This window comes from Bombina bombina, chromosome 1 (assembly GCF_027579735.1).
Source record: "Bombina bombina isolate aBomBom1 chromosome 1, aBomBom1.pri, whole genome shotgun sequence".
NCBI lineage: Eukaryota > Metazoa > Chordata > Amphibia > Anura > Bombinatoridae > Bombina > Bombina bombina.
In genome coordinates this window covers 832,383,943-832,456,031 of record NC_069499.1, presented here as the reverse complement: position 1 = coordinate 832,456,031, position 72,089 = coordinate 832,383,943, and positions in this window count along the sequence as shown.

Below are 72,089 nucleotides of genomic sequence, written 5' to 3'. Positions count from 1 at the left end.
TCTAGTTTGCGGGCTGTTAGGCTCGCAGGAGCGCAAAATGCTATAATTTATTGCGTCATTCTTGCCGCAAGACTTTTTTTGCACGAGAATTACGTTTGTTGGCGTAATTTCGTCATTTCCGGTGTCTTAGTTGGCGCCGAGAGTTTTCACGTAGTTGCGTCGTCTATGACGCTCGTGTTTGTTGCAGACGTTCTTGGCGCCAAAAAATATATTGTCAGTTGTGGGCGTCATTCTAGATTGTTGACATTATTTCAGTCTTTTTTTCATTTTGCTTCTAGTTTCCAGAGGCTTATTTTGTTTGCATTTTTTCCCATTCCTGAAACTGTCATATAAGGAAATTGATAATTTTGCTTTATATGTTATTTTTTCTATTACATATTGCAAGATGTCTCAATCTGACCCTGTCTCAGAATCTACTACTGGAATCCTGCTGCCTGATGTCGGTTCTACCAAAGCTAAGTGCATTTGTTGTAAACTTGTGGTAACTGTTCCTCCGGCTGTAGTTTGTGTTAGTTGTCATGATAAACTTTCAAATGCAGACAATATTTCCATTAGTAGTAATCCATTACCTGTTGTTGTTCCTTCAACATCTAATGTTCAGGATATTCCTGTTAATGTGAGAGAATTTGTTTCTAATTCCATTCAGAAGGCTATGTCTATCATACCACCTTCTAATAAACGTAAAAGGTCTTTTAAAACTTCTCATAAAATTGATGAATTTTTAAATGACCGACAGCATTCAGATTTATCTATTTCTGATGAGGATCTATCTGGTTCAGAAGATTCTGCCTCAGATATTGACATTGACAAATCTTCATACTTATTTAAAATGGAGTATATTCATTCCTTATTAAAGGAGGTGTTGATTGCATTAGATATGGAGGAGACTAGTCCTCTTGATAGTAAAACCAGTAAATGTTTAATTTCAGTTTTTAAACCTCATGTAGTTATTCCAGCGGTTTTTCCCGTTCCTGATGCTATTTCAGATATAATTTCTAGGGAATGGAATAGACTGGGTACTTCTTTTTTTCCTTCTTCAAGGTTTAAGAAACTCTATCCTTTGTCGACTGATAGATTGGAGTTTTGGGAAAAGATCCCCAAAGTTGATGGGGCCATCTCTACTCTTGCTAAACGTACTACTATTCCTACGGCAGATAGTACTTCTTTTAAAGATCCTTTAGATAGGAAACTTGAATCTTATCTAAGGAAGGCTTATTTATGTTCAGGTCATCTTCTTAAGCCTGCTATTTCTTTGGCTGATGTTGCTGCTGCTTCAACTTTTTGGTTGGAAACTTTAGCACAACAAGTACCAGATCATAATGTGTATAGCATTGTTAAGTTAATTCAACATGCTAATAATTTCATTTGTGAAACCATTTTTGATATCATTAGAATTGATGTCAGATATATGTCTTTAGCTTTATTAGCTAGAAGAGCTTTATGGCTTAAGTCTTGGAATGCTGATATGACTTCTAAATCAACGTTGCTATCTCTCTCTTTCCAAGATAATAAATGATTTGGTTCTCAGTTGGATTCTATTATTTCAACTGTCACTGGGGGGAAGGGAGCTTTTTTGCCTCAGGATAAAAAAATCCAAGGGTAAATTTAGGGCTGCTAACTGTTTTCGTTCCTTTCGTCAAAATAAGGAACAAAAACCTAACCCTTCCCCTAAGGGAACGGTTTCCAATTGGAAGCCTTCTCCAGTCTGGAATAAATCCAAGCCATTTAAAAGATCAAAATCAGCCCCCAAGTCCGCATGAAGGTGCGGCCCTCATTCCAGCGCATCTGGTAGGGGGCAGACTAAGATTTTACAAGGATGTTTGGATAAATTCAATCCAAAATCATTGGATTCAGAACATTGTTTCTCAAGGGTACAGAATAGGTTTCAAAGTAAGACCACCTGTGAGAAGTTTCTTTCTCTCACACATTCCAGTGAACCCAGTAAAGGCTCAGGCTTTCCTGAAGTGTGTTTCAGACCTGGAGTTATCTGCGGTAATTGTGCCAGTTCCTTTTCAGGAACGGGGTCTGGGGTTTTATTCAAATCTGCTCATTGTTCCAAAGAAGGAGAATTTTTTCAGACCAGTTCTGGATCTAAAAATTTTGAATCGTTATGTAAGAATACCAACATTCAAGATGGTGACTATAAGGACTATTCTGCCTTTTGTTCAGCAAGGGCATTATATGTCCACAATAGACTTACAGGATGCATATCTTCATATTCTGATTCATCCAGATCACTATCAGTTCCTGAGATTCTCTTTTCTAGACAAGCATTACCAATTTGTTGCTCTTCCTTTTGGCCTAGCAACAGCTCCAAGGATCTTTTCAAAGGTTCTCTGTGCCCTACTCTCTGTAATCAGAGAGCGGGGTATTGGGGTGTTTCCTTATTTGGACGATATCTTGGTACTTGCTCAGTCTTTACATTCTGCAGAATCTCACACGAATCAACTAGTGTTGTTTCTTCAAAGATATGGTTAGAGGATCAATTTACCAAAAAGTTCCTTGATTCCTCAGACAAGGGTAACATTTTTAGGATTCCAAATAGATTCAGTATCCATGACTTTGTCTCTAACAGACAAAAGACGTCCGAAATTGGTTTCAGCTTGTCGGAACCTTCAGTCTCAGTCATTCCCTTCAGTAGCTATGTGCATGGAGGTTTTAGGTCTCATGACTGCAGCATCGGACGCGATCCACTTTGCTCGTTTTTACATGAGACCTCTTCAGCTTTGTATGCTGAGCCAATGGTGCAGGGATTATACAAAGATATCACAATTAATATCCTTAAATCCCAATGTTCAACTATCTCTGACTTGGTGGTTAGATCACCATCGTTTAGTTCAAGGGGCCTCTTTTGTTCGTCCAACCTGGACTGTGATCACAACAGATGCAAGTCTTTCAGGTTGGGGAGCTGTCTGGGGATCTCTGACAGCGCAGGGAGTTTAGAAATCTCAAGAGGCGAGATTACCAATCAATATTTTGGAACTTCGTGCGATTCTCAGAGCTCTTCAGTTTTGGCCTCTCCTAAAGAGAGAACCATTTATTTGTTTTCCGACAGACAATGTCACAACCGTGGCGTATGTCAATCATCAGGGTGGGACTCACAGTCCTCAGGCTATGAAAGAAGTATCTCGGATACTTGCTTGGGCGGAATCCAGCTCATGTCTAATCTCTGCGGTCCATATCCCAGGTATAGACAATTGGGAAGCGGATTATCTCAGTCGTCAGACTTTACATCCGGGAGAGTGGTCTCTTCACCCAGATGTGTTTTTTCAGATTGTTCAGATGTGGGGGCTTCCAGAAATAGATCTGATGGCTTCTCATCTAAACAGGAAACTTCCCAGGTATCTGTCCAGGTCCAGGGATCCTCAGGGCGGAAGCAGTGGATGCGTTGACACTTCCTTGGAATTATCAACCTGCTTATATTTTTCCGCTTCTAGTTCTTCTTCCAAGAGTGATTTCCAAAATCATAATGGAGCGTTCGTTTGTACTGCTGGTGGCTCCAGCATGGCCACACAGGTTTTGGTATGCGGATCTTATTCGGATGTCCAGTTGCCAACCTTGGCCACTTCCATTAAGGCCAGACCTTCTATCTCAAGGCCCGTTTTTCCATCAGGATCTCAAATCATTAAATTTGAAGGTATGGAGATTGAATGTTTAGTGCTTAGTCATAGAGGTTTCTCTGACTCAGTGATTAATACTATGTTGCAGACTCGTAAATCTGTGTCTAGAAAGATTTATTATTGAGTTTGGAAGACTTACATTTCATGGTGCTCTTTTCATAAATTCTCTTGGCATTCTTTTAGAATTCCTAGAATTTTACAGTTTCTTCAGGATGGTTTAGATAAGGGTTTGTCTGCAAGTTCCTTGAAAGGACAAATCTCTGCTCTTTCTGTTCTGTTCCACAGAAAAAAATTGCTAATCTTCCTGATATTCATTGTTTTGTTCAGGCTTTGGTTTGTATCAGGCCTGTCATTAAATCAATATCTCCCCCTTGGAGTCTTAATTTGGTTTTAAAGGCTTTACGGGCTCCTCCGTTTGAGCCTATGCATTCTCTGGACATTAAATTACTTTCTTGGAAAGTTTTGTTCCTTTTGACCATCTCTTCTGCTGGAAGAGTTTCTGAATTATCTGCTCTTTCTTGTGAATCTCCTTTTCTGATTTTTCATCAGGATAAGGCGGTTTTGCGGACTTCATTTAAATTTTTGCCTAAAGTTGTGAACTCCAACAACATTAGTAGAGAATTTGTTGTCCCTTCTTTGTATCCTAATCCTGAGAATTCTCTGGAGAGATCTTTACATTCTTTGGATGTGGTAAAAGATTTGAAATATTATGTTGAAGCTACTAAAGATTTCAGGAAGACTTCTAGTCTATTTGTTATCTTTTCTGGTTCTAGGAAAGGTCAGAAGGCCTCTGCTATTTCCTTGGCTTCTTGGTTAAAGCTTTTGATTCATCATGCTTATTTGGAGTCGGGTAAATCCCCGCCTCAGAGGATTACAGCTCATTTTACCAGGTCAGTTTCTACTTCCTGGGCTTTTAAGAATGAAGCTTCTATTGATCAGATTTGCAAAGCAGCAACTTGGTCTTCTTTGCATACTTTTACTAAATTCACCATTTTGATGTTTTTTCTTCTTCAAAAGCAGTTTTTGGTAGAAAAGTACTTCAGGCAGCTGTTTCAGTTTGATTCTTCTGCTTATAATTTCATTTTTTTTCATTATTAAGATTAAAACTTTTGATTTGGGTTGTGGATTAATTTTTCAGCGGAATTGGCTGTCTTTATTTTTATCCCTCCCTCTCTAGTGACTCTTGCGTGGAGTTCCACATCTTGGGTATTTGCTATCCCATACGTCACTAGCTCATGTACTCTTGCCAATTACATGAAAGAAAACATAATTTATGTAAGAATTTACCTGATAAATTCATTTCTTTCATATTGGCAAGAGTCCATGAGACCCACCCTTTTTATGGTGGTTATGATTTTTTTGTATAAAGCACAATTATTCCATTTCCTTGTTGATGCTTTCACTCCTTTCTTATCACCCCACTTCTTGGCTATTTGTTAAACTGAATTGTGGGTGTGGTGGGGGGTGTATTTATAGGCATTTTGAGGTTTGGGAAACTTTGCCCCTCCTGGTAGGAATGTATATCCCATACGTCACTAGCTCATGGACTCTTGCCAATATGAAAGAAATGAATTTATCAGGTAAATTCTTACATAAATTATGTTTTTTAGGGGTCCTATACTGGACTGGCTTGCTTACTCGAAGCAACTCAGAGCCAAACATAGAGTATCTAAATGTCTCCCTATTGGAGGAAACCCAGAGTTTGTATCAGCAATCACTTCTCCGGTATTCAAAGAATGAATAGGTAAAGGCCTTCAAAATTTAATACAAATGAAAGAACAAGGCTCAGATAATATCAAATATTTTGAAATATTGCAACGAGAGTTCTCTCTGTATAAACATAATTTCTTTGCATATTTACAGCTTAGACATTTCTACAGAGAAATTACTAGGGACATGGAACCTGATTGGGGTTTAGGTAATTTGGGTCCTGCTATTAACCTATATAATCGAGGGAAATATTCAATCTCATTTCTTTATAATCTGCTGAACAACAGTATTGATCAAAAACAAATGAATAGTTTAATATTAAAATGGTCTAGGGAATTCCCCCAAATAACAGAGGATGAGATTAACCCCTTAACGACCAGCACCGTACCCTGTACTGGGCTTCTCTCTGCCGCGATCTCACTAAAAATAGCGAGATCGCACTATTTCTGCATGCCCCATGAGTGGGGCACTGCAGAAATATAGTTGCATCGGACAGCGGTGGTGCCAATCGCTGGTGGGTGGGAGCCATAGCAGGGAGGTGGGTGGGCGGCCAGCAGTGATCTCAGTTCCGGTAATGCACCAGAGCGCGCGCATGCGCGCACCCACTTTCAGTTCACAGTAAAGTGATCAAGTGTAAGGGAAGGTGGGAGAGGGAGGGGGCGGAATAAAGGGAATAAAGGTTGGGAAAGGGATCTGGGAGGGAGGGGGGTATGGAGGGGGGATTGGGCCAACCTAAATGATGGGGTAACATAACAGACAGCTGCCAGTACCCAAGATGGTGGCAATTAGGTAGAGAGGGGAGGGTTATAGAGCTGTTTGGGGGGGGGATCAGGGAGGTTGGGGGCTAAGGGGGGGATCCAACACTGCATAATAATAATATATATATATATATATATATATATATATATATATATATATATATATATAGTACTGGCAGTACATAAAGGGACAGTCTACACCAGAATTTTTATTATTTTGAAAGATAGATAATCCCTTTATTATCCATTCCCCAGTTTTGCATAACTAACACAGTTATATAAATACACTTTTTATCTCTGTGATTATCTTGTATCTAAGCCTCTGCAAACTGCTCCCTTATTTCAGTTCTTTTGACAGACATGCATTTTAGCCAATCAGTGCTGGCTCCCTGGAACTTCACGTGAACTTCACATGAACTAACACCCTCTAGTGGTGAAAAACTGTCAAAATGCCCTGAGAGAAGAGGCGGCCTTCAGGGGCTTAGAAATTAGCATATGAAACTCCAAGGTTTAGCTTTCAACTAAGAATAACAAGAGAACAAAGCAAAATTGGTGATAAAAGTAAATTGGAAAATTGTTTAAAATTACATGTCCTATCTGAATAATGAAAGTTTATTTTGGACTAGACTGTCCCTTTAAGATGGCAGTGACAATACCTGTTTGAGGGGGTCAGGGAGGGATCAGGGGTTGGGATGTGTCAGCTGGGAGGCTGATCTCTACACTAAAGCTAAAATTAACCCAACAAGCTACCTAATTAACCCCTTCACTGCTGGGCATAATACAAGTGTGGTGCGCAGCGGCAATTAGCGGCCTTCTAATTATCAAAAATCTATGCCAAAGCCATATATGTCTGCTATTTCTGAACAAAGAGGATCCCAGGGAAGCATTTACAACTATTTGTGCCATAATAGCACAAGCTGTTTGTAAATAATTTCAGTGAGAAACCTAAAGTTTGTGAAAAAGTTAACGATTTTTTTATTTGATCGCATTTGGCGGTGAAATGGTGGCATGAAATATATCAAAATGAGCCTAAAATGTAACTATCTCTAATTTTGAAAAAAAAATGGTTTGGAAAGTGCTAATTCTACTTATTGCCCTATAACTTGCAAAAAAAGCAAAACAAATGTAAACATTGGGTATTTCTAAACTCAGGACAAAATTTAGAAACTATTTAGCATGGGTGTTTTTTGGTGGTTGTAGATGTGTAACAGATTTTGGGGGTAAAATTTTTAGAAAAAGTGTGTTTTTTCCATTTTTTTCATCATACTTTATAAAAAGAAATTATAGTAAATTATAAGATATGATGAAAATAATGGTATATTTAGAAAGTCCATTTAATGGCAAGAAAAATGGTATATAATATGTGTGGGTACAGTAAATAAGTAAGAGAAAAATTACAGCTAAACACAAACACCGCAGAAATGTAAAAATAGCCCTGGTCCTTAAAAGGACACTGAACCCAATTTTTTCTTTTACAAAGATATGACGAGTCCACGGATTTCATCCTTACTTGTGGGATATTAACCTCCTGCTAACAGGAAGTCGCAAAGAGCACCACAGCAGAGCTGTATATATAGCCCCTCCCTTCCCCTCCACCCTCAGTTCTTCTCTTTGCCTGTGTTATACTAGGAAGAGGTAAAGTGAGGTGCTAGTTTTATTTTCTTCAATCAAGAAGTTTTTTATTTTAAATGGTACCGGTGAGTACTATTTTCCTCAGGGGGTTATAGAAGAAGATTTCTGCCCTGAGGTTGATGATCTTAGCAGTTCTAACTAAGATCCACGCTGGTTCCCACAAGACTTCTGAAGGTAACCATGAGACATCTTCAGTGTGGAGACCGGTTTCATGCTACAAGCAGCATTAAGGTATGTGCAGCTTTTTATTTTCTGAAGAGACTTGATATATCAGAACTGGCTGGCATTTATTTCCCTATATGGGAATGGGGTAAGCAGTAGACATGTTTCACAGAAGGGTATTACTAGAGTCCCCTGTTTATTATTTTTTTATTTCTGACATAAGGGCATGATATGACACTCTGGGAGAGGCATAAGAATTTTTAATCCATAAACTGTTAAAACGATTCATTTTTTATTATATGTCCAGCATTACTTGCTGGGATGTGTTTGGGGTGTGTTTTGTGTTCCACTTAGCTTGTTAAACCGCTTCCCATGCGGTTGAGTTTGGCCATAAGGGGCGGGGCTTGTCTTTGCGCGCTCAGATGCGCACTTCCTTCTGACAGAGGAGCAGCTAGCAGTAACTCAGGTTGCTCCTGGACAGTAGTCTCTGGCTTGGAGTGTTGGCTATTGATTCTGAAGTACCCTGGGGGCAGGTAGGCGCCACAGCAGTGCTGTGGTGAGGTGCAGAGGGTGCTTTTGTGTAAACTGATATATTTTTCATTTTAGAGCCATATTTCTTTCATGTAATTGGCAAGAGTCCATGAGCTAGAGACGTATGGAATATACATTCCTACCAGGAGGGGCAAAGTTTCCCAAACCTCAAAATGCCTATAAATACACCCCTCACCACACCCACAATTCAGTTTTACAAACTTTGCCTCCCATGGAGGTGGTGAAGTAAGTTTGTACTAGATTTCTACGTTGATATGCGCTTCGCAGCAGGCTGAAGCCCGGTTTTCCTCTCAGAGTGCAGTGAATGTCAGAGGCATGTGAAGAGAGTATTGCCTATTTGAATACCATGGTCTTCCTTGTCTAGGGGATCTATTTCATAGGTTCTCTGTTATCGGTCGTAGAGATTTCTTCTCCTACCTCCCTTTTCAGATCGACGATATACTCTTATATACCATTACCTCTACTGATTCTCGTTTCAGTACTGGTTTGGCTATCTACTTTATGTAGATGAGTGTCTTTGGGTAAGTAAGTCTTATTTTATTTATGAAGCTCTCAGCTATGGTTTGGCACTTTATATGTAAAGTTCTAAATATATGTTTTATACTTATATTTGCCATGATTCAGGTCAATCAGTTTATTTTCAGTTTAATTTTTTTGAGAAAATGCATATGAATGAAATATTTTTCTTACCTAAAATTTTCAATTGACTTTTTTCCTTTAAACTGCGGGCTGTTAGGCTTGCGGGTGCAAAAAATGCTAAAATTTATTGCGTCATTTTTGGCGAGAGACTTTTTTGGCGCGAGATTGACGTTTGTCTGACGTCAATGACGTCAATGACGTCATTTCCGGCGTCGTAGTTGACGCCGGAAGTTTTCACGTAGTTGCGTCATTTTTGACTCTCGTGTTTGTTACAGACGTTTTTGGCGCCAAAAAATATGTGGGCGTCATACTTGGCGCCAGTTTTTTTACATTATTTAAGTCTCACTTTTTAGTTGCTTCTGGTTTCTAGAAGCTTGTTCTGTTTGCATTTTTTCCCATTCCTGAAACTGTCATTTAAGGAATTTGATAATTTTGCTTTATATGTTGTTTTTCTATTACATATTGCAAGATATTCCAAAAACTGTTCCTGTATCAGAAAATACTGTTGGATTCCTGATGACTGATATCAGTCCTACCAAAGCTAAGTTCATTTATTTTAATGTTATGAATTTTATCTTTAGCTATGGTTTGTAATAAGTTATCATGATAAACTTTTACATGCAGAGTCCATTAGTATTTATGCATTATCTATTGCTATTTTTTTTACATCTAATGTACAAGATATACCTAGAAATCTATGAGAATGTTTTTCTCATTCTATCCTAAAGGCTTTGTCTGACATCCCGCCTTCTAATAAAATTTATAGGTCTTTTTTTTTTTTTTTAAACTTCTCATTTAGTTGATGAATTTTCAAATGACCGACAACATACTAAATTATCCTTCTCTGATGATGGTTTTTCTCATTTAGAATATACTTCATCAGATATTTGACACTAACAAATCTACTTTTTTATTTTTAAATAGAGTACATTCGTTGTTGAAAAGGTGTTGATTATATTGGATATTGAGGAGTCTGGTTCCTTTTATTTAAGACTAGCTAACATTTAAATTCTGCTCATTAACCTCCTATGGTTTCTTCAGAGGTTTTTTTCCCAGTTCATGATACTAGGGAATGGAATAGGCCTGGGACTTCTTTTATTCCTTCTTTAAGTATTTAAATTGTATCCTTTGCTGGCAGTTAGTTTAAAGTTTGAGGAAAGATCCCCAAAGTTAATGGGGCTATCTCTACTCTTGCTAAACATACTACTATTCCTATAGAAAATAGTATTTATTTTTTTCCTTCAGATGGGATACTTGTATCTTATTTAAGGAAAAATATTTTATTTCAGGTCCTTTTCTTAGGCCTGCAATTTATTTGGCTGATGTTGCAAATGCTTCAACTTTCTGGTTGGATACTTTAGTGCAACAAGTATCGGATTATGATTTGTTTTAGCATTGTTAAGTTGATCAACATGCTAATAATTTCATTTGTGTCGTCATTTTTTTGATATTTTCACAATTGAGGTTAAATCTATGTCTTTAGCTATTTTTAGCTAGAAGAACTTTGTGACCTAATCTTGGAATGCTAATTTGATTTCTAAAATCCATATTTCTTTTTTTCCAAGGTAATCAATTATTTGGTTCACAATTGGATTCAATTTTTTCAAACTGTTACACTGGGGAAGGGAGTTTTTTGTTGCTTCAAGATTGAGTTCTAAGAGTAAATCTTAAGCTTATATTAGTTTGTTCTTAATAAGGAACAGAATCCTAATTCTTCCTCAAGTAACATGTTTATAATTGGAAGCTTTCTTCAACATGGAATGAATTTAAGCTATTTAAAAGATCAAAGTCAGCCCCCAAAATTTGCATGTAGGTGCGTTTTCTTTCATGTAATTAGCAAGAGTCCATGAACTAGTGACGTATGGGATATACATTCCTACCAGGAGGGGCAAAGTTTCCCAAACCTCAAAATGCCTACAAATACACCCCTCACCACACCCACAATTCAGTTTTACAAACGTTGCCTCCCATGGAGGTGGTGAAGTAAGTTTGTGCTAGATTCTACGTTGATATGCACTTCGCAGCAGGCTGGAGCCCGGTTTTCCTCTCAGAGTGCAGTGAATGTCAGAGGGATGTGAAGAGAGTATTGCCTATTTGAATTCAATGGTCTTCCTCTAGGGGATCTATTTCATAGATTCTCTGTTATCGGTCGTAGAGATTCATCTCTTACCTCCCTTTTCAGATCAACGATATACTCTTATATACCATTACCTCTACTGATTCTCGTTTCAGTACTGGTTTGGCTATCTACTATATGTAGATGAGTGTCTTAGGGTAAGTAAGTCTTATTTTTTATGACACTCTAAGCTATGGTTGGGCACTTTATATGTAAAGTTCTAAATATATGTCTTTAAACTTATATTTGCTATGATTCAGGATAATCAGTATTCCTTATTTCAGACAGTCAGTTTCATTATTTGGGATAATGCATATGAAATATTTTTTTCTTACCTTAAAAGAATTTTTTTTGCGCCAAAATTGTGGGCGTCGTTTTTTTCGACGTCACAGGATGTGGCGTCATATTTGGCGCCAAAAAATATAGGCGTTGTACTTGGCGCCAATAATGTAGGCGTCATTCTTGGCGCCAAAAAATGTGGGCGTCATTCTTGTCTCCACCTTTTTTTCACATTATTTCAGTCTCATTTTTCATTGCTTCTGGTTGCTAGAGGCTTGTTCATTTGGCATTTTTTCCCATTCCTGAAACTGTCATTTAAGGAATTTGATAATTTTGCTTTATATGTTGTTTTTTCTATTACATATTGCAAGATGTCTCAACATGACCCTGGATCAGAATCTACTTCTGGAAAGACGCTGCCTGATGCTGGTTCTACCAAAGTTAAGTGCATCTGTTGTAAACTTTTGGTAACTGTTCCTCCGGCTGTTGTTTGTGATAACTGTCATGATAAACTCTCTAATGCAGATTGTATTTCCATTAGTAATAATCCATTACCTGTTGTTCCTTCAACATCTAATGTTCAGGATGTCCCTGTTAATGTAAAATAATTTGTTTCTAAATCTATTAGGAAGGCTCTGTCTGTTATTCCTCCTGCCAGTAAACGTAAAAGGTCTTTTAAAACTTCTCATATTTCAGATGAATTTTTAAGTGACCGTCGTCATTCTGACTTATCTGTTTCTGATGATGATCTATCTGGTTCAGAAGATTCTGCCTCAGATATTGACACTGATAAATCTTCATATTTATTTAAGATGGAGTTTATTCGTTCTTTACTTAAAGAAGTGTTAATTGCATTAGATATGGAGGAGTCTAGTCCTCTTGATACTAAATCTACTAAGCGTTTAAATTCAGTTTTTAAACCTCATGTAATTATTCCTGAAGTTTTTCCAGTTCCTGATGCTATTTCAGAAGTAATTTCTAGGGAATGGAATAGTTTGGGTACTTCATTTACTCCTTCTCAAAGGTTTAGGAAATTGTACCCTGTTCCATCTGATAGATTAGAATTTTGGGATAAAATCCCTAAAGTTGATGGGGCTATTTCTACTCTTGCTAAACGTACTACTAATCCTACGGCGGATAGTACTTCTTTTAAGGATCCTTTAGACAGAAAGCTTGAATCCTTTCTAAGGAGAGCTTATTTATGTTCAGGTAATCTTCTTAGACCTGCTATTTCTTTGGCTGATGTTGCTGCAGCTTCAACTTTCTGGTTGGAGGCTTTAGCGCAACAAGTGTCAGACCATAATGCTTATAGCATTGTTAAACTTCTTCAACATGCTAATAACTTTATTTGTGATGCCATTTTCGATATCATTAGAATTGATGTCAGATATATGTCTTTAGCTATCTTAGCTAGAAGAGCTCTATGGCTTAAATCTTGGAATGCAGATATGACTTCTAAGTCAACTTTGCTTTCTCTTTCTTTCCAAGGTAATAAATTATTTGGTTCACAGTTGGATTCTATTATTTCAACTGTTACTGGGAGGAAAGGAACTTTTTTGCCTCAGGACAAAAAATCTAAAGGTAAATACAGGGCTGCTAATCGTTTTCATTCCTTTCGTCAGAATAAGGAACAAAAGCCTGACCCTTCCCCTAAAGGAACGGTTTCTGTTTGGAAACCTTCTCCAGTTTGGAATAAATCCAAGCCTTTTAGAAAGTCAAAACCAGCTCCCAAATCCGCATGAAGGTGCGGCCCTCATTCCAGCACAGCTGGTAGGGGGCAGGTTACGATTTTTCAAAGATATTTGGATCAATTCGATTCACAGTCTTTGGATTCAGAACATTGTTTTACAAGGGTACAGAATAGGTTTCAAGGTAAGGCCGCCTGTGAGAAGATTTTTTCTCTCACGCATTCCAGTTGGCTGGGGTAATTGTGCCAGTTCCAGTTCTGGAACGGGGTCTGGGGTTTTACTCAAATCTATTCATTGTACCAAAGAAGGAGAATTCCTTCAGACCAGTTCTGTATCGCAAAATATTGAATCGTTATGTGAGAATACCAACATTCAAAATGGTGACTATAAGGACTATTCTGCCTTTTGTTCAGCAAGGGCATTATATGTCCACAATAGATTTACAGGATGCATATCTTCATATTCCAATTCATCCAGATCACTATCAGTTTCTGAGATTCTCTTTTCTAGACAAGCATTACCAGTTTGTTGCCCTTCCGTTTGGCCTAGCAACAGCTCCAAGGATCTTTTCAAAGGTTCTCGGTGCCCTTCTCTCTGTAATCAGAGAACAGGGTATTGCGGTATTTCCTTATTTGGATGATATCTTGGTACTTGCTCAGTCTTTACATTCTGCAGAATCTCATACAAATCAGCTTGTGTTGTTTCTTCAAAAACATGGTTGGAGGATTAATTTACCAAAGAGTTCTTTGATTCCTCAGACAAAGGTAACCTTTTTGGGCTTTCAAATAGATTCAGTGTCCATGACTTTGTCTTTAACAGAAAAGAGACGTCTGAAGTTGGTTTCAGCTTGTCGAACCCTTCAGTCTCAATCATTCCCTTCGGTAGCTTTTTGCATGGAAATTCTAGGTCTCATGACTGCTGCATCGGACGCGATCCCCTTTGCTCGTTTTCACATGAGACCTCTTCAGCTTTGTATGCCGAACCAGTGGTGCAGGGATTATACAAGGATATCACAAATAATATCCTTAAATCCCAATGTTCTATCTTCTCTGACTTGGTGGTTGGATCACCATCGTTTAATTCAAGGGGCCTCTTTTGTTCGTCCAACCTGGACTGTGATCTCAACAGATGCGAGTCTTTAAGGTTGGGGAGCTGTATGGGGATCTCTGACAGCGCAGGGGGGTTGGGAATCTCAGGAGGCGAGATTACCAATCAACATTTTGGAACTCCGTGCGATTTTCAGAGCTCTCCAGTTCTGGCCTCTTCTGAAGAGAGAATCGTTTATTTGTTTTCAGACGGACAATGTCACAACCGTGGCGTATGTCAATCATCAAGGTGGGACTCGCAGTCCTCAAGCTATGAGAGAAGTATCTCGGATACTTGTATGGGCGGAATCCAGCTCCTGTCTAATTTCTGCGGTTCACATCCCAGGTGTAGACAATTGGGAAGCGGATTATCTCAGTCGCCAGACGTTACATCCGGGCGAATGGTCTCTTCACCCAGTGGTATTTCTTCAGATTGTTCAGATCTGGGGACTTCCAGAAATAGATCTGATGGCCTCTCATCTAAACAAGAAACTTCCCAGGCATCTGTCCAGATCCAGGGATCCTCAGGCGGAAGCAGTGGACGCGTTGTCGCTTCCTTGGAATTATCATCCCGCCTATATCTTTCCGCCTCTAGGTTTTGGTATGCGGATCTCGTTCGGATGGCAAGTTGCCAACCTTGGACACTTCCGTTAAGGCCAGACCTTCTTTCTCAAGGCCCATTTTTCCATCAGGATCTCAAATCATTAAATTTGAAGGTATGGAAATTGAACGCTTGATTCTTAGTCATAGGGGTTTCTCTGACTCAGTTATTAATACTATGTTACAGGCTCGTAAATCTGTGTCTAGGAAGATTTATTATCGAGTCTGGAAGACTTACATTTCTTGGTGTTCTTCTCATAAATTCTCTTGGCATTCTTTTAGAATTCCTAGAATTTTACAGTTCCTTCAGGATGGTTTGGATAAAGGTTTATCTGCAAGTTCTTTGAAAGGACAAATCTCTGCTCTTTCTGTTCTTTTTCACAGAAAGATTGCTAATCATCCTGATATTCATTGTTTTGTACAGGCTTTGGTTCATATCAAGCCTGTCATTAAGTCAATCTCTCCTCCTTGGAGTCTTAATTTGGTTCTGAGGGCTTTACAGGCTCCTCCGTTTGAACCTATGCATTCTCTGGATATTAAATTACTTTCTTGGAAAGTTTTGTTCCTTTTTGCCATCTCTTCTGCTAGAAGAGTTTCTGAGTTATCTGCTCTTTCTTGTGAATCTCCTTTTCATCAGGATAAGGCAGTGTTGCGGACTTCATTTCAATTTTTACCTAAGGTTGTGAATTCTAACAACATTAGTAGATAAATGGTTGTTCCTTCATTGTGTCCTAATCCTAAGAATTCAAAGGAGAGGTCTTTACATTCTTTGGATGTAGTAAGTGCTTTGAAATATTATGTTGAAGCTATTAAAGATTTTAGAGAGACTTCTAGTCTATTTGTTATCTTTTCTGGTTCCAGGAAAGGTCAGAAGGCTTCTGCCATTTCTTTGGCGTCTTGGTTAAAGTCTTTGATTCATCATGCTTATATAGAGTCGGGTAAGTCCCCGCCTCAAAGGATTATGGCTCATTCTACTAGGTCAGTTTCTACTTCCTGGGCTTTTAGGAATGAAGCTTCTGTTGATCAGATTTACAAAGCAGCAACTTGGTCTTCTTTGCATACTTTTACTAAATTCTACCATTTTGATGTTTTCTCTTCTTCTGAAGCAGTTTTTGGTAGAAAAGTACTTCAGGCAGCTGTTTCAGTTTGATTCTTCTGCTTATGATTTCAGTTTTTTTCATTATTACGATTAAAACTTTTGATTTGGGTTGTGGATTATTTTTTCAGCGGAACTGGCTGTCTTTATTTTATCCCTCCCTCTCTAGTGACTCTTGCGTGGAAGTTCCACATCTTGGGTATCTGCTATCACATACGTCACTAGCTCATGGACTCTTGCTAATTACATGAAAGAAAACATAATTTATGTAAGAACTTACCTGATAAATTCATTTCTTTCATATTAGCAAGAGTCCATGAGACCCACCCTTTTTGTGGTGGTTATGATTTTTTTATATAAAGCACAATTATTCCAATTCCTTATTTTTTGATGCTTTCGCTCCTTTCTTATCACCCCACTTCTTGGCTATTTGTTAAACTGAATTGTGGGTGTGGTGAGGGGTGTATTTGTAGGCATTTTGAGGTTTGGGAAACTTTGCCCCTCCTGGTAGGAATGTATATCCCATACGTCACTAGCTCATGGACTTTTGCTAATATGAAAGAAATGAATTTATCAGGTAAGTTCTTACATAAATTATGTTTTTTTTATTCCAGCTTAGCTGGTAAGGGGCAGGTTAAGACTTTTTAAAATTTGTTTGGTTCAATTCGTTCCAAACTTCTTAGATTGGGGTACTGAATAGGATTCAGAGTAAAACCGCCTTGAGAAGTTTTATTCTCTCTAGCATATTCCAGCTATTCCAGTAAAGGCTCACACTTTTCTGAAGTATGTTTCAGACCTGTATGTGTTGGGTACTTGTGAGACACGGCTGGTTACCCGTTGGGGTCTCAAGGCACTGCTCAGACCTGGAGTTATCTGGGGTATTCATACCAGTTCCATTTCAGGAACAGGGTTTGGGGTTTTGTTCAAAACTATTAATTGTCCCAAAGATAGAAAATCTTTTTGATTTGTCATATAAGAGTTCCTTCCTTCAGAATGGTGTTTATATGGTCTATTCTGCCTTTTTTGGTCAGTAAGGGCATTATTTGTTTACAATAGATACAATAGATGCATATCTTCTTCTTCTGTTTTCATTCAGATTATTTTCATTTTCTGAGTTTCTCTTTTTTTGACAAGCATTACCAATTTGTTGCTTTTCCTTCTGGTCTAGCAACAACTCTGAGAATCTTTTCAAGGTTCTCAGTGTTTCCTTATTTGGACGATCTTGTGGTACTGGCTCAGTCTTTTCGTTCTCCAGAATGTCATACGATTCAACTTTTGTTTCTTCTAAGACATGGTTGGCGGATCTTTTTATCAAAAGATCCTTGGTTGCTCAGACAAGTATCACCTTTTTTAGGTTTCCAGATAGATTGTGTCAATTTCTTTGTCTCTAACAGACAGGAGACAATTATATTGGGTTCAGTTTGTCGGAACCTTCAGTCTCTATTATTTCCTTCAGTAGCTATATGCATGGAAGTTTTAGGTCTCATGGCTGCAGCATTGGATTTGATTCCCTTTGCTCATTTTCATATGAAACCTTTCCAGTTTTTAATGCTGAATTAATGGTGCAGGGATTCTAGGATATCATTTTTAATATCTTTGAATTCCAATGTTTAACTATCTTTGACTTGGTGGTTAGATCACCATCATATAGTTCTACGGGACTTCGATTCATCCAACCTGGACCTTGATCACTACAGATGCGAGTCTTTTAGGTTGGGAGGCTGTCTGGGGATCTCTGTCAGCACAAGGGGTTTGGAAATCTCAGGAGGTGAGATTACCAATCAATATTTTGAAGAGAGACGTTATTGTTTTTCAGACAGACAATGTCACAACTGTGGCGTATGTCAATCATCAGGGTGGGACTCTCAGTCCTTAGGCTGTGAAAGAAGTATCTCGGATACTTGCTTGGGCTAAATCCAGCTCCTGTCTAATTTCTGCGGTCCATATCCCAGGTTTATACAATTGGGAAGCGGATTATCTCTGTCAATCAAGCTTTACATCCGGGAGAATCTTTACCCAGATGTGTTTTTTCAAATTGTTCAGATGTGAGTGTTTCCAGTAATAGTTCTGATGGCATCTCATCTAAACAAGAAAACTTCCCAGGTACCTATTCAGGTCTGGGGATCCTCTGGCGGAAGCAGTGTATGCATTGAAACTTCCTTGGAGTTATCAATCTGCCTATATTTTTGCTCCTTCTGGTTCTTCTTTTTAAAAGTGATTTTTCAAAATCATCATGGAGCAATCGTTTGTGCTGCTGGTGGCTCCAGCATGGCCGCTCAGGTTTTGGTATATGGTTCTTGTTCGGATGTCCAGTTGCCAACCTTGGTCACTTCCATTTAGGCCAGACCTTAAGATTCGTTTTTTTCCGTCAGGAAATCAAATTATTAAATTTGATGGTATGGAAATTAAAACGCTTAGTGCTTTGTCATAGAGGTTTATCTGACTCAGTGATTAATACTAGAAAGATTTATTATCGAGTTTTGAAGACTTACATCTTATGATGCTCTTCTCATCATTTCTCTTGGCATTCTTTTAGAATTCCTAGGATTTTATAGTTTCTTCATAAGGTTTTGTCTGCAAGTTCCTTGAAAGGACAAATCTCTGCTCTTTCTGTGCTGTTTCACAGAAAAAATTGCTAATCTTTCTGATAGTCATTGTTTTGTTCAGGCTTTGGTTCGTATCAAGCCTGTCATTAAGCCAATTTCTCCTCCTTGGAGTCTTAACTTGGTTCTGAGGGCTTAACAGGCTCTTCCGTTTGAGCATATGCATTCTTTGGACATTAAATTACTTTCATGGAAAGTATTGTTCCTTTTGGCCATCTCTTCTGCTAGAAGAGTTTTTTTAATTATCTGCTCTTTCTTGTGAGTCTCCTTTTCTGATTTTTCATCAGGATAAGGCGGTTTTTGCTGTCTTTATTTAAATTTTTACCTCAAGTTGTGAATTCTAACAACATTAATAGAGGAATTATTGTTCCTTCTTTGTGTCCTAAATCCTAAGAATTCTTTGGAAATATCCTTACATTCTTTGGATGTGGTCAGAGTTTTGAAGTATTATGTTGAAGCTACTAAGATTTCAGTAAGACTTCTAGTCTATTTGTTATCTTTTCTGGTTTTAGGAAAGGTCAGAAGGCTTCTGCCATTTCTTTGGCGTCTTGGTTAAAGCTTTTGATTCATCATGCTTATGTGGAGTCGGGTAAATCCCCGCCTCAAAGGATTACGGTTCATTCTACTAGGTCAGTTTCTACTTCCTGGGCTTTTAAGAATGAAGCTTCTGTTGACCAGATTTGCAAAGCAGCAACTTGGTCTTCTTTGCATACTTTTACTAAATTCTACCATTTTTATGTTTTTTTTTCTTCTTCAGAAGCAGTTTTTGGTAGAAAAGTACTTCAGGCAGCTGTTTCAGTCTGATTCTTCTGCTTATAATTTCAGTTTTTTTCATTATAAAGATTAAAACTTTTGATTTGGGTTGTGGATTGTTTTTTCAGTGGAATTGGCTGTCTTTATTTTTTTTTTTCTCTCCCTCTCTAGTGACTCTTGCGTGGAGTTCCACATTTGGGTATTTGCTATCCCATACGTCTCTAGCTCATGGTCTCTTCCCAATTACATGAAAGAAAACATAATTAATGTAAGAACTTACCTGATAAATTCATTTCTTTCATATTGGCAAGAGTCCATGAGACCCACCCTTTTTTGTGGTGGTTATGATTTTTTTGTATAAAGCACAATTATTCCAATTCCTTGTTGATGCTTTCGCTCCTTTCTTATCACCCCACTTCTTGGCTATTCGTTAAACTGAATTGTGGTTGTGGTGAGGGGTGTATTTATAGGCATTTTGAGGTTTGGGAAACTTTGCCCCTCCTGGTAGGAATGTATATCCCATACGTCTCTAGCTCATGGACTCTTGCCAATATGAAAGAAATGAATTTATCAGGTAAGTTCTTACATAAATTATGTTTTTTTCACCTTTCTCATAGGGTGCAATAATTTTTGGATATACTAATTAGTTTTAGTGAATTTTTGTAGCAAATTAACGTTATTTAAGCAGTTTTGGAAACATTGTTCACTTTTTCTTTCTTAAAGGCGCAGTACACGTTTTTCAAAGTGTTATTTAAAACAATAAATAAAGTGTTTAAACGTCTTTTGTGGCTATTATTAGTCTGTTTGACATGTCTGACATTGAGGATTCTCATTGTTCTATGTGTTTAGAAGCTATTGTGGAACCCCCTCTTACATTGTGTACCTCTTGTACTGAAAGGGCCTTACATTGTAAAGACCATATTTTAGGTAAAGATAGTGTGCCCAAGGATGATTCTCAATCTGAAGAGAATCAGGTTATGCCATCCAATTCTCCCCAAGTGTCACAACCTTTAACGCCCACACAAGCGACGCCCAGTACCTCTAGTGTGTCTAATTCCTTTATTCTGCAGGAGATGGCTGCAGTTATGTCAACTACCCTTACAGAGGTATTATCTAAATTACCAGTGTTGCAGGGTAAACACAGTAGGTCAGGTATTAATGTAAATACTGAATCCTCTGATGCTTTATTATCTATTTCCGATATACCCTCACAGTGTTCTGAGTTGGGGGTCAGGGAATTGCTGTCTGAGGGAGAAATTTCAGACTCAGGGAATGTGTTACCTCAGACAGATTCGGACATTATGTCCTTTAAATTTAAGCTTGAACACCTCCGTCTGTTACTTTGGGAGGTCTTAGCGACTCTGGATGATTGTGATCCTATTATGATACAACCAGAGAAATTGTGTAAAATGGACAAATATCTAGAAGTGCCTACTTATACTGATGTTTTTCCGGTTCCTAAAAGAATTTCGGAAATTATTAAGAAGGAATGGGATAGACCAGGTATACCATTTTCTCCCCCTCCTACTTTTAAGAAAATTTTTCCCATATCGGTCAACATTCGGGACTTGTGGCAAACGGTCCCTAAGGTGGAGGGAGCTATATCTACCCTGGCTGAGCGTACAACTATACCCATTGAGGACAGTTGTGCTTTCAAAGACCCTATGGATAAAAAATTAGAGGGTCTCCTAAAGAAATTGTTTTTTAATCAAGATTTTCTTTTACAAGCTACTGCTTGCATTGTTCCAGTAACTACTGCAGCAGCTTTTTGGTTTGAAGCTCTGGAAGAGTCCCTTAAGGTCGAGACTCCGTTAGATGACATTTTGGATAGAATTAAGGCTCTTAAGTTAGCTAATTCTTTTATTACTGATGCCGCCTTTCAAATTGCTAAATTAGCGGCGAAAAATGCAGGATTTGCTATTTTATCACGTAGAGCGTTGTGGCTCAAACCTTGGTCTGCTGATGTGTCATCTAAACATAAGCTTTTAGCTATTCCCTTTAAAGGTAAGACCCTTTTGGGGCCAGAATTGAAGGAAATCATTTCTGACATTACAGTAGGTAAAGGCCATGCCCTACCTCCGGATAAGTCTGTTAAGATGAGGGGTAAACAGAATAATTTTCGTTCCTTTCGGAATTTTAAGGGAGGATCTTCTACTTCCTCTTCTTCCTCAAAGCAGGAAGAGAATTTAACCCAATCTAAGTCAGTCTGGAGACCCAACCAATGAGGGACAGAATTAGAGAGCATATCCTAAATATAGAAAATGGATATGAAAAACATTTGCTCTCTAAACATTTTAAAGAAGAACATAATCAGAATCCGAAAGGCATGAAATACTGGGGCTTGAGAAAGATTAAACAAGATTGGCGTGGGGGAGATATTAATAAGAAACTTTTAAGGTCAGAAGCAGAGCTAATTTTTAATTTTAAAACCCTTACTCCCTTAGGCCTTAATGCAGAGCTAGATCTTAATCCTTTTATATAATGTATTTTAAAATAATATATTTTAAAATGATGTAGATGATATGATTTTATTAATTATAGAAATATATATTTTTTACAAGAACAATTTTAAAGTACATGACAGTTTTAATACATATTTTTAAAATTAAGTTTGTATCTATATTTAACAAAAGGAAAGAAATACTCAACAAATAAATTAATATTATCTTAGTTTGGGTATAGATTCATTTAGATTAACATGAAAGTTTTTTAAAAGAAGGTAGTCATGAGTTTTTAATTTGGGTTATTAATAATTTATTATCATTATGTTTTGAATACTTTATTAGGATTGAATTTATCAAGTAAGGGAATAAATGCGATTAAATCAATTATTGTGTATAACAAAAATTTTTATTGTCACAAAATGTCCTTTGGATTAAATGTATTTTATTATGTCTATAATTAAATGTTCCATTCTCAAAAGAATAAGTTGAGAAAATTGAAGAAGTAACTGAGAGATAAGTTGTCCCTTTAAGAAAAGATATATCCCTTTAAAGAAATCTGCATAAGAAGGCTGCTGTACAGGAACAGACTCATCTTGAAAAAAGCATTAAGCTGAAACGCGTAGATGAGTGAGGATCGTGTCCGTTCAGCTGGCCAGCTTTTATAACGGAATTGTTATCCCTATACACAGCAGCCCAATCGTGCAAGTTCCACGGGTGATTAAGGAATCAAGAAAAACCTCTGGAGACCTTACTACTGAACAACCTTGAAAGATATCAATACCTTTGAGGAATTACACTACGAATTTTGAAAAAACTGCCACCGGTAACCCGACCTGGCTATTGGAGCAGCGGAGTAATCACGTGAGAAGGTACACGTCACAGCCGAAGTAACGGCTAGTTTTGAGACACTAACAGTGCTGCAATAGAAGGAATAGCAGAGTCGGGGAAAGGTAAAAGAAATAAAAACCTTTCGGATTCTGGTGAGTGACTATCAGTTTTAATATTTTGGGACATTTTAACCCACGCATACAGAGGATACAAGGGATTGTATGTTATGAATACTGTTTTAACCAACGACTGCTAATCACCCAATGTGTAAAACATACAGCAATAAGAAAGATCTCTTTGGGGACTTAAAAGACTAAAAAATAGCAAAATATAAAGAGGACAACATATTTATTTTGTTAACATATGGTTACAAGAAGAAAAAGTTTTATCGAATACATAAAAGGAACATTGTTGCAGATATATTTGCGGTCTAATATAACCGTGTCTATGCTTGCCCCTAAGCATTTGGGATATTAAGTTGTGTTAAACAAAAAAACAGCTTATTGAGATATTATTAACTATAAGGTGCACCTTATAATATTTTAAAGTGTTTTAATATATATTGTGAAAATAAAGTATACATTCAATTTATTTAATTTTTGTAGTATTTATATTTTAATATATGGTAAAACTGCATTTATAATTTATCATTGAATAGATAATAGGTAGAGCTGTTTGCAGCGCACTCTGTTTTTTCTGCATTACAAAATTGAAATAAAGGTAAACAATCTAAGAAGCCCGCTGCTGCTACTAAGACAGCATGAAGGGGTGGCCCTCGATCTGGGACCGGATCTAGTAGGGGGCAGACTTTCTTTCTTTGCCCAGGCTTGGGTAAGAGATGTTCAGGACCCCTGGGCACTAGAAATAGTGACCCACGGTTATCAGTTGGATTTCAAGGATTTTCTCCCAAGAGGGAGGTTTCATCTTTCAAGATTATCTGCAGACCAGATAAAAAGAGAGGCGTTCTTACGCTGTGTAAAAGACCTTGTTACCATGGGAGTAATTTGTCCAGTTCCAAAATCAGAACAAGGACAGGGTTTTTACTCAAATCTATTTGTGGTTCCCAAAAAAGAGGGAACTTTCAGACCCAACTTAGACCTCAAGTTTTTAAACAAATTTCTCAGAGTCCCATCGTTCAAGATGGAGACTATACAAACAATTTTACCAATGATCCAGGAGGGTCAATATATGACTACCGTGGACTTGAAGGATGCTTACCTTCATATTCCTATCCACAAGGATCATCATCAGTTTCTAAGGTTTTCCTTTCTGGACTAACATTATCAGTTTGTGGCTCTTCCCTTTGGGTTGGCCACAGCACCCAGAATCTTCACAAAGGTTCCAGGGTATCTTTTGGTGGTTCTCAGACCGCGAGGCATAGCAGTGGCGCCTTAACTGGACGATATTCTAATTCAGGCGTCAACATATCAACTGACAAAATCTCACACGGACATAGTGTTGTCTTTTCTGAGAACTCACGGTTGGAAGGTCCCAGGGGACTAGTTTCCGCAGACCCTCGTGGGTGATAGTGACAACGGATGCCAGCCTTCTGGGCTGGGGTGCAGTTTGGAACTCCCTGAAGGCTCAGGGTGTTTGGACTCAAGTGGAGTCTCTACTTCCAATCAATATTCTGGAACTGAGAGCAATATTCAATGCACTTCAGGCGTGGCCTCAGTTGGCTTCGGCCAAATTCATCAGATTCCAGTTGGACAACATCACAACTGTGGCATATATCAATCATCAGGGGGGGAACAAGGAGTTACTTAGCGATGATAGAAGTATCCAAGATAGTCCGTTGGGCGAAGGCTCACTCTTGTCATCTGTCAGCGATCTACATCCCAGGAGTAGACAACTGGGAAGCAGATTTTCAAAGTCGACAGACTTTTCATCCCGGGGGAGTGGGAGCTTCACTCAGAGGTATTTGCCTCATTTATTCTCAGATGGGGCAGACCAGAATTGGATCTGATGGCATCTCGACAGAATGTCAAGCTTCCAAGATACAGATCCCGGTCAAGGGATCCTCAGGCCGAACTGATAGATGCCTTGGCAGTGCCTTGGTTGTTCAGCCTAGCTTATGCGTTTCCACCGTTTCCTCTCCTTCCACACGTGATTGCTCATATCAAACAGGAGAGAGCTTCAGTGATCCTGATAGCGCCTGCGTGGCCACACAGGACTTGCGGATCTAGTGGACATGTCCTCTCTGCCACCATGGAAACTTCCATTGAGACAGGACCTTCTCATTCAAGGTCCTTTCCAACATCCAAATCTAATTTCTCTGCAGCTGACTGCGTGGAGATTGAACGCTTGATTTTATCGAAGCGAGGATTCTCTGATTCGGTCATCAATACTTTGATACGGGCTAGAAAGCCTGTCACTAGAAAAATCTATCATAAGATATGGCGTAAATATCTTTATTGGTGTGAATCTAAGGGTTACTCATGGAGTAAAGTTAGGATTCCTAGGATTCTGTCTTTTCTCCAAGAAGGATTGGAAAAAGGGTTATCAGAAAGTTCCTTAAAGGGACAAATTTCAGCTTTGTCAATTCTGTTTCACAAACATTTGGCAAATGTGCCATATGTTCAGTCTTTTTGTCAGGCTCTATCTAGAATTAAGCCTGTATTTAGACCCATTACTCCTCCCTGGAGTTTGAATTTAGTTCTTCGAGTTCATCAAGGGGTTCCGTTTGAACCCATGCATTCCATGGATATCAAATTGTTATCTTGGAAAGTTCTGTTTTTAGTTGCTATTTCTTCTGCTCGAAGAGTTTCTGAGCTTTATAAAACCTGGATTTCTTCCTAAGGTTCTTTCAAATAAGAATATTAATCAGGAAATTGTTGTTCCTTACTTATGTCCTAACTCTTCTTCTAAGAAGGAGCGTATGTTGCATAATTTGGATGTGGTCCGTGCCTTAAAGTTTTACTTACAGGCAACTAAGGATTTCCGTCAATCATCTTCATTATTCATTGTTTATTCTGGAAAGCGTAGGGATCAGAAAGCTACGGCTACCTCTCTTTCTTTTTGGTTGAGAAGTATCATCTGCCTGGCATATGAGACTGCTGGACAGCAGCCTCCTGAAAGAATTACGGCTCATTCTACTAGGGCTGTGGCTTCCACATGGGCTTTTAAAAACGATGCATCTGTTGAACAGATTTGTAAGGCTGCGACTTGGTCTTCCCTTCATACTTTTTCCAGATTTTACAAATTTGATACTTTTGCTTCTTCTGAGGCTATTTTTGGGAGAAAGGTTCTTCAAGCAGTAGTGCCTTCCATTTAGGTTCCTGTCTTGTCCCTCCCTTTCATCCGTGTCCTATTGCTATGGTATTGGTTTCCCACAAGTAAAGATGATATCCGTGGACTCGTCATATCTTTGTAAAAGAAAAGTAAATTTATGCTTACCTGATAAATTAATTTCTTTTACGATATTACGAGTCCACGGCCCACCTTAATATTTTTTGTAAACTTCAGTCACCTCTGCACCATTTAGCCTTTCCTTTTCTCTTCCTATACCTTCGGCTGAATGACTGAGGGTGGAGGGGAAGGGAGGAGCTATATATACAGCTCTGCTGTGGTGCTCTTTGCCACTTCCTGTTAGCAGGAGGTTAATATCCCACAAGTAAGGATGAAATACGTGGACTCGTCATATCGTAAAAGAAATTAATTTATCAGGTAAGCATAAATTTACTTTTTCTTTTGTGATTCAGATAGAGCATGCAATTTTAAGCAACTTTCGAATTTACTCCTATTGTCAATTTTTCTTCTTACTCTTGCTATATTTATTTAAAAAATAAGGCATCTAAGTTTTTTATTAGTTCAGTACTCTGGACAGCACTTTTTTATTGGTGGATGAATTTATCCACCAATTTGCAAAAACAACCCAGGTTGTTCAGTAAAAATGGGCTGGCATCTAAACTTACATTCTTGCATTTTAAATAAAGATACCAAGAGATTGAAGAAAATTTGATAATAGGAGTAAATTAGAAAGTTGCTTAAAATGTCATGCTCTATCTGAATCACAAAAGAAAAAAATTGGGTTCAGTGTCTCTTTAAGGGTAAGAAATTTAAAAATGGTCTGGTCACTATGGTTAATGGAAGTTTTGGTTTGGTTTGCAAGGCATCCTTTTCTATGGCATGAAGGTAATCTTATTGCATAGGGTTTATATAAGCCCCGCTCATTTAGGGAAATGGTCTCAAAATAATATAACAAAGTTTTCTAGATGTAGTGCCCAAACAGCGGGGATTTTACACTGTTTCTGGCTATGCCCAAAAATTAGACAATTTTGGTGTAAAATCAACTATTGGTTAAACCAGGTGCATATCTAGGGCAAGAAATTGCCCTAGATATTAATATGATTTTCTTTCATGTAATTAGCAAGAGCCCATGAGCTAGTGACGTCTGGGATATACATTCCTACCAGGAGGGGCAAAGTTTCCCAAACCTTAAAATGCCTATAAATACACCCCTCACCACACCCACAATTCAGTTTTACAAACTTTGCCTCCCATGGAGGTGGTGAAGTAAGTTTGTGCTAGATTCTACGTTGATATGCGCTTTGCAGCAGGCTGAAGCCCGGTTTTCCTCTCAGAGTGCAGTGAATGTCAGAGGGATGTGAAGAGAGTATTGCCTATTTGAATACAATGGTCTTCCTCTAGGGGATCTATTTCATAGGTTCTCTCTTATCGGTCGTAGAGATTTCTTCTCCTACCTCCCTTTTCAGATCGACGATATACTCTTATATACCATTACCTCTACTGATTCTCGTTTCAGTACTGGTTTGGCTATCTACTGTATGTAGATGAGTGTCTTAGGGTAAGTAAGTCTTATTTTATTTATGACACTCTAAGCTATGGTTGGGCACTTTATATGTAAAGTTCTAAATATATGTTTTAAACTTATATTTGCCATGATTCAGGATAATCAGTATTCCTTCTTTCAGACTGTCAGTTTCATTATTTTGGGATAATGCATATGAATAAATATTTTTTCTTACCTTAAAAATTTTTCAATTGACTTTTTCCCTGCGGGCTGTTAGGCTCACGGGGGCAGAAAATGCTTCAATTTATTGCGTCATTTTTGGCGCGAACTTTTTTGGCGCAAAATTTTGTCATTTCCGGCGCCATAGTTGACGCCGGAAGTTTGTTCGTGGTTGCGTCATTTTTTGACGCATGTGTGTTACAGACGTTTCTTGCGACAAAAAATGTGGGCGTCATTCTTGGCGCCAAAAAATGTGGGCGTCATACTTGGCGCCAAAAAATGTGGGTGTCATACTTAGCGCCACTTTTTTTCACATTATTTAAGTCTCACTTTTTTGTTGCTTCTGGTTGCTAGAGGCTTGTATGTTTTGCATTTTTTTCCCATTCCTGAAACTGTCATTTAAGGAATTTGATAATTTTGCTTTATATGTTGTTTTTTTCTTTTTACATATTGCAAGATATTTTCAAACACTGTTCCTGTATCAGAAAATGCTAAGGGATTCCTGTTGACTGATATCAGTCCTACCAAAGCTAAGTTCATTTATTTTAATGTTATGAATGTTTATCTTTAGCTATGGTTTGTAATAAGTTATCATTATATACTTTTACATGCAGAGTCCATTAGTATTTATGCTTTATATATTGCTATTCTTTTTACATCGTATGTACAAGATATACTTAGGAATTTATAAGAATATTTTTCTGATTCTATTTTAAAGGCTTTGTCTGACATCCCGCCTTCTAATAAAAAAAATTAGGTCTTTTTCAAACTTCTTATTTAGTTGATGAAGTTTCAAATGACCAACAACATACTGAATTATCCTTCTCTGATGGTGTTTTTTTCTCATTCAGAATTTTCTTCATCAGATATTGACACTAACAAAACTACTTTTTTATTTTTTAATAGAGTACATTTGTTCTTTGTTTAAAAGGTGTTGATTATTTTGGATATTAAAGTAACTAGTTCTTTTGATTTAAAGACTAGCTAACATTTAAATTCTGCTTATTAACCTTTTGTGGTTTCTTCAGAAGTTTTTTTCCAGTTCCTGATTCTAGGGAATGGAATAGGCTGAGAATTTCTTTTATTCCTTCTTTAAGGTTTTTAAATTGTATTCTTAGCCGGCAGTTAGTTGTCAGTTTTGAGGAAAGATTCCCCAAGTTAATGGGGCTATCTCTACTCCTGCTTAACATACTATTATTCCTATATGAAATAGTATTTATTTTTTTCCTTCAGATGGTTGTATCTTATTTAAGGAAAGTTATTTATTTTCAGGTACTTTTCATAGACCTGTAATTTATTTGGCTGATGTTGCAATTGCTTCATCCTTCTGGTTGGATACTTTAAGATCAAGTATCGGATTATGATTTGTTTAGCATTGTTAAGTCAACATGCTAATAATTTCATTTGTGTCGTCATTTTTTGATATTTTCGCAAATGAGGTTTAATCTATGTCTTTAGCTATTTTAGCTAGAAGAACTTTGTGATTTCAATCTTGGAATGCTAATTTGATTTCTAAATTCCATATTTCTTTTCCAAGGTAATTAATTATTTGGTTCATAATTGGATTAAATTCTTTAATTGTTACTCTGGGCTTCAAGATTGAGTTTTAAGACTAAATTTTAAGATTTTTGTTCTTACTAAGGAATGAAGTCCTATATTCTTCCCCAAGTAACATGTTTATAATTGGAAGTTTTTCTTCATTCAATTAAGCCATTTAACAGTTCAAAGTCAGCTCCCCAAATTTGCATGTAGGTGTGGTTCTTATTCCAGCTTAGCTGGTAAGGGGCAGGTTAAGACTTTTTTTAAATTGTTTGGTTCAATTCAGGTCCAAACTTCTTAGATTTTGGGTACAGAATAGGATTCAGAGTAAAACCGTCTGTGAGAAGTCATTACCCAGATATGTTTTTTTCAAATTGTTCAGATGTGAAGTCTTCCAGAAATAGATCTGATGGCATCTCATCTAAACAAGGAACTTCCCAGGGGCCTATTCAGGTCTGGGGATCCTCAGGCGGAAGCAGTGTATGCATTGACACTTCCTTGGAGTTTTCAATCTGCCTATATTTTTTCGCTTCTGGTTCTTCTTTTTAGAGTGATTTTCAAAATCATCAGAGAGCAATCTTTTTTGTTGCTGGTGGCTCCAGCATGGCCGCACAGGTTTTGGTATATGGTTCTTGTTCGGATGTCCAGTTGCCAATCTTGGTCACTTCCATTAAGGTCAGACCTTATATCTTAACATTCGTTTTTTCCATCAGGAATTCAAATTATTAATTTGATGGTATGGAAATTTAACGCTTAGTACTTAGTCATAGAAGTTTCTCTGACTCAGTATTTAATACTATGTTGCAGGCTCGTAAATCTGTGTCTAGTTAGATTTATTATCGAGTTTGGAAGATTTACATCTCATGATGCTCTTCTTATAAATTCTCTTGGCATTCTTTTAGAATTCCTAGGATTTTATAGTTTCTTCAGGATGGCTTGGATAAGGGTTTTTGTCTGCAAGTTTCTTGAAGGACAAATCTCTGCTTTTTCTGTGTTGTTTTCACAGAAAAATTTGCTAATCTTTCTGTTATTCATTATTTTGTTCAGGCTTTGGTTCGTATCAAGCCTGTCATTAGGCCAATTTCTCCTCCTTGGAGTCTTAATTTGGTTCTGAGGGCTTTACAGGCTCTTCCGTTTGAGCATATGCTTTCTTTGGACATTAAAATTTCTTTCATGGAAAGTATTGTTCCTTTTAGACATCTCTTCAGCTAGAACAGTTTTTGAATTATCTGTTCTTTCTTGTGAGTCTCTTTTTTCTGATTTTTTCATCAGGATAAGGTGGTTTTGCTGTCCTCATTTCAATTTTTACCTAAGTTGTGAATTCTAACAACATTAGTAGAGGAATTATTGTCCCTTCCTTGTGTCCTAATCCTAAGAATTCTTTGGTAAGATTCTTACATTCTTTGGATGTGGTAAGAGTTTTGAAATATTATGTTGAAGCTACTCAGATTTCAGAAAGACTTCTAGTCTATTTGTTATCTTTTCTGGTTTTAGGAAAGGTCAGAAGGCTTCTGCCATTTCTTTGACATCTTGGTTAAAGCTTTTGATTCATCATGCTTATTTGGAGTCGGGTTAATCCCCGCCTCAGAGGATTACGGCTCATTCTACTAGGTCAGTTTCTACTTCTTGGGCTTTTAAGAATGAAGCTTTTGTTGATCAGATTTGCAAAGCAACGACTTGGTCTTCTTTGCATACTTTTACTAAATTCTACCATTTTGACGTTTTCTCTTCTTCAGAAGCAGTTTTTGGTAGAATAGTATTTCAGGCAGCTGTTTCAGTTTGATTCTTCTGCTTATAATTTCAGTTTTTTCATTATAAGATTAAAACTTTTTGATTTGGGTTGTGGATTATTTTTTCAGCGGAATTGGCTGTCTTTATTTTATCCCTCCCTCTCTAGTGACTCTTGCGTGGAAGTTCCACATCTTGGGTATCTGCTATCCTATACGTCACTAGCTCATGGACTCTTGCTAATTACATGAAAGAAAACATAATTTATGTAAGAACTTACCTGATAAATTCATTTCTTTCATATTAGCAAGAGTCCATGAGGCCCACCCTTTTTGTGGTGGTTATGATTTTTTTGTATAAAGCACAATTATTCCAATTCCTTATTTTTGATGCTTTCGCTCCTTTCTTATCACCCCACTTCTTGGCTATTCGTTAAACTGAATTGTGGGTGTAGTGAGGGGTGTATTTATAGGCATTTTAAGGTTTGGGAAACTTTGCCCCTCCTGGTAGGAATGTATATCCCATACGTCACTAGCTCATAGACTCTTGCTAATATGAAAGAAATGAATTTATCAGGTAAGTTCTTTCATAAATTATGTTTTTTTAATGTGTCCTGCTGCTAGGAATAGTAAGCGGATGGTCAATACTGTAATTTTGATGGGACACAATCTCATTTTAGCTAACTGGAAAACTAAGCAGGTACCATCTTTTGCCATGCTTTCTGGAGAAATTATTAATTTAATAACTCTAGAACAGTACTATCTACATATTCCTATGGACAGAGAAGTTAAAAGATATCTCTACAAATGGGTAGGAGTGATAAAAACATACCCAGCTGAACTACAAAGACAATTAGTAATGCCATTGAGAAAATCTAATATAGTTCTTTGGCGGTGTCGAAATAGAGAACTACCAGCACATTGGGTAGAAGATGATTAATATTGTTAGGAATATGCGATCCTGATGAAGGAGGTGGAGAGGACAAGGAGGGTGGGAAAGTTGCTTTCCCCCCTTTTTGATTATTACTGCTCAAGATATATCAAAATTATGACTGTAGCGACATAAAAGACTGAAGCATTCATTTTTGGTATACAAGATCCTAGTTTATGTATGACGGCCCTATATTTAAAATAACCGTCAAAAGTTGAAATCTGTGACGTAACATACGATCCGCCATTCTTAATCCGACACAGATCAATGCTTACGTCATTACAGATGTTACGAATACACATTCGGCCCTATTTGACACGTTATCAAATAGTTAACAGGTACGCTCGCGGCTATTCTGGCCCAGCCTACCTGGTTTTCAATCCGGCACCCTGGAGGCAGCGGATGCCATAGGAATCAATGGGAGTATGAAAGCTGCGAAAGCTTATGTTCGATGCTGCCAGATATCCCATTGATTTCTATGGTAGAAAACATGTAGCGTTTACACCTAACACCCTAACATAAGCCCCGAGTCTAAACACCCGTAATCTACCGCCCCGACATCGCCGCAACCTAAATAAAATTTATTAACCCCTATCCCGCTGCTCCTGGACCCTGCCGCCGCTAAACGTATTAACCCCTAATCCTCTGGCTTCCCACATCACTACCACCAACTAAACCTATTAACCCCTAAACCGCCAATAGGATTAGAGCTGCTAAAATCCTAATGGCTGTTCCAATCAGCCAATAGGATTTGAGCAGCTCTCATCCTATTGGCTGTTCCAATCAGCCAATAGGATTGAGCTCTCATCCTATTGGCTGTTCCAATGATTGGAACAGCCAATAGGATTTTAGCAGCTCTAATCCTATTGTCTGTTTACGGTGGCGACCGTATTGAAGAGGAGAGCTCCGCGCCGGATGTCTTCAGGATGGACCTACTCTGCTCCGGATAGATAAAGATAGAAGATGCCGTCTGGATGAAGATTTCGCCGGCTGGATGAAGATGGAAGAGGCCGCCCGGATGAAGACTTCTTGCCGGCTGGATGGATCCTGCAAGCGAGACATCAAGAACTGTAAGTGGATCGTCGGGGGTTAGTGTTTAGGTTTATTTAAGGTTTTTTTGGGTGGGTTTTATTTTTAGAGTAGGGTCTGGGTAGGTAAAAGAGCTAAATGCCCATTTAAGGGCAATGCCCATACAAATGCCCTTTTCAGAGCAATGGGGAGCTTAGGTTATTTTAGATAGGGTTTTTATTTGGGGGGGTTGGTTGGTTTTACTGTTACTGGTGTTTGTATTTTTTTTTTACAGGTAAAAGAGCTGATTTCTTTGGGGCAATGCCCCACAAAAGGCCCTTTTAAGGGCCATTTGTAGTTTATTGTAGGCTAGGGTTTTTTTTATTTTGGGGGGACTTTTTTATTTTGATAGCGCTATTAGATTAGGAGTAATTCATTTTTATTTTTGATAATGTGTTTTTTCCCCCGTAATTTAGTGTTTTTTAATTTTTTGCAATAGCGTTGTTTTTTTTTTGTTGTAATTTAGTAATTTTTAATAAGGTTAAATAGTAGATTTAAATAATTTGAGTAGGGTTAGGGTTTTTAATATGTAATTTAGTTAATTTAATTGCTAGTTTAATTTAAGTGTAGTATAATAGTTAGGGTAGGTTAATTAATAGTTTAAAAAATAGTTTCTTTTAATTCTACAGGTAAGTTTAAATTTATTTTAAGATAGGGATGTTGTAATTTTAATTTAAAGTTAGCAGCTTGTTAGGTTTAGGGGTTAATAGCTTAATTTAGTTTATGGCGATGTGGGGGGCTGGCGGTTTAGGGGTTAATAGGGTTAGTTAGTGGTAGTGATGTGGGAGGCCAGAGGTTTAGGGGTTAATACATTTATTTAGGTGGCAGCGGGTTCCAGGAGCGGCGGGATAGGGGTTAATACATTTATTTAGGTGGCGGCGGGGTCCGGGAGCGACGGGATTGGGGTTAATACCTTTATTTAGGTGGCAGCGGGCTCTAGGAGTGGAGGGATAGGGGTTAATACCTTTATTTAGGTGGCAGCAGGGTCCGGGAGCGGCGGGATAGGGGTTAATATCTTTATTTAGGTGGCGGCGGGGTCCGGGAGCGGTGGCATAGGGGTTAAACATTTTAGTATAGTGGCGGCGTTTAGTGACAGGGTATAAATAAAGTTGGTAAAAAGCCGAATAGACGCGAGATCGATGACTGCTAGTTAAAAACAGTCCGATGCTCATCGCCCAGTACTGTGTTTGCGTCTTTTTGCCGGCTTTTTTTTATAAATATGGAGAGCGTATTCAGGTCCGTGGGCGCGATGTTATGCGAGCGTATTGGTGTCGTTGAATTTAACAAAGCTGACGGCTTGATAAATATCCCCCACAGTGTGCACTGCAATGCTGTAAACAGACCGAACGGCACAAAACAAAATAGTGCCAGTCGCCTTTCTTGCAATCTCACGATTAGTACAGCACTGTTTCAAATTCCTTGGAGGTTGAACTTCAGCTTCATATAAGCACTGTATAAGTGAAGTGCTGTATACCTGTTCTAACTGTTATATATGTTTTTTTCCCTCTTACTATATATACATTTCCCTTCTCTGTATAATATATATGTGCAAGCATTGTGATTAATTCTCCCTCCTCTGTATAATATGAACAAATATATCTTAAAGAGATAAGAAACCGAACATTTTTCTTCAATAAATAAGGCAAAGCCTACTGTTTTAACTAACTTTTTAATGTATTTCTGTTATCTAATTTGTTTTGTTCTCTTGGCATTCTTTGTTGAAAAACATACCTAGGTTGACTCAGGAGCAGCAATGCACTCCTGGGAGCTAGCTACTGATCTGTAGCTGCTCGTATATGCCTCTTGTGACTGGCTTAACCAATGTGTTCAGCTTTCTCCCAAGTGAAGTGAATGAAGCAAATTTGATAATAGAAGTAAATTGGAAAGTTGTTTAAAAAGTTTGCTCTATCTAAATCATGAAAGAAAAAGTTTGGCTTCCATATTAAGGAAAAGAAAGGTAAAAGCTGAAATGTGAAAGTATGCATCTCAGTTCGAAATAGAAACATTTTTGCAAAATACTTCTATTAGCAAAAACGTTACTAGTAAAAGTTATAACTGTTATTCAGTGACATATATGCTGTAATCACCTGTTCACCTGTATTCAAATACCACATCTTTGAAATGGTAATATAAAATGATAAATCATATTTATAAAACATTGTCTGCAATATACTGACATGACTTATTTTGCCCCCTTTTCATGTACTTATATTCTGAAATAATGAGCTTTCCAGTTCCTGTTGGAAATGGAAGTGTAGAAGACTGTTACATTCCACACAGCCATTGGCTGCACACTCTAGTAGCCTATGTATAACTGTCCCTAATTGGCCACAGCAGAGAAGGTTACAGCATAGAGAGACAGAATATTAAGAGCCTGAAAATACATGTTGGGCTTTTAATATGAAAACATCGGGCTGTACTGGTTTTGCTATTGTATTAGAGTTTTTACAGTAATGCTGAAAAAAGTGATGTGTTGCACACAATTTAGAGGAAGTACTTTTGTTTGATCAGTGCAATCCACAGCAGTATTTCTTTCATGTAATTGGCAAGAGTCCATGAGCTAGTGACGTATGGGATATACAATCCTACCAGGAGGGGCAAAGTTTCCAAAACCTCAAAATGCCTATAAATACACCCCTCACCACACCCACAATTCAGTTTTACTAACTTTGTAAAGTACTGGTTTGACTATTTGCTATATGTGGATGGGTGTCTTTCGGTAACTATGTATTATTATTTAAGACACTCTCAGCTATGGTTTGGTGCTTTATGTATTAATATAAAGTTTTAAATATATGTATTTTACTTATATTTGCCTTGAGTCAGGTCTATGTGTATTTCCCTTTGCAGTCTGGCAGTTTTGTTATGGGAATCATGTTTTAGGAAGTTTGTCTTACCTGGGGTCTTTTTTCCAATTTGACTTTTTTTTCTTTGAAAACTTGCGGGCAAATTATGCTTGCAAAGGCGCAAAATGCTGTTATTTATTGCATCATTCTTGGCGCGATAATTTTTTGGAGTGAATGTGCTTCAGTAATGACGCAAGTTTGTCATTTTCCTGCATCTTAGTTGACGCTAGGTTGTTTGGCGTAAAATTGCGTTTGTTATGATGGGAGTTATGTCATTTCCGGATGTTTGTTGGCGCCAAAAAAAATAATTTATTTTACCTCGCTTCCAATATGCTCCTTGCCTTCTTTATGCTCAGAGGGCTATGCTATTTGCTTTTTTATCAATTTTAGTATTTGCATTTTTCCCATTCCTGAAACTGCTATATGTGGAAATAAGATATTTTTGTTTAAATTTTATTTTTTCTTTTACATTTTACAAGATGTCTCAATCTGATCCTGTCTCAGAAGCTGCTGTAGGAACCATGCTGCCTGAACACAGTTCTACCAAAGCTAAGTGTATCTGTTGTAAGCTAGTGGAGATTATATCTCCAGCTGTAGTATGTAACAGTTGTCATGATAAGCTTTTGCATGCAGAAAAGTATCTGTTGTTCCTTCAACATCTAAAGTACATGATATCCGTGTTGATATGAAAAATTATATTGCTGATGAGATACAGAAGGCTATGGCTGCTATACGGCCTTCTAATACATGTAAAAGGTCTTTTAAAACTTCTCATAATTCTGATGAAATTTGTAATGACGACAACATACTGATACATCTACCTCTGATGAGGATCTCTCTGATTCAGAAGATCCTACTTCAGACCTTGACACTCATAAATCAACTTATCTTTTTTAAGATTGAGTATATATTCGTTCTTTGTTAAAAGAAGTGTTGATATCTTTGGATTTTGAGGACTCTGGACCTCTTGATAATATATCCAGTAAATGTTTAAATTCTGTCTATAAACCTCCTGTGACTACTCCTGAGGTTTTTCCTGTTCCTGGTGCTATTTCTGATGTGATGTGATGTAAGGACTCTGGCTCCAATTGGAATCCATCTTCGAGTTGGAATAAATCCAAGCCTTATAAGAAACCATAACCAGCCCCCAAGACTGCATGAAGGTGCGGACCTCAATCCAGTTCTGCTAGTGGGGGGCAGATTGAAATTATTTCAAGACGTTTGGGCAGGTTCCATTCAGAATCATTGGATTCAGACTATTATCTCTCAGGGGTATCGAATAGGTTTCAGAATAAGACCTCCCGTGAGAAGAATTTTTCTCTAACACGTTCCAACAAATCCTGTGAAAGCTCAGGCTTTTCTGAAGTGTGTTTCAGACCTAGAACTTTCAGGGGTAATTATACCAGTTCCACTTCTGGAACAGGGTCTGGGTTTTTATTCAAATCTATTAATTCTCCCGAAGAAGGAAAGTTCTTTCAGGCCAGTTCTGGATCTGAAGTTTTTGAATCAATTTGTAAGGGTCTCAACTTTCAAGATGGTGACTATAAGGACTATTCTGGCTTTTGTTCAGCAAGGTCATTATATGTCCTCAATAGACTTACAGGATGCGTATCTTCACATTCAAATTCATCCAGACCACTATCGGTCTATTTCTGAGATTCTCTTTTCTAGTCAAACATTACCAATTTGTTGCTCTTCCTTTTGGCCTAGCAACAGCTCCAAGAATCTTTTTGAAGGTTCTCGGTGGCCTTCTATCTGTAATCAGAGAGCAGGATATTGCGGTGTTTCCTTAGTTGGACAATATCTTGGTACTGGCTCAATCGTTTCATTTTGCAGAATCTCACACAAATCAACTTGTGTTGTTTCTTCAAAAACATGGTTGGAGGATCAATTTACCAAAGAGTTTCTTGATGCCTCAGACAAGGGTCACTTTTTTAGGTTTCCAGATAGATTCAGTGTCCATGACTCTGTCTTTAACAGACAAGAGACAAATGAAATTGGTTTCCTGTCGAAAACTTCAGTCTCGATCATTCCCTTCAGTGGCTATGTGCATGGAAGTTTTAGGTCTCATGACTGCAGCGACTGCAGCGGACGCGATACCCTTTGCTCGTTTTCATATGAGACCTCTGCAGCTTTGCACGCTGAATCAATGGTGCAGGGATTATACTCAAATATCACAATTGATATACTTAAATCCCAACATTCAACTCTCTCTGTCCTTGGGGTTGGACCATCATCGGATTATTCAAGGAGCCTCTTTTGTTTGTCCTTCCTGGACTGTGATTTCAACAGATGCAAGTCTCACAGGTTGGGAAGCTGTCTGGGGGTCTCTGACAGCACTAGGAGTTTGGAAACCTCAAGAGGCGAGGTTACCAATCAATATTTTAGAACTCCGTGCTATTTCAGGGCTCTTCAGGCCTCTATTAAAGAGAGAATCATTCATTCGTTTTCCAACAGACAATATCACAACTGTGGCATATGTCAATCATCAGGGTGCGACTCGCAGTCCTTTAGCATTGAAAGAAGTATCTTGGAAACTTTCTTGGGCGGAATCCAACTCCTGTCTAATTTCTGCAATACATATCCCAGGTGTAGACAATTGGGAAGCAGATTATCTCAGTCGTCAGTCTTTACATCCAGGGGAGTGGTCTCTCCATCCAGATGTATTTTGTCAGATTGTACAGATGTGGGTCTTCCCAAAATAGATCTGATGGCTTCCCATCTAAACAAGAAACTTCCCAGGTACCTTTCCAGGTCCAGGGATCCTCAGACGAAGATGGTGGATGCATTAGCAGTTCCTTGGTTTTACCAACCTGCTTACATTTTTCCGCCTCTAGTTCTTCCAAGGGTGATCTCCAAGATCATAATGGAACAATCGCATGTGTTTCTAATAGCACCAGCATGGCCTCACAGGTTTTATTATGCAGATCTTGTCCGGATGTCCAGTTGCCAACATTGGCCACTTCCTTTAAGGCCAGACCTTCTGTCTCAAGGGCAATTTTTCCATCAGGATCTCAAATTGCTAAATTTGAAGGTATGGAAATTGAACGCTTAGTGCTTAGTCATAGAGTTATCTGTGACTCAGTGATTAATACTATGCTACAGGCTCGTAAGTCTGTTTCAAGAAAGATTTATTATCGGGTTTGGAAAACCTATATTTCATGATGTTTTCTCATAAATTCTCTTGACATTCTTTTAGAATTCCTAGAATTTTACAGTTTCTTCAGGATGGTTTGGATAAAGGTTTGTCTGCAAGTACTTTGAAAGGACAAATCTCTGCTCTTTCTGTTTTATTTCATAGAAAGATTGCTAAACTTCCTAATATTCACTGTTTTGTTCAGGCTTTGTTTCGTATCAAGCCTGTTATTAAATCAATCTCTCCTCCTTTGAGTCTTAATTTGGTTTTGAAGGCTTTGCAGGCTCCTCCTTTTGAATGTATGCATTCTTTGGATATTAAACCACTTTCTTGCAAAGTGTTGTTTCTTTTGGCTATCTCTTCAGCTAGAAGAGTTTCTGAATTGTCTGCTCTCTCTTGTGAGTCTCCTTCTCTGATTTTCCATCAGGATAAGGCTGTTTTGCAGACTTAGTTTGCATTTCTTCCTAAGGTTGTGAATTCTAACAGCATTAATAGGGAAATTGTTGTTCCTTCCTTGTGTCCTAAACCTAAGAATACTCTTGAAAGAGATTTAAAATCTCTTACAACATTCTTTGGATGTTGTAAGAGATTTTAAATATTATGTTGAAGCTACTAAAGATTTCAGGAAGACTTCTAGTCTATTTGGATTTTTTTTCTGGTCCTAGGAAAGGTCAGAAAGCCTCTGCCATTTCTTTGGCATCTTGGTTAAAGCTTTTGATTCACAAGGCTTATTTGGAGGCGGGACAGTCTCCACCTCAGAGAATTACAGCCCATTCTACTAGATCAGTCGCCACTTCTTCGGCTTTTAAGAATGAAGTTTCGGTTGATCAGATTTGCAAAGCAGCAACTTGGTCTTCTTTACATACATTTACTAAATTTTACCATTTTGATGTATTTGCTTCTTCTGAAGCAGTCTTTGGTAGAAAAGTTATTCAGGCAGCTTTCTCAGTTTGATTCTTCTGCTTATGATTTAAGTTTTTTAATATGTTCAATTTATGAGAAAGACTTATTTTTTTGTGGATTTATTTTTTTCAGCGGAAATAGCTGTTTTTATTTTATCCCTCCCTTTCTAGTGACTCTTCTGTGGTCTCCCACATCTTGGGTATTTCTATCCCATATGTCACTAGCTCATGGACTCTTGCCAATTACATGAAAGAAAACATAATTTATGTAAGAACTTACCTGATAAATTAATTTCTTTTATATTGACAAGAGTCCATGAGGCCCACCATTTTTTTGGTGGTTATGATTTTTGTATAAAAGCACAATTTTATTTCCAGTTCCTCTTTTGGTATGCTTTTTTACTCCTTATTTTATCACCCCACTACTTGGCTATTCATTAAACTGAACTGTGGGTGTGGTGAGGGGTGTATTTATAGGCATTTTGAAGTTTGGGAAACTTTGCCCTTCCTGGTAGGATTGTATATCCCATACAGCACTAGCTCATGGACGCTTGCCAATATGAAAGAAATGAATTTATCAGGTAAGTTCTTACATAAATTATGTTTTCTCAAGTACTCCCAACAGTCCAAGTTTTCATTATAGCTGAACTAGAGCACAGGTGAAATAATCAGCAGATCAGTAACCATGGTTACTAACCTGCTCTCACCCATCAGCTAAATATTTCACCTGTGCACTGGTTCAGCTATAATGAAAATTTGGACTGTTTGGGTACTTAAGGACCGCTGTTGAGAAACAATGATCTACAATATCTTAGATGCAGTTTGTTAGGTTCGGGACTCTATTCTATGCTTCTCTAAATCATTATTTAACCCTTTGAGTGCTAACGACGGCTCTGAGTCGCCACAAATTGTCCCAGTCAGGTGCTGATGACGGCTCATAGCCGTCGCTAGCACTCACTCATCTTGAGGGCTCCCACCCCAGCGATCTGGCCTGATTAGTGAGAGGCATCGCCGGGGCTTCTTGATTTGTGCGGTGACGTCACTCGCAATGACGTCCATGCAACTTTATGGCTGGCTGAGCATCATGGGAAATTTAGTTCCAAAACCTTTGGAGGGCCAAGTTTGAGGATGTCTGGTCTAAAGGTGAGTATACATTTTTTTACTATGGGACACTCATAGCTATGGACTGGGCACTTATCTCATAAGGGCAGTGGCTTCAAAGGCTAATAAGATACTAGCAAGTATTAAAAGAGGCATTAATTCAAGGGAGGAAAACCTAATTCTGTCACTATATAAAGCCCTGGTAAGACCTCACCTTGAGCATGGAGTGCAGTTCTAGGGACCGATCGCAAAAAAAGATATTGCAGAACTAGAAAAAGTTCAGAGAAGGGCTACAAAGCTAATAAGGGGATTGGAGAATTTAACATATGAGAGGCTAGCCAAACTGGGTCTGTTTTCTTTAGAAAAAAGGCACTTGAGAGGTGACATGATTACTTTATATAAATATATTCAAGGCCCATATACAGTGATGACAGAATCTCTGTTTATTCCAAGAAAATTGTTTGACAAGAGGTCACAATTTAAGGTTGGAGGAAAGGAGATTTAATCTCCTGCAACGGAAAAGTTTTTTCACTGTAAGAGCAATAAAATTGTGGAACTTATTACCAAAGGAGATACATTTAAAAATAGTCTAGATACATTTCTGTATATAAACAAAATTCATGGATATGATTGTTAAGCTTAAATAACCCCACTAAAAGGTGATCCATTTAATACTAACTGGAGCTTTTTGTAAGTATTTTAGATTTGTATAGGTTGAACTCGATGGACTTCAGTCTTTTTTTAAACCTTATCTACTATGTTACTATTATATATAAAGAGCCCAGGGACAGGTTTTATTCCCCCTTTATGTTTGCTTGTGTCTTTTATATACAGCACGATAATTTTGGAGCTTATATTGACGATTGTTATGGGAGGGGGTTTTAGGTTTATTTTATAGATAAGAAATTAAGGAAGAGGAATATTACTGTATTTGTAGTACTTATAAGTTCCCCAACATAATTAAAGTGAAGGTAAAGTTTTATGGAAATGAAAGCAGTATTGTGTTACTTGTTCAAAATATAGCAAGATCGCTAAGTTTGTATTACATATTACTATATATATCAATATAAAATAAACAGTTTTTCTTTACGTGACCGGCCGATTAAAGCTCCTCCCTCCAGTTATTTCCTGCTTTCTGGTTGTATTACGTATAGAGCGTTTCCACCCGCTCTATACGTATGGTAAATGCGCGTTCTCGATTTTCTTCAATCTTGCGCATACGCACATTACGCATCAACCTCAATTTGCGCCTGCGCGAGTAAATACTATTACCATCTGTTGCCAATTGTTGCTAAACAAAGTGCGTTCAGGCCAGTTGCTTGAATGAAGGCGATGTGCGCAAGCGCAAAGCTGGAACGAGCACGGCTTATAAGATACAGGAAGTGTATCTAACGCATGCGCATGTGAAACAGTTATGCAGTGACGTCAAATGACGGCCGCCTAACGGCCAGACAGATAATTGGATAATAGAACAACGTGACCTGGCTGCCAAAAAAAAAAAATTAATTACGGGCAGATTACAGAACAAGGAGATTAGAGTTTTCAAAAGCGGATAAAAGGTTAAATATCGATTTTTAAAGAAATTGATGAATTAAACTCACATTAGTTTTAATGCTACTTACATTTGAAAAGTTAGAAAGATGCGAACTTTACCTTCACTTTAAGTCCTATCTATAGGGAGGAAAATCGTCTTTCCTTCGTCAAAGTAGTAAAGGAGGGGGGTGCTCAATATCCTGTATTAACATAGAAGTATAAGAAGAAGAAATGGATATACCTGAGCACTCAAGATAAGCTAATAGAAATTAATTCATAATGTGAGTAGATGTGTAGGACTGGGTTATTTATAAATAAAACATAACTTTTATTATTGTTGAATAAAAAATATATAGGTGATAAACATTCACTCCGTGTATTGTGTATTAAAATCAATTAAAAAGATGAATGCTGCAGTGCCAAACAATGGCCATACAAAATATGTCAAGTGGGTAACTAACAATCTCAAGCACTATTGAGTGCTTAGCATTAGCAACAATTCCAATTCAATACAAAAAGGGAAGATACACTTCCACAAATTACGATGCTAAGTACAGAGCTCAGCCAATGTGAGCTTGAATTAACATCACACACTCTGTATATAGTTACACACTAGGATTGAACTATAAAGAAGTATACCTGAATTATGAATCAAGATAAGACCCAATAACAATTGAAAGGTGTGAGTGTATAAGCTATACCGCTAGCATGTATATGTTGCTATAAACAATTATCCCCACAAGAAGTGTGTGCGTGGAGGGTATATCTGGCAGGGGTGTACCACAATATGCTCACGGATTGCACATAAAACTAATCTAAAAAGAGGATTGACCTCGCACAAATTATCTAGCTAGTGCAATGCTGGAGCGGTACTACACCTTGTCAGATTCCCATACTATATATCATGTTGCTTAAGAAATACTGGTGACCTGAGTGAAGTCAGATACATTAGCCAAGTAAAGGGCTAATGAAATAAAGGGGATATTTCGTAATGAGTATTTGACAATGCGTCTAAGTGTTTCCCAGATAAGCACACACACACACACTATACTATTGTCAGCATTCAAATGGAGCGCCTGATGCGAATTTCGCCACCTCCGTGGCATTCTCAAAGGCTAACCCGTCCTGCCTCCACTCGAGCGGTTAAATACCGCTCAGAGCCGATCACGGGTGAGTAATCATGCACACCCATTAGCGGCTGGCCAATCACTTGTGATCTACCCGATAGGGTAGAAGTCTGTCACATGACTTATGATGCTGATGCAGATGGGCGTGATTCATCACGCAACTAGACACCAGCTACAGCAAATAGTATTTAGAGATATAGATTATTCACATTCGTTTGTATGTATTAGTCACCATGTTACCATAGCAATCGGGCATTGTAACTTGGTTCCAATCACGCCATTAATGTTCTGTTAACCTATGTTGGGCAAAGAGGATACTAGCTCATAGATCAGAATAACACCACGGGTATTACGTTGCCTCTATTACTATGATAATAACGGATCTAGAATAATGACACGGGACAGTAATTTGCTTTGTGAGTTATGGTACCACATATAGAGTAGTTACGTTTGTTAGTGAAACTATTTATATACATTTATGCAATTTGTTTCTGATATTACTCCAAATCTTATTAAGTAGAGTCTGTTACAACAATATCCAAAATAAAGAATTATATATTGAGTTAGCTTTCAAATTTTAGGTGTAGTGAATAAGCCCAAGATAGCTCATGTTTAATCGCAACGCATCTCATATCCATGGACTTGTAATGGTATAGCTACAAAATGCAAAGTTAAAACTAAATCAAAAGTATAATCATTTACAAAGCTGTACTAAATAGACTCAGGATATATGACATACATTAATAAAAGCTTTCTTATGTGAATCCTATATAATAGTAGTAGTAGTGGTGTATATAGGGCCAACAATTCAGCCAACACCACTTCAATTCGAAGGTGTTGCATAGTGTTCGACCTTATCATGGAGCCTGAGATAAGGAAGTTCACACATATGTCTGCTACCATATGCAATTATTAGATATGTTATGTTTTCACTCAAATTATATATCCAAAGAATCTTTAGTGTTGTGTTCACATTTTATTAAAACAGAGTGGGATAGATATCGTGCAAAACGTATCACCAGCCTTAGTTCTAAAGCATAGTACTCTTATGGATATCATACTATACGCTCTATAGGAAGGAATTATAACCATCTTGTTCATTAATACCCACTGGGCCTAAAGTATTTAGCCAGAATATCCAGCGGCACTCTGCTTGTAGCAGCATATTTTCTACATTTCCTGCTCTGATCCCAGGTTTAATTACTTGTAATACTGATATCTTCAGTTCTGGTTTTGTACTATGATTTCTTAAGTAGTGTTTCGCTACTGGGGTTAGATTCTTGCCTTTCTCTTGGTCTTTAAGGCAGTTTTTTATACTACTGATATGCTCACCCAGTCGTATACGTAGCTCCCTAGTAGTAATTCCAATATATCTTTTGCCACATTTGCATAGCAGACAGTACACAACATTTTTGGTTTTGCAATTTGCAAATCCCAGCATCCGTTTTATGCTTCCTGTTCGTGTCTTATATTCTCTTTCATTAGAGATGTATTGACAAAAACTGCATGTGCCACATGCATATGTTTCGCATATATATTTGTTCGTTCTCCTTTTTGTAAAGTGGCTTTTGACCAACAAGCTACCTATCGTTGGAGCTCTTCTCCAGCTTGTCTTTATTCTCTCAACTACATATGGTGATAAATCTTTATCAGATTTCAGAATTCCACTATGTCTATTCAAAATATTTGTGATTTTGTCATGATTGTTATTATAGGTAGTTACAAATCTGACTTCCTTTTCAGCAGTTTGTTTCTTCTTTTTAGGAATCAAAAGTGTTTCCCTAGGTGTTCTTTTCGCTCTCTGATAAGCTTTGCGTATTATTTTGCGACTGTATCCTCTCTCCTTCAGTCGTAGTTTCAGTTCTCTTGCTCTCTCATTAAAGACTTTGAAGTCCATACAATTTCTCCTTATTCTGAGGAATTCTCCCGTAGGGATGGCGTTTTTAGTTCCTCTAGTATGGCAACTATCGTATTGGAGAATTGAGTTAGTTGCTGTTTCCTTCCTAAAGAGATCAGTTTTTATGTAATTATTCTCATCTCTGTAAATATTGATGTCCAGAAATTCTACTTTGTTTCTGTTTATGTGGTATGTCAGTTTCAGTTTGATGTCATTCTGATTAAGTTTGGTAATAAATTCTTTAAACATCTCTTCACTACCCGTCCATATTATGAAGAGATCATCTATGTATCGACACCACATATTTATATGATCAGTGTATTCAGACATGCTGTCAGTGAAAACATATTCACTCTCCCACCACCCTAGGTAGATGTTGGCATAGGTGGGGGCGCAGGATGACCCCATGGCGGTGCCCTGGATTTGTAAGTAGAAATTATCATTAAACACAAAGTAGTTGTGCGTTAGTACAAATTGCAATAGTTTGATCACAAACTTATTTCTCTCAGATCTGTCGTTGGATTGCATACTTAGGAAGAATTCAACCGCTTTCAACCCGAATTCATGTTTAATAGAAGTATAGAGCGATTCAACATCACAGGTGACTAAGAAAGAATCTTGATCAAGTATTAGGTCATTTATTTTGCTCAATACGTCCATAGTGTCCCTTGTATAGGACGGTAGTGCCCATACTATCTCTCTCAGATATAAATCCAAGAATTTGCTCCCTTGTTCGCATAGGCTGTTTATGCTAGAAACAATAGGTCTACCTGGTGGTGATTCCTTATTTTTGTGGATTTTTGGTAAAAAGTAGATAGTAGCAATCCTTGGATTTTTAACTTGTAGGAACGAGTGTTCCTTAACACTAATTAGATTGTCTGCCTTTGCCTCATTAATCAGTTTAAGATAGTCATTCAAGAACTGGGATGTCGGATTGGAAAAAAGGTGCCTATAGCATTTACGATCTTTTAGTTGTCTATTGGCTTCAACAATGTATTTATCTTTCCCCCAAATTACAATGTTGCCTCCTTTGTCCGACGGTTTGATGATTACATCATCCCATGAACTAATTTCTTTTAATGCCTCCTCTTCTTTTTTAGTGATGTTTAATACTTTTGTGTCTGGTAATTCTAAGAAGTCATTCATGGCCATTCTCAAAAAAACCTCAATTTGTGGTACTTTTGAGGTTGGTGGCATATATTGAGATTTAAGTCTAATTTGTTTGTCAAGAAACTTATGATTTACACTTGTTTCAGTTCCTTCATTCTCATTTAATAATTCAATCAGAATATCTAGTGTTTGGAGATCAGAAGTCACGTTGTCATCATGGGTACTGTACATTTTCTTTAATACTAATTTTCTACAGTAAAGATGTAGATCCTTAATTAAATCAAATTTGTCCAAAGGGGGGGATGGAGAGAAAGATAAACCTCTAGATAGAACAAGGGTTTGTGTTTCTGTAATAGTTTTTTGTGTTAGGTTGATGACTTGTAATTTGTTACCATCCCCATTCACCACCTCGGGCGCTTCCCCCAATCCTCTCTTCTCCTGTACCCGTTGTCTGATCTGTACCCCCACCGTGCTTGATCTCGTAGGGTCCTGTTTTCTTTTTTTGCCCCTTCTGGTGGGTCTCTCGTATCTTTGTCTAGATGTGTCATATCCCTTCCTAAAAAACTACTCGTACTTGGTCTGTTAGTGTTACTTTCAGAATCACTGTCCTCCACCGCCGACGACTCACAATCTGATTGGTGTGTCGTCTTAGGTGGGGGCAGACTATTGGGTGGTCTTCGTCTAGGTTGCTTGTCATCCCATGTGAATATCCTTCCTTTTTCAAAGTCTATCATGTCTCTCTTCATCTTAGAGCACTTAGTCTGTATTATCTCTTTCTCTCTCTTATCTAGCTCCTCTCTCATTTCTTTGTATGATTGTTTAAATTTATCTAATGTTTCAAATTTTTGTAGTTTTACATTATATTCACTGATTTCTTTGTCCAACTCTGACATGACTTCAGTTTCATAGTCGGATAAAATCGCAACCAAAATTTCGGAGCAGTTGATCAGTGCCTGCTCCCATCTGTCCTTATAACTATCAATGTGAAAGGAGAAGGTGGGAAAAAGGCGTACTCTAAGACCTCTGGGTATGATATGTTTCGCCAGGTATTTATCATACGCGCTCTTATTCCAAAAAGAGCGCGTGTGTTTTTTAATCAAGTAATTCAGGGATTTTAGACCATCTTCCCAATTATCTATTATTGTGTCAGGGGTAGTTTCAGTATCACATGCCAGAGCAAAAGTTTTGTCTATATCTCTCAGTCTCTGATCTTGTCTATTTTTAAAGTCTTGTGACAGACTGTGTGTCATTTTTGTTATGTATCTTAGTGACTTGGCCAGTTACTTACCTCCCTAGGTAAGTACTTTTGTTAGTTAAGTTGTTCCTCAGAATGCTGTCCTAAACAGCGGATAGATATGAATAGTTTAAGAAATTAAGGAAGAGGAATATTACTGTATTTGTAGTACTTATAAGTTCCCCAACATAATTAAGTCCTATCTATAGGGAGGAAAATCGTCTTTCCTTCGTCAAAGTAGTAAAGGAGGGGGGTGCTCAATATCCTGTATTAACATAGAAGTATAAGAAGAAGAAATGGATATACCTGAGCACTCAAGATAAGCTAATAGAAATTAATTCATAATGTGAGTAGATGTGTAGGACTGGGTTATTTATAAATAAACCATAACTTTTATTATTGTTGAATAAAAAATATATAGGTGATAAACATTCACTCCGTGTATTGTGTATTAAAATCAATTAAAAAGATGAATGCTGCAGTGCCAAACAATGGCCATACAAAGTATGTCAAGTGGGTAACTAACAATCTCAAGCACTATTGAGTGCTTAGCATTAGCAACAATTCCAATTCAATACAAAAAGGGAAGATACACTTCCACAAATTACGATGCTAAGTACAGAGCTCAGCCAATGTGAGCTTGAATTAACATCACACACTCTGTATATAGTTACACACTAGGATTGAACTATAAAGAAGTATACCTGAATTATGAATCAAGATAAGACCCAATAACAATTGAAAGGTGTGAGTGTATAAGCTATACCGCTAGCATGTATATGTTGCTATAAACAATTATCCCCACAAGAAGAGTGTGCGTGGAGGGTATATCTGGCAGGGGTGTACCACAATATGCTCACGGATTGCACATAAAACTAATCTAAAAAGAGGATTGACCTCGCACAAATTATCTAGCTAGTGCAATACTGGAGCGGTACTACACCTTGTCAGATTCCCATACTATATATCATGTTGCTTAAGAAATACTGGTGACCTGAGTGAAGTCAGATACATTAGCCAAGTAAAGGGCTAATGAAATAAAGGGGATATTTCGTAATGAGTATTTGACAATGCGTCTAAGTGTTTCCCAGATAAGCACACACACACACACTATACTACTGTCAGCATTCAAATGGAGCGCCTGATGCGCATTTCGCCACCTCCGTGGCTTTCTCAAAGGCTAACCCGTCCTGCCTCCACTCGAGCGGTTAAATACCGCTCAGAGCCAATCACGGGTGAGTAATCATACACACCCATTAGCGGCTGGCCAATCACTTGTGATCTACCCGAAGTCTGTCACATCTACCCATAAGTCTGTCACATGACTTATGATGCTGATGCAACTCAATTCTCCAATACGATAGTTGCCATACTAGAGGAACTAAAAACGCCATCCCTACGGGAGAATTCCTCAGAATAAGGAGAAATTGTACGGACTTCAAAGTCTTTAATGAGAGAGCAAGAGAACTGAAACTACGACTGAAGGAGAGAGGATACAGTCGCAAAATAATACGCAAAGCTTATCAGAGAGCGAAAAGAACACCTAGGGAAACACTTTTGATTCCTAAAAAGAAGAAACAAACTGCTGAAAAGGAAGTCAGATTTGTAACTACCTATAATAACAATCATGACAAAATCACAAATATTTTGAATAGACATAGTGGAATTCTGAAATCTGATAAAGATTTATCACCATATGTAGGTGAGAGAATAAAGACAAGCTGGAGAAGAGCTCCAACGATAGGTAGCTTGTTGGTCAAAAGCCACTTTACAAAAAGGAGAACTAACAAATATATATGCGGAACATATGCATGTGGCACATGCAGTTTTTGTCAATACATCTCTAATGAAAGAGAATATAAGACACGAACAGGAAGCATAAAACGGATGCTGGGATTTGCAAATTGCAAAACCAAAAATGTTGTGTACTGTCTGCTATGCAAATGTGGCAAAAGATATATTGGAATTACTACTAGGGAGCTACGTATACGACTGGGTGAGCATATCAGTAGTAGAAAAACTGCCTTAAAGACCAAGAGAAAGGCAAGAATCTAACCCCAGTAGCGAAACACTACTTAAGAAATCATAGTACAAAACCAGAACTGAAGATATCAGTATTACAAGTAATTAAACCTGGGATCAGAGCAGGAAATGTAGAAAATATGCTGCTACAAGCAGAGTGCCGCTGGATATTCTGGCTAAATACTTTAGGCCCAGTGGGTATTAATGAACAAGATGGTTATAATTCCTTCCTATAGAGCGTATAGTATGATATCCATAAGAGTACTATGCTTTAGAACTAAGGCTGGTGATACGTTTTGCACGATATCTATCCCACTCTGTTTTAATAAAATGTGAACACAACACTAAAGATTCTTTGGATATATAATTTGAGTGAAAACATAACATATCTAATAATTGCATATGGTAGCAGACATATGTGTGAACTTCCTTATCTCAGGCTCCATGATAAGGTCGAACACTATGCAACACCTTCGAATTGAAGTGGTGTTGGCTGAATTGTTGGCCCTATATACACCACTACTACTACTATTATATAGGATTCACATAAGAAAGCTTTTATTAATGTATGTCATATATCCTGAGTCTATTTAGTACAGCTTTGTAAATGATTATACTTTTGATTTAGTTTTAACTTTGCATTTTGTAGCTATACCATTACAAGTCCATGGATATGAGATGCGTTGCGATTAAACATGAGCTATCTTGGGCTTATTCACTACACCTAAAATTTGAAAGCTAACTCAATATATAATTCTTTATTTTGGATATTGTTGTAACAGACTCTACTTAATAAGATTTGGAGTAATATCAGAAACAAATTGCATAAATGTATATAAATAGTTTCACTAACAAACGTAACTACTCTATATGTGGTACCATAACTCACAAAGCAAATTACTGTCCCATGTCATTATTCTAGATCCGTTATTATCATAGTAATAGAGGCAACGTAATACCCGTGGTGTTATTCTGATCTATGAGCTAGTATCCTCTTTGCCCAACATAGGTTAACAGAACATTAATGGCGTGATTGGAACCAAGTTACAATGCCCGATTGCTATGGTAACATGGTGACTAATACATACAAACGAATGTGAATAATCTATATCTCTAAATACTATTTGCTGTAGCTGGTGTCTAGTTGCGTGATGAATCACGCCCATCTGCATCAGCATCATAAGTCATGTGACAGACTTCTACCCTATCGGGTAGATCACAAGTGATTGGCCAGCCGCTAATGGGTGTGTATGATTACTCACCCGTGATTGGCTCTGAGCTGTATTTAACCGCTCGAGTGGAGGCAGGACGGGTTAGCCTTTGAGAAAGCCACGGAGGTGGCGAAATGCGCATCAGGTGCTCCATTTGAATGCTGACAGTAGTATAGTGTGTGTGTGTGTGCTTATCTGGGAAACACTTAGACGCATTGTCAAATACTCATTACGAAATATCCCCTTTATTTCATTAGCCCTTTACTTGGCTAATGTATCAGACTTCACTCAGGTCACCAGTATTTCTTAAGCAACATGATATATAGTATGGGAATCTGACAAGGTGTAGTACCGCTCCAGTATTGCACTAGCTAGATAATTTGTGCGAGGTCAATCCTCTTTTTAGATTAGTTTTATGTGCAATCCGTGAGCATATTGTGGTACACCCCTGCCAGATATACCCTCCACGCACACACTTCTTGTGGGGATAATTGTTTATAGCAACATATACATGCTAGCGGTATAGCTTATACACTCACACCTTTCAATTGTTATTGGGTCTTATCTTGATTCATAATTCAGGTATACTTCTTTATAGTTCAATCCTAGTGTGTAACTATATACAGAGTGTGTGATGTTAATTCAAGCTCACATTGGCTGAGCTCTGTACTTAGCATCGTAATTTGTGGAAGTGTATCTTCCCTTTTTGTATTGAATTGGAATTGTTGCTAATGCTAAGCACTCAATAGTGCTTGAGATTGTTAGTTACCCACTTGACATACTTTGTATGGCCATTGTTTGGCACTGCAGCATTCATCTTTTTAATTGATTTTAATACACAATACACTGAGTGAATGTTTATCACCTATATATTTTTTATTCAACAATAATAAAAGTTATGTTTTATTTATAAATAACCCAGTCCTACACATCTACTCACATTATGAATTAATTTCTATTAGCTTATCTTGAGTGCTCAGGTATATTCATTTCTTCTTCTTATACTTCATTATTTTATAGATAACATTTTTTAAATTCACCAAGTTCAGGCTTTTTAAGAGCTGTTTTCTTGTACTAGATACGAGTCCACGGATTCATCCTTACTTGTGGGATGTTATCCTCCTGCTAACAGGAAGTGGCAAAGAGCACCACAGCAGAGCTGTATATATAGCTCCTCCCTTCTCTCCACCCCCAGTCATTCTCTTTGCCTATACTAGTAATAGGAAGAGGTAACGTGAAAGAGGTGTTAAAATGATAGTTTTTATTTTCTTCAATCAAGATTTTTTTGTTTTAAATGCTACCGGTGAGTAGTATTTTTCCTCAGGCAGCATATGGAAGAAGATTTCTGCCTGGAGGTTGATGATCTTAGCAGTTGTCACTAAGATCCAGATCAGTTCCCACAGAATGGCTGAGGAGTACTAGAGAAGCTTCAGTGTGGGGAATGTTTTCATGCTACAAGCATTGAGGTATGTTCAGTTATTTATTTCTGAATAGTTCCCATGAGGGAAGGGGTAAGCAGTAAGCCTATAGATAGAAGGGGTATTACTGGAAACCTGTGTGTGAATCATTTATGGGCTAAATGCAGTAAGATAATGATGGCTGCATGGTTAGACACTGGGGCAGCATAACGTTTTTATTGGCACAAACGGTTTTATAATCACTGGTGCTGGACATTGTGCTGGGGGTTTCACTTGGCTTATTGTACATTTAAGATACTTAGACCCACATGGCTAGTTACTATACCACTTCATTGCGTTTTTTTGAGGCTGGGAGTACATCGCATATTATTGGCGGGGCCTAATTTTCGCGCCTCAGATGCGTAGTTGATCTTCACAGAAGGCAGCAAACTTCAGCTTCGGTTGGGCCCAAACTAGAGATAGGCTACCGGAGTCATAGTGAGACTTGTCGGACCCCTGAGGGCAGGTAGGCGCCACAGCAGAGCTGTGGCGAGGTGCAGGGGGTTGTTAAGTGGTTTTTCATAACGTTTTGGGAATAACGTTTTTTTCTTAGTGTGTTAATTTGTCCCTTACTTGTGGTGCAATATTAGGCTACGATATAAAAAGGATATATGCTAAAATTGTGAATGTTATAGCATTTTAAAGCAGATTTGCAAAGATTGTGCGCTTTTTTACTATTAAAGCACAGTACCGTTTTTCAAACTTGGTGTTTTTTTTCAATAAATAAAGTGTTTTCAAGACTTTTTGTGGTTATTACTAGGCTGTACAACATGCCTGAAATTGAGGAAAGTCAATGCTCTATGTGTTTAGAAGCCATGGTGGAACCCCCACTTTACATTGTGTCCCTCTTGTACTGAAACGGCCTTACATTGCAAAGAACATATTTTAGGTGATAAAAGTATGTCTAAGGATGATTCTCAGTCTGAAGAAAATCAGGTTATGCCATCCAATTCTCCCCAAGTGTCACAACTTTTAACGCCCACTCAAGCGACGCCAAGTACTTCTAGTGCGTCTAATTCTTTTACTCTGCAAGATATGGCTGCAGTTATGTCTACTACCCTTACAGAGGTATTATCTAAACTGCCAGGTTTACAGGGTAAGGGCAGTAGGTCCGGTATTAAGGTAAATGCTGAGCCCTCTGATGCTTTATTGGCCATTTCCGATGTACCCTCACAGTGTTCTGATTTGGGGGTCGGGGAATTGCTGTCTGAGGGAGAGCTTTCAGATTCAGGAAATGTGTTACCTCAGACAGATTCGGACGTGATGCCCTTTAAATTTAAGCTTGAACACCTCCGCCTGTTACTCCGGGAGATTTTAGCGACTCCGGATGATTGTGACCCTATTGTGATACCACCAGATAAATTGTGTAAGATGGATAAATATCTAGAGGTACCTACTTACACTGATGTTTTTCCAGTCCCTAAAAGAATTTCGGACATTGTTACAAATGAATGGGATAGACCAGGCATTCTGTTCTCTCCCCCTCCTAATTTTAAGAAAATGTTTCCAATATCTGACACCATTGAGGATTCTTGGCAAACGGTCCCTAAGGTGGAGGGAGCTATTTCTACCCTAGCTAAGCGTACAACTATACCTATTGAGGACAATTGTGCTTTCAAAGATCCTATAGATAAAAAATTAGAAGGTCTTCTTAAGAAATTGTTTATTCATCAGGGTTTTCTTCTACAACCTATAGCGTGCATTGTTCCAGTTACTACTGCAGCAGCTTTTTGGTTCGAGGCTCTAGAGGAGTCTCTTAAGGTTGAGACCCCATTAGATGATATTTTGGATAGAATTAAGGCTCTCAAGCTGGCTAATTCTTTTATTACCGATGCCGCTTTTCAAATGGCTAAATTAGCGGAGAAAAATGCAGGTTTTGCCATTTTAGCGAGTAGTGCGTTATGGCTTAAATCTTGGTCTGCTGATGTGTCATCAAAAGCTAAGCTTTTAGCTATTCCATTTAAAGGTAAGACCCTATTCAGGCCTGCATTGAAGGAAATCATTGCTGACATTACTGGAGGTAAAGGTCATGCCCTGCCTCAGGATAAGACTGTTAAGATGAGGGCTAAACAAAATAATTTTCGTTCCTTTCGAAACTTTAAAGGTGGACCCTCTACTTCCTCTTCCGCCACAAAGCAGGAGGGGAATTTTGCTCAACCCAAGTCAGTCTGGAGACCTAACCAGGCCTGGAACAAAGGTAAACAAGCCAAGAAGCCCGCTGCTGCTATCAAGACAGCATGAAGGGGCAGCCCCCGATCCGGGGCCGGATTTAGTAGGGGCAGACTTTCTCCCTTCGCTCAGGCTTGGGCAAGGGATGTTCAGGATCCCTGGGCATTAGAAATTGTGACCCAGGGGTATCAGCTGGAATTCAAGGATTTTCTCCCAAGAGGGAGATTTCATCTTTCACGTTTGTCTGTAGACCAGACAAAAAGAGAGGCATTCTTACGCTGTGTGAAAGACCTCTACACCATGAGGGTAATTTGTCCAGTTCCAAAACTAGAACAGGGTTTTACTCAAATCTGTTCGTGGTTCCCAAAAAAGAGGGAACTTTCAGACCGATTTTAGATCTAAAGTTCCTAAACAAATTTCTCAGAGTCCCATCGTTCAAGATGGAGACTATACGAACAATTTTACCAATGATCCAGGAGGGTCAATATATGATCACCATGGATCTGAAGGATGCATGTCTTCACATTCCTATCCACAAGGATCATCATCAGTTTCTAAGGTTCGCTTTTCTGGACGAACACTATCAGTTTGTGGCCCTCCCCTTCGGGTTGGCCACAGCTCCCAGAATTTTCACAAAGGTGCTAGGGTCCCATCTGGCGGTTCTCAGGCCGTGGGGCATAGCAGTGGCACCCTATCTAGACGATATTTTGATTCAATCGTCGACTTATGATCTGACCAAATCTCACACGGACATCGTGTTGGCATTTCTAAGAACTCACGGTTGGAAAGTGAATATAGAAAAGAGTTCACTAGTTCCACTAACAAGAGTTCCATTCTTGGGAACTCTAATAGACTCGGTAGACATGAAGATATTTCTGACGGAGGTCAGAAAGTCAAACATTCTAAATACTTGCCGAGCGCTTCAGTCCATTCCTCGGCTATCAGTGGCTCAGTGCATGGAAGTCATTGGATTAATGGTAGCGGCAATGGACATCGTTCCATTTGCACGCTTTCATCTCAGACTACTGCAGCTGTGCATGCTCAGACAGTGGAATGGGGATTATGCAAATTTATATCCTCAAATAGATCTGGATCAAGAGACCAGAGACTCTCTTCTTTGGTGGTTGTCACAGGATCATCTGTCCCAGGGCATGTGCTTCCGCAGGCCAGAATGGGTAATAGTGACGATGGACGCCAGACTCTCTCTCCTACCAATCAATATTCTGGAACTGAGAGCAATATTCAGCGAGCTTCAGGTGTGGCCTCAGTTGGCTTTGGCCAAATTCATAAGATTCCAGTCGGACAATATCACGACAGTAGCATACATCAATCATCAAGGGGGAACAAGGAGTTCTCTAGCGATGATAGAGGTTTCAAAGATAATCCGATGGGCGGAGACTCACTCTTGCCATCTATCAGCAATCTATATCCCAGGAGTAGAGAACTGGGAAGCGGATTTTCTAAGTCGTCAGACTTTTCATCCGGGGGAGTGGGAACTCTATCTGGAGGTGTTTGCATCATTGATTCGTCAATGGGGTACACCGGAATTGGATCTGATGGCATCTCGTCAGAATGCCAAACTTCCTTGTTACGGGTCCAGGTCAAGGGATCCCCAAGCTGTACTGATAGATGCTCTAGCAGTACCTTGGTCGTTCAACCTGGCTTATGTGTTTCCACCATTTCCTCTCCTGCCTCGTGTGATTGCGAGAATCAAACAGGAGAGAGCTTCGGTAATCCTAATAGTGCCTGCATGGCCACGCAGGACTTGGTATGGGGATCTAGTGGACATGTCCTCTCTGCCTCCGTGGAAACTTCCATTGAGACAAGACCTTCTCATTCAAGGTACGTTCCAACATCCAAATCTAAATTATCTGCAGCTGACTGCCTGGAGATTGAATGCTTGATCTTATCTAAGCGGGGATTCTCTGATTCGGTCATTGATACTTTGATTCAGGCTCACAAGCCTGTCACTAGAAAGATTTACCATAAGATATGGCGTAAATATCTTTATTGGTGCGAATCCAAGGGCTACTCATGGAGTAGGGTTAGGATTCCTAGGATTTTGTCTTTTCTCCAAGAAGGATTGGAGAAGGGATTATCAGCTAGTTCCTTGAAAGGACAAATTTCTGCTTTGTCAATTCTACTACACAAGCGTCTGGCGGATGACCCAGACGTTCAGTCTTTTTGTCAGGCTTTAATCAGAATCAAGCCTGTATTTAAACCTATTGCTCCGCCATGGAGTTTGAATTTAGTTCTCAATGTTCTTTAAGGGGTTCCGTTTGAAAACATGCATTCCATAGATATTAAGCTTTTATCTTGGAAAGTTTTGTTTTTAGTTGCTATCTCTTCTGCTCGAAGAGTTTCTGAGCTTTCTGCGTTACAATGTGATTCACCTTATCTTATATTCCATTCTGATAAGGTGGTTTTGCGTACCAAACCTGGATTCCTTCCTAAGGTTGTTTCAAATAAGAATATTAATCAGGAAATTGTTGTTCCTTCCTTGTGTCCTAATCCTTCTTCTAAGAAGGAGCGTCTGTTACATAACTTGGACGTGGTTCGGGCCTTGAAGTTTTACTTACAAGCGACCAAGGATTTCCGTCAAACATCTTCTTTATTTGTTGTTTATTCTGGAAGACGTAGGGGGTCAAAAAGCTACGGCTACCTCTTTCTTTTTGGCTGAAAAGCATCATCTGCCTGGCATACGAGACTGCTGCACAGCAGCCTCTGGAAAAGGTTACGGCTCATTCTACTAGAGCTGTGGCTTCCACATGGGTTTTTAAAAACGATGCTTCTGTTGAACAGATTTGTAAGGCAGCGACTTGGTCCTCCCTTCATACTTTTCCCAAATTTTACAAATTTGATACTTTTGCTTCTTCGGACGCTATTTTTGGGAGAAAAGTTCTTCAAGCAGTGGTGCCTTCCGTTTAGGTATCTGTCTTGTCCCTCCCGTTCATCCGTGTCCTGTTGCTTTGGTATTGTATCCCACAAGTAAGGATGAATCCGTGTACTCGTCGTATCTAGTAGAAGAAAAGGAAATTTATGCATACCTGATAAATTAATTTCTTCTACGATACGACAAGTCCACGGCCCTCCCTGTCTTTTTAGACAGATTATATTTTTTTCAAAACTTCAGTCACCTCTGCACCTTTTAGCTTTTCTTTTCTCTTCCTATACCTTCGGTCGAATGACTGGGGGTGGAGAGAAGAGAGGAGCTATATATACAGCTCTGCTGTGGTGCTCTTTGCCACTTCCTGTTAGCAGGAGGATATCCCACAAGTAAGGATGAATCCGTGGACTCATCGTATCGTAGAATAAATCAATTTATCAGGTAAGCATAAATTTATTTTTCTTTCATGTAATTAGCAAGAGTCCATGAGCTAGTGACGTATGGGATATACATTCTTACCAGGAGGGGCAAAGTTTCCCAAACCTCAAAATGCCTATAAATACACCCCTCACCACACCCACAATTCAGTTTTACAAACTTTGCCTCCCATGGAGGTGGTGAAGTAAGTTTGTGCTAGATTCTACGTTGATATGCGCTTCGCAGCAGGCTGGAGCCCGGTTTTCCTCTCAGAGTGCAGTGAATGTCAGAGGGATGTGAAGAGAGTATTGCCTATTTGAAGTCAATGATCTCCTTCTACGGGATCCATTTCATAGGTTCTCTGTTATCGGTCGTAGAGATTCATCTCTTACCTTCCTTTTCAGATCGATGATATACTCTTATATACCATTACCTCTACTGATTCTCGTTTCAGTACTGGTTTGGCTGTGTACTATATGTAGATGAGTGTCTTAGGGTAAGTAAGTCTTATTTTGTTATGACACTCTAAGCTATGGTTGGGCACTTTATATGTAAAGTTCTAAATATATGTCTTTAAACTTATATTTGCCATGATTCAGGATAATCAGTATTCCTTATTTCAGACAGTCAGTTTCATTATTTGGGATAATGCATATGAAATATTTTTTTCTTACCTAAAAATTTACTTTTTTTTCCCTGTGTGCTGTTAGGCTCGCGGGGGCTGAAAATGCTTCAATTTATTGCGTCATTCTTGGCGCTGACTTTTTTGGCGCAAAAATGTCATTTCCGGCGCTCTAATTGACGCCGGAAGTTGTGTATGGTTGCGTCATTTTTGACGTTCAGACGTTTTTTTGCGCCAAAATTGTGGGCGTAGTTTTCGGCGTCACAGGATGTGGCGTCATACTTGGCGCCAAAAAAATATAGGCATTGTACTTGGTGCCAATAATGTGGGCGTCATTTTTGGCACCAAAAAATGTGGGCGTCATTCTTGTCTCCACCTTTTTTTCACATTATTTCAGTCTCATTTTTCATTGCTTCTGGTTGCTAGAGGCTTGTTCATTTGGCATTTTTTCCCATTCCTGAAACTGTCATTTAAGGAATTTGATAATTTTGCTTTATATGTTGTTTTTTCTATTACATATTGCAAGATGTCTCAACATGACCCTGGATCAGAATCTACTTCTGGAAAGACGCTGCCTGATGCTGGTTCTACCAAAGTTAAGTGTATCTGTTGTAAACTTTTGGTAACTGTTCCTCCAGCTGTTGTTTGTGATAACTGTCATGATAAACTTTCTAATGCAGATTGTATTTCCATTAGTAATAATCCATTACCTGTTGTTGTTCCTTCAACATCTAATGTTCAGGATGTCCCTGTTAATGTTAAAGAATTTGTTTCTAAATCTATTAGGAAGGCTCTGTCTGTTATTCCTCCTGCCAGTAAACGTAAAAGGTCTTTTAAAACTTCTCATATTTCAGATGAATTTTTAAGTGACCGTCATCATTCTGACTTATCTGTTTCTGATGAGGATCTATCTGGCTCAGAAGATTCTGCCTCAGATATTGACACTGATAAATCTTCATATTTATTTAAGATGGAGTTTATTCGTTCTTTATTTAAAGAAGTGTTAATTGCATTAGATATGGAGGAGTCTAGTCCTCTTGATACTAAATCTACTAAGCGTTTAAATTCGTTTTTCAAACCTCATGTAGTTATTCCTGAAGTTTTTCCAGTTCCTGACGCTATTTCAGAGGTAATTTCTAGGGAATGGAATAGTCTGGGTACTTCATTTACTCCTTCTCAAAGGTTTAAGAAATTGTATCCTGTGCCATCTGATAGATTAGAGTTTTGGGATAAAATCCCTAAAGTTGATGGGGCTATTTCTACTCTTGCTAAGTGTACTACTATTCCTACGGCGGATAGTACTTCCTTTAAGGATCCTTTAGACAGGAAGATTGAATCCTTTCTAAGGAGAGCTTATTTATGTTCAGGTAATCTTCTTAGACCTGCTATTTCTTTGGCTGATGTTGCTGCAGCTTCAACTTTCTGGTTGGAGGCTTTAGCGCAACAAGTGTCAGACCATAATGCTTATAGCATTGTTAAACTTCTTCAACATGCTAATAATTTTATTTGTGATTCCATTTTTGATATCATTAGAATTGATGTCAGGTATATGTCTTTAGCTATCTTAGCTAGAAGAGCTTTATGGCTTAAATCTTGGAATGCAGATATGACCTCCAAGTCAACTTTGCTTTCTCTTTCTTTCCAAGGTAATAAATTATTTGGTTCACAGTTGGATTCTATTATTTCAACTGTTACTGGGGGGAAAGGAACCTTTTTGCCTCAGGACAAAAAATCTAAAGGTAAATACAGGGCTGCTAATCGTTTTCATTCCTTTCGTCAGAATAAAGAACAGAAGCCTGACCCTTCCCCTAAAGGAACGGTTTCCGTTTGGAAACCTTCTCCAGTCTGGAATAAATCCAAGCCTTTTAGAAAGTCAAAACCAGCTCCTAAATCCGCATGAAGGTGCGGCCCTCATTCCAGCACAGCTGGTAGGGGCAGGTTACGATTTTTCAAAGATATTTGGATCAATTCGATTCACAGTCTTTGGATTCAGAACATTGTTTCTCAAGGATACAGAATAGGTTTCAAGATAAGACCTCCTGTGAGAAGATTTTTTCTCTCTCGCATTCCAGTAAACCCAGTGAAGGCTCAGGCATTTCTGAAATGTGTTTCAGATCTAGAGTTGGCTGGGGTAATTGTACCAGTTCCAGTTCTGGAACAGGGGCTGGGGTTTTATTCAAATCTATTCATTGTACCAAAGAAGGAGAATTCCTTCAGACCAGTTCTGGATCTAAAAATTTTGAATCGTTATGTAAGAATACCAACATTCAAAATGGTGACTATAAGGACTATTCTGCCTTTTGTTCAGCAAGGGCATTATATGTCCACAATAGATTTACAGGATGCATGTCTTCATATTCCGATTCATCCAGATCACTATCAGTTTCTGAGATTCTCTTTTCTAGACAAGCATTACCAGTTTGTTGCCCTTCCGTTTGGCCTAGCAACAGCTCCAAGGATCTTTTCAAAGGTTCTCAGTGCCCTTCTCTCTGTAATCAGAGAACAGGGTATTGCGGTATTTCCTTATTTGGACGATATCTTGGTACTTGCTCAGTCTTTACATTCTGCAGAATCTCATACGAATCAACTTCTGTTGTTTCTTCAAAATCATTGTTGGAGGATCAATTTTCCAAAGAGTTCTTTGATTCCTCAAACAAAGGTAACCTTTTTGGGCTTTCAAATAGATTCAGTGTCCATGACTTTGTCTCTAACAGAAAAGAGACGTCTGAAGTTGGTTTCAGCTTGTCAAACCCTTCAGTCTCAATCATTCCCTTCGGTAGCTTTTTGCATGGAAATTCTAGGTCTCATGACTGCTGCATCGGACGCGATCCCCTTTGCTCGTTTTCACATGAGACCTCTTCAGCTTTGTATGCTGAACCAGTGGTGCAGGGATTATACAAGAATATCACAAATAATATCCTTAAATCCCAATGTTCGGTCTTCTCTGACTTGGTGGTTGGACCACCATCGTTTAATTCAAGGGGCCTCTTTTGTTCGCCCAACCTGGACTGTGATCTCAACAGATGCGAGTCTGTCAGGTTGGGGAGCTGTATGGGGATCTCTGACAGCGCAGGGGGTTTGGGAATCTCAGGAGGCGAGATTACCAATCAATATTTTGGAACTCCGTGCGATTTTCAGAGCTCTTCAGTTCTGGCCTCTTCTGAAGAGAGAGTCGTTTATTTGTTTTAAGACGGACAATGTCACAACCGTGGTGTATGTCAATCATCAAGGTGGGACTCACAGTCTTCAAGCTATGAAAGAAGTATCTTGGATACTTGTATGGGCGGAATCCAGCTCCTATCTAATTTCTGCGGTTCACATCCCAGGTGTAGACAATTGGGAAGCGGATTATCTCAGTCGCCAGTCGTTACATCCGGGCGAATGGTCTCTTCACCCAGAGGTATTTATTCAGATTGTTCAAATCTGGGGACTTCCAGAAATAGATCTGATGGCCTCTAATCTAAACAAGAAACTTCCCAGGTATCTGTCCAGATCCAGGGATCCTCAGGCGGAAGCAGTGGACGCGTTGTCACTTCCTTGGAATTATCATCCTGCCTATATCTTTCCGCCTCTAGTTCTTCTTCCAAGAGTGATTTCCAAAATTCTAATGGAACGTTCGTTTGTACTGCTGGTAGCTCCAGCATGGCCTCACAGGTTTTGGTATGCGGATCTCATTTGGATGGCCAGTTGCCAACCTTGGACACTTCCGTTAAGACCAGACCTTCTATCTCAAGGCCCATTTTTCCATCAGGATCTCAAATCATTAAATTTGAAGGTATGGAAATTGAACGCTTGATTCTTAGTCATAGAGGTTTCTCTGACTCATTAATTAATACTATGTTACAGGCTCGTAAATCTGTGTCTAGGAAGATTTATTATCGAGTCTGGAAGACTTACATTTCTTGGTGTTCTTCTCATAAGTTCTCCTGGCATTCTTTTAGAATTTCTAGAATTTTACAGTTTCTTCAGGATGGTTTGGATTAAGGTTTATCTGCAAGTTCTTTGAAAGGACAAATCTCTGCTCTTTCTGTTCTTTTCCACAGAAAGATTGCTAATCTTCCTGATATTTATTGTTTTGTGCAGGCTTTAGTTTGTATCAAGCCTGTCATTAAGTCAATCTCTCCTCCTTGGAGTCTTAATTTGGTTCTGAGGGCTTTACAGGCTCCTCCGTTTGAGCCTATGCATTCTCTGCATATTAAATTACTTTTTTGGAAAGTTTTGTTCCTTTTGGCCATCTCTTCTGCTAGGAGAGTTTCTGAGTTATCTGCCCTTTCTTGTGAATCTCCTTTTCTGATATTTCATCAGGATAAGGCAGTGTTGCAGACTTCATTTCAATTTTTACCTAAGGTTGTGAATTCTAACAACATTAGTAGAGAAATTACGACAGATAATAAATAAATAAACCTCTAAAATACTCTAAAATATATACACCTGCACACACAAAAATTGAATTGCACTCTGAAAGCAATTCCAGGGATTAAAAGATATAAGGCAAATAAGTGTGGCGCTATACAGCTGGGTATATTGAAAGAGGCACTATGTATATATATCACTATTAAGTGCCCAGGTCCTAAAATATTAATTAATATAAAAAAGAGCCTATAAAAATCTATAGGTAGGTAAAATGGAAAGTTATTAACAAATACTACGATAAAAAAGAGGGATCAATTTAATAAAAAGGAGATCAATTCAATAAATCACATATAATAACTATACACAAACAATTAATTTAAACAATTTACCACCGGTGGTATAAAAACACAATTATACAAATACACAATAAAAATATCTTATATATTTTCTTAATTTTACTAATATATAAGGCCGTTTGGGCTTAAAAATGAGCAGTGATTTTGATGTTTTCTATTTAGTTTTCTTTATAAGGTTAGTTCTCAATAGCTATTACAGTCAATGCGGTAAAGTTAGACAGCAATACTGGCAGCTTAAACAGTATATTGCAAATGATGGATCCAATAAATTGCACTTTCAGGCAGAGTGAATAAAGTTCCAGGCTTTACCTTAATTTTCCAGACCAATCTTCCGGACGGACTTACTCTCTCTAAGCCCCGACCGGGAACGTGAATCACCTTGTTTAGGCGTCCGGGTCTTTCTGGCACTGCTGACAGCGATACTTTCCTCCTTCAGCGTGTGACGTTAGTGTAGGTTGTCACGTGGACACGAACCATCCAATCAGATGAGGGGTTTCCTCTCTGTCAGTCCCAATGCGGGAAATTCAAAAAACACAGAGCGCTCTGGTTTGCTTACGGGTGAATGAAGAATCCAAAATCACAGGTTCACAAGAAAACATCTACGCGTTTCAGCCCGTTACAGGCCTTTATCAAGATGTGGAACCTGGTTATGTGTTGCCTTTATATAGCCTTCTCAATTACCTTGCTTCTTTGGCTAATTAATTATTTAGCGTAATGCCAGTATATCTCTGTTCATTTAAAGGAACACTGCTCATAAAAACCGTGCTACATTTTTAAGCATCAAGAAATATATATATTCTCTGATGATTAAATTAATACAAAAAGACTCATAAAAGTTCAAAAATGCCATAGTAAATACTATACATAAATGATGGTAAACTTAATCATTCAAAATCAACTTTATCCTAAAAAAATATATATATAAAAAATAATAACTTGTGTTTGTATTATTAAAATCTAAAACAGGCTCTATAAATTTATCTGTCTATTATTTTTTAGCACATACAAATATTAAAATAATTCAACCTATTATATATTAGCTCAAATTATTCATTATAGGAGACCATTGATCATATTAAAAACGGGGGGGACAGATATTTCATTTTCTAAATCATATATATCCTAAAAAACTATTAATAAATAGGGTAAATGTAATCTAAAATTAATGTGAAAACATATATAAAAGATACATATAAAACCTAAATAGTTTTTCGATAAAAACCTCATAACCCATTCTAATAATATATAAGTTAATTCCATTTCATATTAGCACAGATAGTTCATTATACCGGGTCAAAATTAAAAATCATGTTAAAAATCATATTTAAAAAATGTGGGGTCCATAATTCATTTTAATTTAATTTAGAGTCATTTATATTTTTAAAAAATATATATGTCTATAAATCGGGTAAATGTAATCTAAAACTAATTTGAAATCAAATATAATTCATAAAAATCGGGTTACTATACTTAATTATTAATGTAGAAATGGATTGAGGTCTAATTCCATATTTAGCCCTTCTGGTACCAGTAAACCGAAGTAGTAAATTAATTCTGCCTCTTTATATAGAATCTGTTTTTCATAGTCTCCACCTCTACCATCTCTTTTGACTTTTTTTATACCCCACCACCGGAGATCTTTAACATTCTTCGCATGGCATTCTTTAAAATGTTTGGATACAAAATGGCCCTCGAATCCATTCTTAATGTTGTTAACATGGTCTCTAATTTGGTCTCTCAATTTTCTCTGGGTCTGACCTAAATATTGCCTATTACACGAACACTGAAGAAGATAAATCATCCCTTTATCGCTACATCTAATTAGATCATGGATTATGTGTGTGTGTTCCCTTGTGCTAGATTTAACTTCCTTAATTTTTGTGCTATATTTACATGCCACACAACTGTAGCATGGAAAAAATCCTTTTAATTTAGTCCCAGTAAGATCTAAATCAGTCTGATTAGTATTTTTCCTATACATACTCAGTGCTAAATTGTTTTTTAAATTTTTTGCTTTGGTATAAATAATCTCTGGGTGTTTTTTCACGTGATCTCCTAGGATATGGTCATTTTTTATAAGATGCCAGTGTCTATTTAATATAGTCTTCATGTATCCATGTTGAGCATTATATCTGGTGATAAAAGGTATGTTCAATTTTTTCATCTGTTCATTAGATTCTGGTGGATTTATTTCCCTACCTTTAAGTAATACCTCTCTATCCTTCAATTTTGTTGTCTCCATTGCACTCTTTATAATATTTCCATCATAGCTTTTATCTAGGAATCTTTCTTTTAATGTTAATGACTGGATTTCAAAATCTTCTAAGTTGTTACAGTTTTTCATAATTCTAGTAAATTGGCTAGTGGGTATGTTATCAATCCATTTTGAGAGGTGGCAGCTTTCTATATGTACGTAGTTGTTTGCGTCCACTTTTTTAAAAAAACGTCTTTGTGCAGATTTTTTGTTCTATGATATTTATTTCCAGATCAAGGAAGTGTATAGTTTTACTATTAATCTCGCATGTAAATTTTAAACCCAGGTTATTTTTATTCAAATCTTCCAAAAATAAATTCAAAAGTTCAAAATCCCCATTCCAAATTATAAAGATATCATCTATAAACCTTTTATAGGATACCAAGTTCGCACCCCATGCTCCATTGAAGATAAAATGTTCTTCCAAATAACCCATGAACAAGTTAGCATAACTGGGTGTGAACTTGGTACCCATTGCCGTTCCTTTTTGTTGTAGATAGTATTTACCATTGAAAACAAAATAATTATTATTTAAAATAAACTCAATACATTCTAGAATGAAGTCGCTTTGCTCTATTTTTAGGTTCAAATCTTTTTTAAGAAAGTGTTTAACTGCCAAAAGTCCTAGTTTATGTTCTATATTCGTGTAGAGACTGGTTACATCACAGGTAACCATAATATATTTTTCATTCCACTTAATCTGATTTAATATGTTTAACAGGTGAGTTGAATGTTTTAGATAAGCCGGTAATTTTACAACGTATTTCTGAAGGAATTGGTCAATGTATTGAGATAAATTAGAGGTAAGGGAACTAATTCCAGAAATAATAGGGCGGCCAGGTGGGTTACTGATGGATTTGTGGATCTTGGGTAAAAAATAAAAAGTAGGGGTTCTTGGAAATTTTATTGTTAAAAAGTTAAATTCATTTAAATTGAGGAGACCTTTTATCTGTGCTTCATTTAATAATTTATCTAGATTTTTTTTCTGTTTAGTTATGGGATCACTTAACAATTTTTTATATGTCTGTGTATCGTCTAAAATTCTAGATGCTTCTTTAAGGTAATCTGTAGTGTTCATTAAAACCACCCGTCCTCCTTTATCCGCCTGTTTTATAACAATATCTTTATTATTTCTTAATTCTTGTAAGGTTTTATGTTCTTCCTTAGATAGATTAAAATTTAGATATTTGCTTTTACCATCCCATTTTTCAAGATCTTTTTTAACTTTTTTCTCAAATAAAGTGAGGTTATCTCCTTTATCCTTTACCGGCTAAAAGTTCGATTTATTTTTAAGGTTAGTATGTTGGTATTTTGGCGTAGGATTTCCATTTATCTCTCTTTGTATCTGATTCTCTAAAGGATTTTAAAAAAAATATCTTTTTAGTGTGAGCTTTCTAATATATTGGTTTATATTGATCAGTGTTTCGAATGTGTTTGCTTTTGCAGTAGGTGCAAACGACATGCCTTTACTCAAAACTTTTTCTTGTATAGGATTTAGTTTAATTTTACTTAAATTAAAAATACCTTCGGTATTTATCTTATTCTCATTAGTTTCTCTCTTTCCTCCAGATCGTCCTCCTCTTCTTCCTCTCTGTCCCTTTTTTCCCTTCTGAATTTTGTGTTTGTTTTCTGTCCTACTTCTAAAAAAATCTTTAGAGGTCCCAGGTCTATTGTTTGACTCTGTATTTCTAAATTCATTATCAGAATTGAACCTTTCCCTTAAGGGACTGAATCTATTAGCTGTTGGAATTCTCCAATTATTATGTTGTTGATTTTTCTTATAATCATTCTGATTAGTTCTCCTTTGAGGGTAATAATTTCTAGAATAAGTTTGGTGGGATCTATTCCATCCTTGATCTCTATCTTTTATATGGTGGTTATTTCTAATTTCTTGGTTTTCATTTCTTACATAATAGTCATTATAATAAGGGGCTGGTCTTTTATTTTCATAGTAGTTTGATTGTCTATTTTCTCTATAGTAACTATTTTGATAATGGTTACGATGGTAATCCCAATTTTCTTTAGATCTCCCTTCGTTATAATTTTCCCTTTCCTTAGGTTTCTTCTGAAATACTCTTAAATGATTTTTACTTTTATTGGTATTTGGAGTTTTTTCTTTAGGTAACTCAGGGTCAGTCCCTTCTAGAATCACACTTTCATTCATACCATTATTATGAATCAGTTTGAAAAAAGAGTGTAACTTTGAATTACAAGACTTTTTATTAGTGGAGTGGTATGAAACATTAGAAAATGCATCTATTAATTTAATGAATATCATAATAAAATCAAGAAATATTACCCTTGAAGAGAGTAAATTGAAAGTAGAGGTTTTTAAAAAACGATTAGACCCTTTAAAAAAATCTAGGATATATGAAGAAAAACAAAAAGATATCATTCAGAATCTACAAAAATTAAACAAAGATATCCTAGAAAGAAAACTAAGGAAAAAGAATAGGGATGAACAAGATTACTCCCAAACAGATTTAAAACTGATTCATAATAATGGTATGAATGAAAGTGTGATTCTAGAAGGGACTGACCCTGAGTTACCTAAAGAAAAAACTCCAAATACCAATAAAAGTAAAAATCATTTAAGAGTATTTCAGAAGAAACCTAAGGAAAGGGAAAATTATAACGAAGGGAGATCTAAAGAAAATTGGGATTACCATCGTAACCATTATCAAAATAGTTACTATAGAGAAAATAGACAATCAAACTACTATGAAAATAAAAGACCAGCCCCTTATTATAATGACTATTATGTAAGAAATGAAAACCAAGAAATTAGAAATAACCACCATATAAAAGATAGAGATCAAGGATGGAATAGATCCCACCAAACTTATTCTAGAAATTATTACCCTCAAAGGAGAACTAATCAGAATAATTATAAGAAAAATCAACAACATAATAATTGGAGAATTCCAACAGCTAATAGATTCAGTCCCTTAAGGGAAAGGTTAAATTCTGATAATGAATTTAGAAATACAGAGTCAAACAATAGACCTGGGACCTCTAAAGATTTTTTAGAAGTAGGACAGAAAACAAACACAAAATTCAGAAGGGAAAAAAGGGATAGAGAGGAAGAAGAGGACGATCTGGAGGAAAGAGAGAAACTAATGAGAATAAGATAAATACCGAAGGTATTTTTAATTTAAGTAAAATTAAACTAAATCCTATACAAGAAAAAGTTTTGAGTAAAGGCATGTCGTTTGCACCTACTGCAAAAGCAAACAAATTCGAAACACTGATCAATATTAACCAATATATTAGAAAGCTCACACTAAAAATATATTTTTTTTAAAATCCTTTAGAGAATCAGATACAAAGAGAGATAAATGGAAATCCTACGCCAAAATACCAACATACTAACCTTAAAAATAAATCGAACTTTTATCCGGTAAAGGATAAAGGAGATAACCTCACTTTATTTGAGAAAAAAGTTAAAAAAGATCTTGAAAAATGGGATGGTAAAAGCAAATATCTAAATTTTAATCTATCTAAGGAAGAACATAAAACCTTACAAGAATTAAGAAATAATAAAGATATTGTTATAAAACAGGCGGATAAAGGAGGAGGTGTGGTTTTAATGAACACTACAGATTACCTTAAAGAAGCATCTAGAATTTTAGACGATACACAGACATATAAAAAATTGTTAAGTGATCCCATAACTAAACAGAAAAAAAATCTAGATAAATTATTAAATGAAGCACAGATAAAAGGTCTCCTCAATTTAAATGAATTTAACTTTTTAACAATAAAATTTCCAAGAACCCCTACTTTTTATTTTTTACCCAAGATCCACAAATCCATCAGTAACCCACCTGGCCGCCCTATTATTTCTGGAATTAGTTCCCTTACCTCTAATTTATCTCAATACATTGACCAATTCTCTTCAGAAATACGTTGTAAAATTACCGGCTTATCTAAAACATTCAACTCACCTGTTAAACATATTAAATCAGATTAAGTGGAATGAAAAATATATTATGGTTACCTGTGATGTAACCAGTCTCTACACGAATATAGAACATAAACTAGGACTTTTGGCAGTTAAACACTTTCTTAAAAAAGATTTGAACCTAAAAATAGAGCAAAGCGACTTCATTCTAGAATGTATTGAGTTTATTTTAAATAATAATTATTTTGTTTTCAATGGTAAATACTATCTACAACAAAAAGGAACGGCAATGGGTACCAAGTTCGCACCCAGTTATGCTAACTTGTTCATGGGTTATTTGGAAGAACATTTTATCTTCAATGGAGCATGGGGTGCGAACTTGGTATCCTATAAAAGTTTATAGATGATATCTTTATAATTTGGAATGGGGATTTTGAACTTTTGAATTTATTTTTGGAAGATTTGAATAAAAATAACCTGGGTTTAAAATTTACAAGCGAGATTAATAGTAAAACTATACACTTCCTTGATCTGGAAATAAATATCATAGAACAAAAAATCTGCACAAAGACGTTTTTTAAAAAAGTGGACGCAAACAACTACGTACATATAGAAAGCTGCCACCTCTCAAAATGGATTGATAACATACCCACTAGCCAATTTACTAGAATTATGAAAAACTGTAACAACTTAGAAGATTTTGAAATCCAGTCATTAACATTAAAAGAAAGATTCCTAGATAAAGGCTATGATGGAAATATTATAAAGAGTGCAATGGAGACAGCAAAATTGAAGGATAGAGAGGTATTACTTAAAGGTAGGGAAATAAATCCACCAGAATCTAATGAACAGATGAAAAAATTGAACATACCTTTTATCACCAGATATAATGCTCAACATGGATACATGAAGACTATATTAAATAGACACTGGCATCTTATAAAAAATGACCATATCCTAGGAGATCACGTGAAAAAACACCCAGAGATTATTTATACCAAAGCAAAAAATTTAAAAAACAATTTAGCACCGAGTATGTATAGGAAAAATACTAATCAGACTGATTTAGATCTTACTGGGTCTAAATTAAAAGGATTTTTTCCATGCTACAGTTGTGTGGCATGTAAATATAGCACAAAAATTAAGGAAGTTAAATCTAGCACAAGGGAACACACACACATAATCCATGATCTAATTAGATGTAGCGATAAAGGGGTGATTTATCTTCTTCAGTGTTCGTGTAATAAGCAATATTTAGGTCAGACCCAGAGAAAATTGAGAGACCAAATTAGAGACCATGTTAACAACATTAAGAATGGATTCGAGGGCCATTTTGTATCCAAACATTTTAAAGAATGCCATGCGAAGAATGTTAAAGATCTCCGGTGGTGGGGTATAAAAAAAGTCAAAAGAGATGGTAGAGGTGGAGACTATGAAAAACAGATTCTATATAAAGAGGCAGAATTAATTTACTACTTCGGTTCACTGGTACCAGAAGGGGCTAAATATGGAATTAGACCTCAATCCATTTCTACATTAATAATTAAGTATAGTAACCCGATTTTTATGAATTATATATGTTTTCAAATTAGTTTTAGATTACATTTACCCGATTTATAGACATATATATTTTTTAAAGATATAAATGACTCTAAATTAAATTAAAATGAATTATGGACCCCACATTTTTTAAATATGATTTTTAATATGATTGTTAATATGATTTTTAATTACAGTCTTTTGACCCGGTATAATGAACTATCTGTGCTAATATGAAATGGAATTAACTTATATATTATTAGAATGGGTTATGAGGTTTTTATCCAAAAACTATTTAGGTTTTATATGTATCTTTTATATATGTTTTCACATTAATTTTAGATTACATTTACCCTATTTATTAATAGTTTTTTAGGATATATATGATTTAGAAAATGAAATATCTGTCCCCCCCGTTTTTAATATGATCAATGGTCTCCTATAATGAATAATTTGAGCTAATATATAATAGGTTGAATTATTTTAATATTTGTATGTGCTAAAAAATAATAGACAGATAAATTTATAGAGCCTGTTTTAGATTTTAATAATACAAACACAAGTTATTATTTTTTATATATATATTTTTTTAGGATAAAGTTGATTTTGAATGATTAAGTTTACCATCATTTATGTATAGTATTTACTATGGCATTTTTGAACTTTTATGAGTCTTTTTGTATTAATTTAATCATCAGAGAATATATATATTTCTTGATGCTTAAAAATGTAGCACGGTTTTTATGAGCAGTGTTCCTTTAAATGAACAGAGATATACTGGCATTACGCTAAATAATTAATTAGCCAAAGAAGCAAGGTAATTGAGAAGGCTATATAAAGGCAACACATAACCAGGTTCCACATCTTGATAAAGGCCTGTAACGGGCTGAAACGCGTAGATGTTTTCTTGTGAACCTGTGATTTTGGATTCTTCATTCACCCATAAGCAAACCAGAGCGCTCTGTGTTTTTTGAATTTCCCGCATTGGGACTGACAGAGAGGAAACCCCTCATCTGATTGGATGGTTCGTGTCCACGTGACAACCTACACTAACGTCACATGCTGAAGGAGGAAAGTATCGCTGTCAGCAGTGCCAGAAAGACCCGGACGCCTAAACAAGGTGATTCACGTTCCCGATCGGGGCTTAGAGAGAGTAAGTCTGTCCAGAAGATTGGTCTGAAAAATTAAGGTAAAGCCTGGAACTTTATTC